The sequence below is a fragment of the Colias croceus genome, chromosome 13 (genome assembly GCF_905220415.1).
Source record: "Colias croceus chromosome 13, ilColCroc2.1".
NCBI lineage: Eukaryota > Metazoa > Arthropoda > Insecta > Lepidoptera > Pieridae > Colias > Colias croceus.
Window position 1 is genome coordinate 3,578,528 of NC_059549.1, and position 72,089 is coordinate 3,650,616.

A 72,089-nucleotide genomic window follows, 5' to 3' on the forward strand; every position below is an offset into this window, starting at 1 on the left:
CACGTTTGAAACAGTAGAGATTTAATTGTATCGTCTCATTAGTTCGTTTGTGTGGAGAGAAAGCTGGAATTAACATCCGTTGATGATTTTCTTCTAACAGTTGGCAGTGACTTTACGTTTTAAGATACGAAAGTACGGTGAGACTTTGTGTTCAATACCTTTGTATTTTGAAATGTTTATTTTTATTGACTGGATATGGGGTACGTAAATATAGGTTATAATAATATCTGGATCTTTAAAAAGTGGATAGTCGAGTTACATTGTTAAATTAAATACACAATATAGTTGGTATGTTTGTTTGTTTCTGTATCTATAATAATTATAAATTAAATACATAGCTACAAATTAATGGGTGCTCAATTAATTAATTGTACAAGCAACAAAAATTTACATATTAATTGCACTTTAATACTGTATGAAATTGCATTTAACTTTATTATAGAGTTTGAAGAAATTGTAAGTAATTGATTTTCACAATTATGTATTTTATGCAATTCAATAGTAATGAAGTATTGATTTAAGTTTTAATGTAAGGTTTTAATTAAATCAAGTTATAGCAAAACCAGTGAGATATAACTTTTTTTTTCATATTATTTTTAAATTAATTTTCAGTATTTGTAAAATAAGTTTCTCTTTCAAGGAAATATTTCATGGACACCCATTTAAAATAAAAATTATATTGAGTGCTTTAGAACTGTGACTTCATGTTTTTTGTGTACTTACTTACTTATATACTTAATTACGAAAGAAATACTTACATACCTATCTACGTCGTTCAATACTCATAACTTTTCATAGTATCAAAGTTTACCGATAATTTGTATTACTATGTATTTAAATTGACTGTGTACAAATATACGTTATAACATTGATTCACTTCAGTAGTCACGACGTAAACAATTCCCCATACAATGCTTTTCATAATAAAACAGTTTAAATAATGAGGTATTCATTGTTAAAAGAACAATAGTTTGGTGCGCGTTGTTTTCGACATTATAATTGTATAATTATGCTTGCTTCTATTAGAAGGGATGTTCCTATAATTTGGATGGATGAAGTATGAATAGACAGAATTTAACACCTATTTCCAGACTTGATCTTGTATAACCTTTTACTTTACTTTTTACTTTTACTTGTCACTATAATCACACTATTTGAAGATACCTAAATACCAAGATGATCTTATAGCTTTAGGAAGAGATAATTTAATGATAACAAAGCTCAGTTTATGCATAGTTTATCTGAATAACATTTATGTAGACTGAAATCTATTTATTAATTAAAAAGTTTTACCCAACGAAAGATATTTCAACATTTATATTATAGAAAAATTTATTTATTTACTAAAATGCCTTAAAAATTTGATGGATGCTTATCCAATTTTGTAGAAATTTGATAATCATTTTAACGCTAACGCGCTGAAGCAGAAAATTCATAAAATTTAACACTTTACTAACAGACGATCTTTTCCATCGTCTACAGTCTAGAGTCTAGACAGTTAAATAGTTGGAATTATCTGGCGTTGATTAAACTAAGCCGCGATATGAAAACCATCTCTATAATTTTATAAAAAAAAATCTCGTGTCCCAATGTATTGCCTATTAAGTAAGTACAGTTAAGAATCGCCTAACATTTATTTTTCATACCCATGAAATTTTGTGTGCCTATTGAGTAGATCTGAGAATCGGTCAACATCTACTTTTCAACCTCGTGATAAGAGTAAAGAAGAACAACGTTTGCCCGGATAGCTAGTTGACTATAAAATGAACACTATTCCCTGAATACTTGCAAAATTGATGGCCCCTTTCTATACTCCTGTAAATGTGCTGGTGTTAATTCATTGTTTGAAAGGTGTTACAGTATAATGCTTTTAACACGAAACTTACTGTAAACGCTTGTTAACTCAGCTCCAATGTCTTTGATCTTTCACTTAATACAGTAAGTTTTAGAATAGTGATCGATATGTGTTGTTTCGGAGTTATAATCTTAAATTTTTAAAGGAACAATCTATACTAATACTAACAATCTATACTAATCTCGGGTACTGCCGGTCCGATTTGAAAAATTCTTTCTGTGTTAGATAGCCCATTTATCGAGGAAGGCTATTATATAATATCATCTCGCTAGTCACTGACCAACAGGAGCGGAGCGCTGCAGGTAAAACCGCGGATGGCGGAGCACAGCTAGTCATTCACAAGGATTATAAGAATAGTAAAATATAACGTTAACGTAAGTTCCTTATTATATCCCTAACGGAAATTTATCATGATCATGATAATTATTCAGTACTAAGTTTGTGGTTATAATCTAAATCTGCATACACTTGGCCCTATATTTGCGCACATTAAGTCTGTTATGGCAAGCTAAAAGCTGATCTGTATAATGACGAGCTTACATAACGTTACGATGGTATTAACATTCATCCACGTGTACCAAATAGCTAACATAAAAGCCCCGAATGTTGATATTTGTAACTCCATACATAACAATCAAACCTGTGAATCAAACAATGGCTTATTGAGGCGATAAATGACATTTTGCAATAAATGCGCGATAAATGAAATATTTCAGCGCCAAACGAAATATTCATTAATATTATAGCGCTTATGGATGGATTATTAAAATTTTAAATGAGATCGTTTGACGTAATCCTCCATTGCAGTACAGCACACGTTTCATATTTCATTGCATTGAATTATCGGAATTAAAAACGTATTTGTTTCGGCCATTAGGGTTTTGGCAGCGGATCGTGTTGGAGTTGCGTGTCGTACATAATGTGGAGCAGCGGGTGCTTATGTCCACTGTTTGAAATGTTTTAAAACTTACACGGAAAATTATATGGAAAACATTTTATTAATTTGTTCGTAACAAAATTTTATCAATCTATAAAATTTTTAAGATATTTAATTATCCTACTTTAATATCATAAACGCGAAAGTTTGTTTGTTTGTTACTTCTTCACAGAAAAACTGCTGAACATATTATCATGAAATTTGACACATACATAGAGTGAGACTTGGATTAACACATAGGATAGTTTTTATACTGAAAATTTCACGGGCACGTGAACTATGCGCATTTTCCTTTAACTACGCGGGCGTAAAAAGCTAGTTATCTATATTTTTTAGCATGCAACTTTAGTTTTCTCATATATAAATAATCATCATATCATATAAATGCCTAAACGCTCCTAAAAAGCTGAACATCCTCGTCATATCGAAGTGTTTTATGAGCAAAATTATCACATGTCAGTCAAGTCCTATCCTGAAATAGGACAAGATAAAGGCAATACCCTGTGAAGCCTGTTATTGAGATACGCTTATCGTTTAGTTAACGTTGCTAAACGGTGAACGAGCTAGACCGGCAGGGGTTCCCAATCTTTTTCAGCTTGCGGCGCAGTTTGATGTTAAGTTTTTTCTCAGGGCGCCCTACCCACCCAAAAAACAATCAAGGCGATGCGCACGACGTAAGTAGGTACCTATCGTCGTAGCAATTTTAAAATCTTGTATGTCATTTTACGACGCTATGTTTCTTTCCGATTTGATCGCTCAAAAAAGAGCTCGCTTCTAATATAACTTATAAGCAGATGGACTCACAGTGCCCCCCCGAACTTTCTACGGCGCACCAGGGCGCCGCGAAGCACAGTTTGGGAACCCCTGAGCTAGAGTATTCCTCGAATATGATACACAATCTATGAAGCATTTTGAAGGATAGTCAGAATATGTAGACAGATTTTCCTATTGAAATATTCTGTATGAAGCCAATTACTTACACGTCGAGATAACGTTGGTTAAATGTTTGGGTATATTATTGAATTGTTGTTTGTGTTCCTTCAGTATACTTTTATGTCAATTTATATATTTTGTAAAATTAAATTGGTAATGTAATTTGGCACTGTTTTAATCCTTGGAAACAATGTTATAAAATTTCATCACATTTTTTTCCAACGCTACCGACGTTGAGAGTACAACCGCAAATTTCATCCATATTTTTCTTTAATGATGCTAGTTTCGTGGAATTGTTTCTTAGGTCGAGTATAATATAGTTTATAGTGGCCCTGCTTAATGGCACTAACGTTGACATGACATAATAAATGATAGAATATAATAGAAATAAAACAGTGAGTACATTCATTATTTTGTACAATACTTTATATACATTTAATTATAAAAAAATTAAGCGTACTTAATAAAATTTATTTCAATATACTAAGTTTTACAATAAACTTTCATTATATGTACCAAAACAAAAATATTACATATTATCTGATTTCAAAGTATTTAATCAGAGTAAAGAAATATAATGAACTTCGGAGGTGTAGCTTTCTAATAAACCAAAAAGATCCAACGCAGTTTATTTAAGACGCATAGAGGTGTAGAATGTAGATATACCTACATCTCTAACGTAATGTACAGTTCATATGAAACTGTAGCATACAAAAGTATTACGTAAGACAATCATTCACCGTGACTCAGCCCCAACGCTTGTTTTGATTTCTTACCCCATGCCAATGCCATTTATATGTAGCGAAATTGGAAAGTTCAACTTATCTCAGATTTAGATAGCGAGGCAATTTATAAAAGGATCCCTCCCGAAGTGATCTCCTGACGGCTGCTACTGTCGTCTGACTGACAAACTACAACTTTCTCGAATTCTCTGTTGTTCGATGAATCGTTATTTGTAGAATTGCATTTAAACTGTTGCAGGGGTATATAATATAGATACTTATCTATTATATAAAAGAAAAGAAGATGCAACATTTATGTTGTCTGTGATTTTAATGTATCAAACGTGTGTGAAGGTATTGTAAGCCCTTGAGGCTTGTTAAATCGTCTTCTAAGAGCCTATATCAAGCGCTGGAGACTTGTAACCATAATTTTTTTTATGATTTTAGAGACCTGTTAAACTTGAAACGTATTTGCCTGATCGAGTACAAAATTTTTCCTGGTATACTGATCAGTGAAAAAGCATAGGAATAATTGTTTCACTTACAAACAAAATACAAATTACAAAAAGGTTTCATAAAACAAAAGTTAATCCCAAAAGAAGTTCAATATAATATAATAGATAAGTAACAATCAATCCTAATATAAGGCTGAAACAAAAAATGGATTGTGATTCCAGATAAAAAGTGAACAATTCCAAAGTTTCCGTCTAAAAGCTTCGTGTCCTATCATGTTTTGAACAAAATCGATATTTCATTTTTTGGCCGCGGACAACTTACCTTTTTTGTTGGAAACAGCGTTTCTTATCTTTATGTGAAATTAATATTGAGCCTTTGAGTTTACTGAGCAACTTTCTTGCTGATTTTTTGCCTCCGAATTGTTTTGTATTTCGTAAGATTGAAATTCTCACCATTAGGGAATGTGTTTTTGTCAAAATATCTAGAGGATTTAGAGATGATAATTTGCTATTTTCATGTATATTTTCCTTAAATATACATACAGATATTATTGCAAAATAATTATGAGCGTAATATGAGTAGATTTGTCTTAAATATCTACTTTTCTTTGAGAACGGAATTACACATTGTGTACTTGTTCTCATGTAAAAATTTAAGATCTTTATCTTTAAGCGATTAAGAGGAGAAAAATAAGAAAACAAATATATTCAAATTACATGCAAATTATGCACAGACATGCGATTTTCGACGATTGCACTATACTATCGACAAATCTACGTCTGAATATCAAATACAAATTTAAGGAAATAAAGATTAAATTAACTTACAACGGAGACATGTTAATTTAAATAACACCTTTTGAGTAAAACGGGAAAAAATATGCGATTGCGAAAATGTCGGTCGTTTCGGAATCATTTAATTCGTCATGCTATTAATGTCATGTAGTTATGCGTCTATTTTAACTCCATCAGAACGAAAATATCCTGTAGACTATAATTACTGCGATCATTTGCGACTTGTGGCAACGTTCCGAAGAAATTTCTTTGTGAATTAACTTAAAGTAATTTTTTGCTCATTAACCCGCGCTGCAGATTGGTTAATGTAAACGGGATCTGCTAAATTGGTTTAATTTTTTATTAATTAGTTTGCTTTCTCGTATTCAATGTGGCCGTTTGTAAAAAATGCAGTTTGTATAATATTTATGATCTCCGCTTTTAATGTACCAGTTTGAATTTATACGAACTGAATTTAAACGAAATTTTTGCGATTTTATTCGGTTTTTTTTTCTATAAATGAATTGAAAGTCAGTTTATCATCATCAATATCATCATCATCAATCATCATCATCATCATCATCATCATCATCATCAATCATCATCATCAATCAATACATATAATAAAATTCTAGAAAAGTCGTGTCTGTACAATCAAAATATATAAAAAAAAATTAGCAGGTGCTATTATTAAATCGATCCCAAACCCAAAACTGTAGTTAAAAATTTTTTTGTCTGTTTGTCTGTTTGTCTGTTTGTCTGTTTGTCTGTATGTTCGTGCACGCTAATCTCAGAAACGGCTTATCCGATTAAGATGCGGCTTTCACTAATATATTGTGGTAATCTTCATTTAACATTTAGTGTTTATTTCATGTCAATCGGTTCGTAAATAAAAAAGTTATGACCATTTAAGTATTCACGGCGAACATTTGCTAAGGCATTCTATACACTGTACGATAAAACGTAAGTTATCTGTTACAATTATTATTCCTGTAAATGTCCAAGTGATCATATCGAAAGTGCCCAAGGGTGGGGGGGGGGGGGTTGGTTGGTCAAATTAGAATTATTCTTACTTCTAGGTAAATTTTATACATAAAATGTCCTACGCAAAAAGATGGGTGATAAGTGTTTGACCGCTATGTGTGTCTGTGTGTGTGTGTCTGTTTGTGCCACCGTAGCTCGCTAACAGGTAATCCAAATTAGATGCGGTTTTTTTAGTTAGGCAGCATATTTTCCGACGCTGGTTCTTAGATAAAGTGTATCAAAATTGGTTCATCCATTTATTATACCTAGGTATATTATTATAGGGGTAAATGTGGGAAAAAAACGAAAGTTGTCAAATATAAGTACCTAAGTGATATATTAAATGAAAGTGAACGACCTATCAGTCAATCGGCTCATCTATTTATTTAATATAGGTATAAAAGTGGTAATAAAAAAATGAATTTGTCAAAAATATACTCAAGTGACATATCATATGAAAGGGCATGACGTGTAAAGTTTAATTAGACATGTTTTATCAAAATCGGTTCATCCATTTATTATACCTTTTTAAGGGTAAAAGTGGGAATGAAAAAAAACGAATGTTGTCAAATATACCCAAGTGACATCATCATCAATCATCATCATCATCATCATCATCATCAATACATATAATAAAATTCTAGAAAAGCGGTGTCTGTACAATGAAAATATGGAAAAAAAATTAGCAGGTGTTATTACTAAATCGATCCCAAACCCAAAACTGTAGTTAAAAAATTTTTTGTCTGTTTGTCTGTTTGTCTGTTTGTCTGTTTGTCTGTATGTTCGTGCACGCTAATCTCAGAAACGGCTTATCCGATTTAGATGCGGTTTTCACTAATATATTGGAGTAATCTTCATTTAACATTTAGTGTTTATTTCATGTCAATCGGTTCGTAAACAAAAAAGTTATGACCATTTAAGTATTCACGGCGAACATTTGCTAAGGCATTCTATTTATTGTACACTGTACAGTGTACGATATAAGTTATCGGTTACAGTTATTCCTATAAATGTCCAGGTGATCATATCGAAAGTCCCCAAGGGTGGGGGGAGTGGGGTAAGCTGAAGTAGTAGGGGGGAAGGGGTCAAATTAGAATTATGTTTTTTTCTAGGTAAATTTTATACATAAAATGTCCTTTAAATTATGTCGATTGTCGTATTATATTTTTAACTCCCGACGCAAAAAGATGGGTGATGAGTGTTTGACAACTATATGTGTATAATACATGTTTGTGCTATCGTAGCTCGCTAACAGGTAATCCGAATTTGATGCGGTTTTTTTTGTTAGGCAGCATATTTTCAGACGCTGGTTCTTAGATAAAGTGTACCTATCAAAATAGGTTCATCCGTTTATTATATCTAGGTATATAGGGGTAAAAGTGAAATGAAAGTGAACGACCAAATGAAAGTTTTTGGAAGTGGGAGTCGAGCATGCTTCGGCACGAACTGGGCCACGCTCGCACCGGGGAAGGTACCACACCCTCACAGAATATCGGCGCCATAGTGACAGTTTACTGTCGCGTTCCGTACGGTGAGTGAGGGGTCCGGAGGCCCACATCCCTTCCCATCCCATACCCATCCTCTCCTTCCCTATCCTCATTCCCTCCCATCCTCTCCCCTTCTCCCTAAATCCTTCCAAATCCCTTTGAGGATAGCAACACATCTACTTCCCAGTGGAGTGGATGCTTATGGGCGGCGTGTATCGCTTAACACCAGGCGACGCGTCTGCTCGGTTGCTATCCTATAGCATAAAAAAAAAAAAAAAAAAAGTAACAATAAGTCAAATTTTATCAAAATCGGTTCATCCATTTATTTGATATAGGTATAAAAGTGGTAATAAAAAAATGAATTTTGTCAAATATACTCAAGTGACATATCAAATGAAAGGGCATGACGTGTAAAGTATCATTAGACATATTTAATCAAAATCGGTTCATCCATTTATTATACCTATATATATGGGTAAAAGTGGGAATGAAAAAAACGAATATTGTCAAATATGAAAGTGCATAACGGGTGAAGTACAGTTAGTTATATTTTTATCCAATTCGGTTAATCCATTTATTAGATTACAGCGGTAAAAGTGGAAATGAACAATAATCGAATGTGGTCAAATAATATACTCAAGCGGGGCATATGAAAGGGCAAAATGTGAATTACAATTAGTCATATTTTATCGAAATCGGTTCATCCGTTTATTACATTTAGGGCACTTTAGGGGCGACAGTGGGTATAAATAAACCAAATGGAGCATCCAGGATATGATGTGTACAATGTACATATAGGTACAATTACGTATAGATATGGTTTACATCAAAATCGGTTCTGCCATTTACTGGGGGTGGAAAGGAAAGGGTTAAAAATCTGTGAAAGAAGAGGAGATATGGGAGCGAGAGGATAGCCACACCCTGGAAATTTTGAACTCTACTCAATTTTTTTTTCCTAAATATACCACTTCTTTTGCCACTGTGGTCCATTACAATTTGGGCACGGTTACGGCCCAAATCAATATGATGTAGGAATGTAATATGGAGGTACATTTGATAGTTCGGTCTCGCTCACTTGAAAATATTACATGAAAATAAGAAACAGAAATTTAAAAATTAAAAAAAAAATTCCAAAGCAACGAAGATAAAGGAATAAATCATTTTTCAAACTTCCCGACGATCTTAAAAATTAAGTACCATTCTAAAAAAAAATATTTATAGAGGTATATATGATATTATATTATGATAATGTTGGCATGGCAGCCCCGATGACTTTGTTTTTTTTATAAATATTTAAAATGGTATTTATTTTTAAAGATCGTCGGGAAGTTTGTGAAATTATTTATTCCTTTTTCTATGCACTTTTCTTCGTTGCGTTGGGGTTTTTTTTATTTAATTTTTATTGCACGGTCTAAACGGTTTAGTTACTACAGGCGTGAGACAGGAAAGATCTGATTTGGATTTGGTGCTGGATTTGATAAGAAATGAGTATCGATTAAGCTGATCAGTTGCTGCACGATACATTGTTAATAACATCCATACAAGGAAGGAAGAAATTTGCTCGCCTCCCCCCTGGTGCTTAAAAATAATAATATGACATAATGTAAAAGAAATACATAGAAAATTAATAAGGCATTTATTTTTTTTATTTTTTAGCACAGTTCGGTAATAAATTTTACTATCAGTTCTTTTAATTATTTATGGTAGTACGTGTTTACTCAATAATTAAGTTAATTAGTAACTACTATGCAGTCACTATTCCACGCGGACGAAGTCGCGGGCACAGCTAGTATCAAATAAAAGTGCATAACGGGTGAAGTACACTTAGTTATATTTTTATCCAATTCGGTTTATCCATTTATTAGATTACAGCGGTAAAAGTGGGAATAAATAATGTGGTCAAATAATATACTCAAGCGGCATATCAAAATATGAAAGGGCAACGTGTGAATTACAATTAGTCATATTTTATCGAAATCGGTTCATCCGTTTATTACATTTAGGGCTTTTTAGGGGTGACAGTGGGGATAAATAAACCAAATGGAGCATCAAACTACAGGATATGACGTGTACATATAGGTACAATTAGATATGGTTTACATCAAAATCGGATCTGCCATTTACTAGGGATGGAAAGGGAAGGGTTGAAAGTCTGTGAAAGAAGAGGGGATATGGTAGCGAGAGGATAGCCACACCCTGGAAATTTTGAACTCTACTCAAAGCTACATAGGCCTGGCCCTTGGCAATATTTTTTCCTAAGTATACCACTTCTTTTGCCACTGTGGTCCATTACAATTTGTGCACGGTTGCGGCCCAACTTAAAAGATGTCAAGGAGCAACAAACTTATAGATATCAATATTATGATGTAGGAATGTAATATGGAGGTAGAGGTAGGTCTCGCTCACTTGAAAATATTACATGAAAATAAGAAACCGAAAGGAATAAATAATTATTTTACAAACTTCCCGACGATCTTTAAAATTAAGTACCATATATGTATTTTGATAATGAGGTATATTATGATGATGTTGGCATGGCAGCCCCGATGACTTTGTTTTTTTTTATAAATATTTAAAATGGTATTTATTTTTAAAAATCTTCGGGAAGTTTGTGAAATTATTTATTCCTTTTTCTATGTATGCACTTTTCTTCGTAGCGCTGTTTTTTTTTATTTAATTTTTATTGCACGGTCTAAACGGTTTAGTTACTACCTACAGGCGTGAGACAGGATTCAGGAAAGATCTGATTTGGATTTTGTGCAGGATTTGATAAAAACTGAGTATCGATTAAGCTGATCAGTTGCTGCACGATACATAGTTAAAAACATTCATACAAGGAAGGAAGGAAAAGAAATTTGCTCCCCTCCCCCCTGGTGCCTAAAAATAATATGACATAATTTAAAAGAAATTTTACGTAGAAAATTAATAAGGCATTTTTTTTGTATTGTTTAGCTCAGTTTAGTAATAAATTTTACTTACAGTTCTTTTAATTATTTATGGTAGTCTGTGTTTACTCAATAATTTAAGATAAGTAGTAACTACTATGCAGTCACTATTCCACGCGGACGAAGTCGCGGGCACAGCTAGTAAACTAATAAAAATTGGAATTTCTAAATTAAATGTTTATTGGACATTAATTTTTAAATTGAGCTTCGTAACAACGAATGATAGAAATAATTCGTTAACTTTTTTAGTATTTACATTTCGAGTACTACTCATAAAATACATTTCGCTCCAATTTATTTTGATCATTTAAGATTTACTTTAATTTTCTTCAAATCTTGACACTATAGTTGAGCACTTCAGATTAACACGAACTTTACGGCTTTATAAAGGAACTAGCTGGTGCGTTGTGCGCGGGCTGCAAGCAGCCCGCGAGCCCCTTTTGCCCCTGGGTTGAAGCAATAGGGCAGTCATTACAAAATGTGTTAAAATTCCCAGTCCATTTGTAATTTTCTGCTAACAGCGATTCCACAGTCAATCGGAAGTGCTTATAAATTTCCAATTCAAAAATTTTCTATTCTGGAATGCTGTCGACCTTCGAGGGTGCGTTGAGCGCGGGCTGCAAGCAGCCCGCGAGCCCTTTTTGCCCCTGAGTTGGAGCAATAGGGCAGTCATTTGAAAATGCATTCGAATTTTCTGTCCATTTGTTACTATCTGCTTACAGCGATTGTACACTCAGTCGGAAATGCTTATAAATTCCCCATTCAAGTATTTTCTACTCTGGGGGGCTGTCCACCTTCGAGAGTGCGTGGTTCGCGAGCTGCAAGCAGCTCGCGGCTCATCCCAGGGCAGAAATCTTCAGTCATTTGAAAATGCGTTGAAATTCCCCGTCAATTTGCTTTTATCTGCTAACAGCGATTCCACAGTCAATCGGAAGAACTTATAAATTTCAAATTCAAATATTTTCTATTCCGGGGGGCGGTTCACCTTCGAGGGTGCGTGGTGCGCGAGCTGCAAGCAGCTCGCGGCTCATCCCAGGGCAGAAATCTTCAGTCATTTGAAAATGCATTCGAATTTCCTTTCCATTTGTAACATCTGCTAACAGCGATTCTACAGCCAGTCGAAACTGCTTATAAATTCCCCATTCAAATATTTTCTATTCCGGGGGGCTATCCACCATCGAGGGTGCGTGGTGCGCGGGCTGCGAGCAGCCCGCGGTACATCCCAGGGACAAAAATCTTCAGTCATTAGAAAATGCGTTAAAATTCCCCGTCAATTTGCTTTTGTCTGCTAACAGCGATTCCACAGTAAATCGGAAGTGCTTATAAATTTCAAATTCAAATATTTTCTATTCTGGGGGGCGGTTCACCTTCGAGGGTGCGTGGTGCGCGAGCTGCAAGCAGCTCGCGGCTCATCCCAGGGCAGAAATCTTCAGTCATTTGAAAATGCATTCGAATTTCCTTTCCATTTGTAACATCTGCTAACAGCGATTCTACAGCCAGTCGAAACTGCTTATAAATTCCCCATTCAAATATTTTCTATTCCGGGGGGCTATCCACAATCGAGGGTGCGTGGTGCGCGGGCTGCGAGCAGCCCGCGGTACATCCCAGGGACAAAAATCTTCAGTCATTAGAAAATGCGTTAAAATTCCCCGTCAATTTGCTTTTATCTGCTAACAGCGATTCCACAGTAAATCGGAAGTAATTATAAATTCCCCATTAAAATATTTTCTATTCCGGGGGGCTGTCCACCTTCGAAGGTGCGTGGTGCGCGAGCTGCAAGCAGCTCGCGAATCATCCCAGGGCAGAAATCTTCAGTAATTTGAAAATGCATTCGAATTTCCTGTCCATGAACGTGATCCCGAATTTCATTTATTTGATGTGTCTAATCAATAGCGGTGACTTTTCATAATAAACTGTTCAAGACAATAAATGTGTGAAGATGTATAAAACATAATGAAAACTTCAAGTCTTTTTAGTAGCGTCGTTTAAAATCAAATTCATTATGCTTTCGGCACTAAAAATATCTAAGTGAAAGCCATAGGACTACAGTCAAAGGGTGTATCGAATAAGATATCGTTACACTATAAAAATAACTACTTTAAAAAAACCGACTTCAAAAAACGGAAAAGTAAAAAATAATTAATTACTACATATTATCATGGACCCAATAAATATCTATATTTGTCCATGATATTATTTTGTTGTGTTATTCACTATAATATAGGTTTGAAGTCGGTGCCAAGCACTAAGCACTTATTAAAGTACGCTATTTTTTGATACAAGAACTACGATTATTTCGATACAAGAACTACCTACTTGCAATTCAATTACATTATTCGCAAAACAAAAAATTGGCTATTTTCGAAACAAAAACTACACTACTCTTGGTGTAAGTCCTACGCTTATAAAGCGTAAACGATTGGCTCATTCACTCAATAAATGTGTGAAGATGTATACATATATTATTACGTATTGAAAAATTCAGTCTTTTTAGTAGCTTCGTTTCAAATCAAATTCATTATGCTTTCGGCACTAAAAATAAGAACCTACTTTAACCTACGTAGTTTTTTTGTTTGAGTGGGAATCGCCCTAAAGTCGCTTCTGTTCAAGAGTTTACTTAAGAGGGCTTATTCAATTTAACGCAAATCAAAATATCCGCGATCTATTACGATAGATCGCGGCTTGCGCTATCCTTTTACTATGAACAGCATAGGTCCACAGGAGAGCGCCGAGCAACATGTCCTCTCTCTGGAAAGGCTCGCTGCCGACTGATTTTATTCGGGTCGCGCGCAGTGTTTTATAGTACTTTAAAAAAAATTGTAGAAAAATAATAGAGGTACCTTAGTTGATTTTTTAAATTTTATCTTATATGTAAGACGTTCTTTTATTGCAATATGTATAAATTATATTCAACTAAGTCAAATATCTTGGTGAAAATAATCATTTTGTCGACTATAATTTCTAAAAAAATTCACATTGTTCGGATTTTAATTTCGTTAGTTAGGAGTCCAAAATAAAAAAATCTTTTAACTAACTATTTGAATAAGGATTTTTGCAGTTAGTTAAAAAAAATGTATGTTAGATCTGCCAGCAATTTCAGATATTTTTAGCTTCGAAATTGACACTAAAAGTGAAATCAAGTAATCATCGGCTCAGTTATCTTGATGGTATTCGCAAATACTGTATTAATTGAAATAAACTCTTAACTAACTATATAGACAATAAAATTTCCTAAAATTATTAGTAATTCATATGTTTGTAAGATTAGTGGTTGATGGACAATCTGGTTTGAAAAATCACATATTTGAGCCAAACAGCGCACGGACCGCGTACACGGCCTTAACACGCTCGTCGCTTCGCTCCTCGCTACCTATTTGAATATTTACGCCGGCCGCTAACGTGACTTGCTCGATTCGCTCGCTTGGCTAGTGCGGTAGTTCAAAAGTTAACCTAACTCGCTCGTCGCTTCGCTCCTCGCTACTTCTTTGAATATTTACGCCGGCCGCTGACGTGACTTGCTCGCTTCGCTCGCTTGGCTAGTGCAGTAGTTCAAAAGTTAACCTAACTCGCTCGTCGCTTCGCTCCTCGCTACATCTTTGAATATTTACGCCGGCCGCTGACGTGACTTGCTCGCTTCGCTCGCTTGGCTAGTGCGGTAGTTCAAAAGTTAACCTAACTCGCTCGTCACTTCGCTCCTCGCTACTTCTTTCAATATTTACGCCGGCCGCTGCCGCGACTCGCTCGCTTCGCTCGCTTGACTCGTGCGGTAGTTCAAAAGTTAACCTAACACGCTCGTCGCTTCACTCCTCGCTACCTATTTGAATATTTACGCCAGCCGCTGCCGTGATTCGCTCGCTTCGCTCGCTTGGCTCGTGCGGTAGTTCAAAAGTTAATAAATATTTTCTACTCCGGGAGGCTGTCGACCTTCGAGGTTGCGCGGTGCGCGGGCAGCAAGCAGCCCGCGGTGCCGTCTTTTGCCGTTGCTCTTCAATCACCCTTCCTACTATGGAAATTTCCATACAAAATTTTCGAAAAAAAAAATTTCGCTTTTTAGCAAAAATTTTTATGTGCCTGGAAGCGGACCAAGTTTTTAAACATTTTTTACTTCGGCAACCCCGACCTAAGTGCCACCAGTTCAGAGAGCCGTTGAATTTCGTGATGTATGGAAAATGGAAACCGGGGGTCGGAGAGAAATTCTGAGTATGCAGTTTTGTAAATCTGACCGATTAAAGCACAGAAGTCAATTTTCAGACCGATCGTAAAGTAACCGGCGCCACCATCTTGCTTTGAAAAATTGGCCATTTTTGAAAAAAAAATTACGTCCAATTTGAAATTTCTCGATTGCCCTGGTAGCGCCCCATCTTCCTGATCATTTTTTAGTTCTACACCTCCCAGCTATCTAGTGCCGTTTCAGAGAGCCGTCGAATTTCGCGTTGTATGAAACTCGGAAACCAGCGATGGAAACTCGATTATGAGTATGCCACCTGAATGTGCGGCACGATTAAAGCCCCTGTGCCAAGTTTCAGCGCGATCGGACCAGCGATGGCCATTTTAGAATTTGTATGGCGGCGGCCATTTTTTCCGCCATTTTGAATTTTTTTCGCACTCTGTGGTAATTGCTCGAGGTCTACTACAAGTTTAGTTCGAGCACCCCAGATGTAGCTGCTACCGTTTGCGCGGGCCGTTGACCGTCTCCGCGGGCTGTGAGAAAGTTCAGGATTTCGGATTTTTCTGGATATCCTGGGAGCTGGGTGAGTATGAATGCGTCATTGGTGTGTTTCTCCGTCGTGCCACCTTGGCTAAATTTACGTTTTTATGTTTGCGCCAAAAATGGAAAAATTCCAAAATCGAGCGTACCACTACGGCTCCCTGGTAGCGTCCCAGGGTGGTGATCATTTTTAGTTCCGGCACCCCCCACCCAACTCGCACCGTTTCCGCGGGCCGTTGGATTTTACGTTGTATGGAAGTTGGAAACGGGAGCCCGGAGCCACTCGAACGGGGCACCGATCGATTCGCCGGCTCGAACAGAGCACGTGTGCCAAATTTGAGACGTAAGGATTCATAAACGGCGATTTTGGCAAAGTACGGCGGCCATCTTGTTTTCGCGAAAATCACCATTTTTCCATCATCCCTGGTAATCGCCACCAGTTCCGAGCATTTTTTGTTCAGACACCCCCCCTCCAGGTGGCACCGTTTCTGCGCACCACCAGGGGTCCACTCGGTATTCGAAGGTGATCGAGATCGCTATATTTTTCCTCTGGTCACTCGGCGCACCTCTACACGATCACGTCGAAATCCCCCCCACTTTCCACGTAGTTTCCGAGAAACCCGATGTCAGTCAGTCAGTGGTAGTGTAGCTTTATATATTATAATAATAACTAGCTGGTGCGTTGTGCGCGGGCTGCAAGCAGCCCGCGAGCCCCTTTTGCCCCTGGGTTGAAGCTATAGGGCAGTCATTTGAAAATATATTCGAATTTTCTGTGCATTTGTTACATCTGCTAACAGCGATTCTACAGTCAGTCGGTAATGCTTAGAAATTCCCAATTCAAATATTTTCTATTCTGGAATGCTGTCGACCTTCGAAGGTGCGTTGTGCGCGGGCTGCAAGCAGCCCGCGAGCCCCTTTTGCCCCTGGGTTGAAGCAATAGGGCAGTCATTTGAAAATAAATTCGAATTTTCTGTCCATTTGTAACATCTGCTAACAGCGATTCTACAGTCAGTCGGTAATGCTTATAAATTCCCCATTCAAGTATTTTCCACTCCGGGAGGCTGTCCACCTTCGAGGGAGCGTAGTGCGCGGGCTGCAAGCAGCCCGCGAAGCATCCCAGGGCAGAAATCTTCAGTCATTTGAAAATGCATTAAAATTCCCCGTAAATTTGCTATTATCTGCAAACAGCGATTCCACAGTCAATCGGAAGTGCTTATAAATTTCAAATTCAAATATTTTATATTCCGGGGGGCGGTTCACCTTCGAGGGTGCGTGGTGCGCGAGCTGCAAGCAGCTCGCGGCTCATCCCAGGGCAGAAATCTTCAGTCATTTTAAAATGCATTCGAATTTCCTTTCCAATTGTAACATCTGCTAACAGCGATTCTACAGTCAGTGGAAACTGCTTATAAATTCCCCATTCAAATATTTTCTATTCCGGGGGTATCCACCATCGAGGGTGCGTGGTGCGCGGGCTGCAAGCAGCCCGCGGTACATCCCAGGGACAAAAATCTTCAGTCATTTGAAAATGCGTTAAAATTCCCTGTCAATTTGTTATTATCTGCTAACAGCGATTCCACAGTCAATCGAAGTGCTTATAAATTCCCCATTCAAATATTTTCTATTCCGGGGGGCTGTCCATCTTCGAGGACGCGCGGTGCGCGAGCTGCAAGCAGCTCGCGGCTCATCCCAGAGCAGAAATCTTCAGTCATTTGAAAATGCATTCGAATTTCCTATCCATTTGTTACATCTGCTAACAGCGATTCTACAGTCAGTCGAAACTGCTTATAAATTACTTATTCAAATATTGGTTAAATTTTTGAAACGTGATCCCGAATTTTATTTTTTTGATGTGTCTAATCAATAGCGGTGACTTTTCATAATAAACTGTTCAAGACAATAAATGTGTGAAGATGTATAAAACATATTGAAAACTTCAAGTCATCATTAGTAGCGTCGTTTAAAATCAAATTCATTATGCTTTCGGCACTAAAAATATCTAAGTGAAAGCCATAGCACTAAAGTCAAAGGGTGTATCGAATAAGATATCGTTACACTATAAAAATAACTACTTTAAAAAAACCGACTTCAAAAACGGAAAAGTAAAAAATAATTAATTAGTTACTACATATTATTTAGTTGTGTTATTCACTATATAGGTTTGAAGTCGGTGCCAAGCATAAGCACTTATTAAACTACGCTATTTTTTGATACAAGAACTACGATTATTTCGATACAAGAACTACCTACTTGCAATTCAATTACATTATTCGCAATACAAAAAATTGGCTATTTTCGATACAAAACCTACACTGCTCTTGGTGTAAGTCCTACGCTTATAAAGCGTGAACGATTGGCTCATTCACTCAATAAATGTGTGAAGATGAATATATTATTACGTATTGAAAACTTCAGTCTTTTTAGTAGCTTCGTTTAAAATCAAAATCATTATGTTTTCGGCACTAAAAATAAGAACCTACTTTTCCGTTTTTGAAGTCGGTTTTTTTAACGTAGTTTTAATAGTTTTTAACCTACGTAGTTTTTTTGTTTGAGTGGGAATCGCCCTAAAGTCGCTTCTGTTCAAGAGTTTACTTAACACGCTCGTCGCTTAATCGCTCCTCGCTACCTATTTGAATATTTACGCCGGCCGCTGACGTGACTTGCTCGCTTCGCTCGCTTGGCTAGTGCAGTAGTTCAAAAGTTAACCTAACTCGCTCGTCGCTTCGCTCCTCGCTACTTCTTTGAATATTTACGCCGGCTGCTGACGTGACTTGCTCGCTTCGCTCGCTTGGCTAGTGCAGTAGTTCAAAAGTTAACCTAACTCGCTCGTCGCTTCGCTCCTCGCTCTTTCTTTCAATATTTACGCCGGCTGCTGACGTGACTTGCTCGCTTCGCTCGCTTGGCTAGTGCAGTAGTTCAAAAGTTAACCTAACTCGCTCGTCGCTTCGCTCCTCGCTACTTCTTTGAATTTTTACGCCGGCCGCTGACGTGACTTGCTCGCTTCGCTCGCTTGGCTAGTGCAGTAGTTCAAAAGTTAACCTAACACGCTCGTCGCTTCGCTCCTCGCTACCTATTTAAATATTTACGCCAGCCGCTGCCGTGATTCGCTCGCTTCGCTCGCTTGGCTCGTGCGGTAGTTCAAAAGTTAATAAATATTTATTACTCCGGGAGGCTGTCGACCTTCGAGGTTGCGCGGTGCGCGAGCAGCAAGCAGCCCGCGGCGCCGTCTTTTGCCGTTGCTATTCAATTACCCTTCCTACTATGGAAATTTCCATACAAAATTTTCGAAAAAAAAATTTCGCTTTTTACCAAATATTTTTACATGCCTGGAAGCGGACCAGGTTTTGAAGCATTTTTTACTTCGGCGACCCCGCCCTACCTGCCACCGGTTCAGAGAGCCGTTGAATTTCGTGATGTATGGAAAATGGAAACCGAGGGTCGGAGAGAAATTCTGAGTATGCAGTTTTGTAAATATGGCCGATTAGAGCACAGAAGTCAATTTTCAGACCGATCGTAAAGTAACCGGCGCCACCAACTTGCTTTGAAAAATTGGCCATTTTTGAAAAAAAAATTGCGTCCAATTTGAAATATCTCGATTGCCCTGGGAGCGCCCCATCTTCCTGATCAATTTTTAGTTCTACACCCCCCGGCTATCTAGTGCCGTTTTGGAGAGCCGTCGAATTTCGCGTTGTATGAAACTCGGAAACCAGCGATGGAAACTTGATTATGAGTATGCCATCTCAATGTGCGGCTCGACTAAAGCCCCTGTGCTAAGTTTCAGCGCGATCGGACCAGAGATGACCATTTTAGAATTTGTATGGCGGCGGCCATTTTTTCCGCCATTTTGAATTTTTTTCACTATCTGTGGTAATTGCTCGAGGTCTACTACAAGTTTAGTTTGAGCACCCCAGATGTAGCTGCTACCGTTTGCGCGGGCCGTTGACCGTCTTCGAGAGATGAGGGAAAGTTTAAGATTTCGGATTTTTCTGGATATCCTGGGAGCTGGGCGAGTACGAATGCATCATTGGTGTATTTCTCCATTGCACCACCTCGTCTAAATTTACGTTTTTATGTTTGCGCCAAAAATGGAAAAATTCCAAAATCGAGCGTCCCACTGTAGCTCCCTGGTAGCGTCCCAGGGTGGTGATCATTTTTAGTTCCGGGACCCCCCACCCAACTCGCACCGTTTCCGCGGGCCGTTGGATTTTACGTTGTATGGAAGTTGGAAACGGGGGCCCGGAGCCACTCGAACGGGGCACCGATCGATTCGCCGGCTCGAACAGAGCACGTGTGCCAAATTTGAGACGTAAGGATTCATAAACGGCGATTTTGGCAAAGTACGGCGGCCATCTTGTTTTCGCGAAAATCCCCATTTTTCCACCTCCCCTGGTAATCGCCACCAGTTCTGAGCATTTTTTGTTCAGACACCCCCCCTCCAGGTATCACCGTTTTTGCGCACCTCCAGGGGTCCACTTGGTTTTCGAAGATGATCGAGATCGCTATATTTTTCCTCTGGTCACTCGGCGCACCTCTACACGATCACGTCGTTATCCCCCCCACTTTCCACGTAGTTTCCGAGAAAACCGATGTCAGTGAGTCAGTGAGTCAGTGGTAGTGTAGCTTTATATATTATAACTAGCTGGTGCGTTGTGCGCGGGCTGCAAGCAGCCCGCGAGCCCCTTTTGCCCCTGAGTTGAAGCAATAGGGCAGTTATTTGAAAATGCATTCGAATTTCCTGTCCATTTGTTACATCTGCTAACAGCGATTCTACAGTCAGTCGGTAATGCTTATAAATTCCCCATTCAAGTATTCTCCACTCCGGGAGGCTGTCCACCTTCGAGGGTGCGTGGTGCGCGGGCTGCAAGCAGCCCGCGAAGCATCCCAGGGCAGAAATCTTCAGTCATTTGAAAATGCGTTAAAATTCCCCGTCAATTTGCTTTTATCTGCTAACAGCGATTCCACAGTCAATCGGAAGTGCTTATAAATTCCCCATTCAAATATTTTCTATACCGGGGGGCTATCCACCATCGAGGGTGCGTGGTGCGCGAGCTGCAAGCAGCTCGCGGCTCATCCCAGGGCAGAAATCTTCAGTCATTTGAAAATGCATTCGAATTTTCTGTCCATTTGTTACATCTGCTAACAGCGATTCTACAGTCAGTCGGTAATGATTATAAATTCCCCATTCAAGTATTTTCCACTCCGGGAGGCTGTCCACTTTCGAAGGTGCAGGTGCGTCTCATCCCGGGGCAGAAATTTTCAGTCAATTGAAAATGCATTCGAATTTCCTGTCCATTTGTTACTATATGCTAACAGAGATTCTACAATCTACAGTCAATGATGAAAAATCATTGATTCCCGATGAAAAATACACTAAAAAGTATTAAATAAAAAATAACTACGTTAAAAAAACCGACTTCAAAAACGGAAAAGTAAAAAATAAAAACGATTTAATATACCTACTTAATTACTACATAATATTTAGTTGTGCTATTTACCTTACTTGCAACTCAAGAACTACATTATTCGCAATACAAAAATACGCTATTTTCAATACAAAAACAGAGAGTAGTGTGCTACTATTGGTGTAAGTCCTACGCTTATAAAGCGTGAACGATTGGCTTATTCACTCAATAAAATATTTATTTATTTATTTAAAAGACATCACATGCCATTACAGGACAATGCCCAATGCGACAGAGATACAATTTTATAAAACAAAAAAAAACTTAACTAAATTAAAATAACATACATAAATTAACAAAGAAATATAAGCTTTGAATAACTTCTTAACAAAAACAGATTAACTGTACTATCACCCTTGCGAATGCAGTTTAATATGTGTGAAGATGTATAAAACATATTGAAAACTTCAGTCTTTTTAGTAGCGTCGATTAAAATCAAATTCATTATGCATTAAAATTCCCCGTCAATTTGTTATTATCTGCTAACAGCGATTCCGCAGTCAATCGGAAGTGCTTATAAATTTCTCATTCAAATATTTTCTATTCCGGGGGGCTGTCCACCTTCGAGGGTGAGTGGTGCGCGAGCTGCAAGCAGCTCGCGGCTCATCCCAGGGCAAAAATCTTCAGTCATTTGAAAATGCATTCGAATTTCCTTTCCATTTGTAACATCTGCTAACAGCGATTCTACAGTCAGTCGAAACTGCTTATAAATTACTAATCAAATGTTGTAAAATTTTTGAAACGTCTTATCGATAGCGGGCAGTGACTTTTCATAATAAACTGTTCAAGAGTTAACCTAACACGCTCGTCGCTTCGCTCCTCGCTACCTATGTATTTGAATATTTAGGCCGGCCGCTGCCGCAACTCGCTCGCTTCGCTCGCTTGGCTCGTGCGATAGGTAGTTCAAAAGTTAACCAAACACGCTCGTCGCTTCGCTCCTCGCTACCTATTTGAATATTTAGGCCGGCCGCTGCCGTGACTCGCTCGCTTCGCTCGCATGGCTCGTGCGGTAGTTCAAAAGTTAACCTTACACGCTCGTCGCTTCGCTCCTCGCTACCTAAACTGCTTATAAATTACTTATTTAAATATTGGTAAAATTTTTGAAACGTCTTATCGATAGCGGGCAGTGACTTTTCATAATAAACTGTTCAAGAGTTAACCTAACACGCTCGTCGCTTCGCTCCTCGCTACCTATTTAAATATTTACGCCAGCCGCTGACGTGACTTGCTCGCTTCGCTCGCTTGGCTAGTGCAGTAGTTCAAAAGTTAACCTAACTCGCTCGTCGCTTCGCTCCTCACTCTTTCTTTCAATATTTACGCCGGCTGCTGACGTGACTTGCTCGCTTCGCTCGCTTGGCTAGTGCAGTAGTTCAAAAGTTAACCTTACTCGCTCGTCGCTTCGCTCCTCGCTACTTCTTTGAATTTTTACGCCGGCCGCTGACGTGACTTGCTCGCTTCGCTCGCTTGGCTAGTGCAGTAGTTCAAAAGTTAACCTAACACGCTCGTCGCTTCGCTCCTCGCTACCTATTTAAATATTTACGCCAGCCGCTGCCGTGATTCGCTCGCTTCGCTCGCTTGGCTCGTGCGGTAGTTCAAAAGTTAATAAATATTTATTACTCCGGGAGGCTGTCGACCTTCGAGGTTGCGCGGTGCGCGAGCAGCAAGCAGCCCGCGGCGCCGTCTTTTGCCGTTGCTATTCAATTACCCTTCCTACTATGGAAATTTCCATACAAAATTTTCGAAAAAAAAAATTTCGCTTTTTACCAAATATTTTTACATGCCTGGAAGCGGACCAGGTTTTGAAGCATTTTTTACTTCGGCGACCCCGCCCTACCTGCCACCGGTTCAGAGAGCCGTTGAATTTCGTGATGTATGGAAAATGGAAACCGAGGGTCGGAGAGAAATTCTGAGTATGCAGTTTTGTAAATATGGCCGATTAGAGCACAGAAGTCAATTTTCAGACCGATCGTAAAGTAACCGGCGCCACCAACTTGCTTTGAAAAATTGGCCATTTTTGAAAAAAAAATTGCGTCCAATTTGAAATTTCTCGATTGCCCTGGGAGCGCCCCATCTTCCTGATCAATTTTTAGTTCTACACCCCCCGGCTATCTAGTGCCGTTTTGGAGAGCCGTCGAATTTCGCGTTGTATGAAACTCGGAAACCAGCGATAGAAACTCGATTATGAGTATGCCATCTCAATGTGCGGCTCGACTAAAGCCCCTGTGCCAAGTTTCAGCGTGATCGGACCAGAGATGACCATTTTAGAATTTGTATGGCGGCGGCCATTTTTTCCGCCATTTTGAATTTTTTTCACTATCTGTGGTAATTGCTCGAGGTCTACTACAACTTTAGTTTGAGCACCCCAGATGTAGCTGCTACCGTTTGCGCGGGCCGTTGACCGTCTTCGAGAGATGAGGGAAAGTTTAAGATTTCGGATTTTTCTGGATATCCTGGGAGCTGGGCGAGTACGAATGCATCATTGGTGTATTTCTCCATTGCACCACCTCGTCTAAATTTACGTTTTTATGTTTGCGCCAAAAATGGAAAAATTCCAAAATCGAGCGTCCCACTGTAGCTCCCTGGTAGCGTCCCAGGGTGGTGATCATTTTTAGTTCCGGGACCCCCCACCCAACTCGCACCGTTTCCGCGGGCCGTTGGATTTTGCGTTGTATGAAAGTTGGAAACTGGGACCCGGAGCCACTCGAACGGGGCACCGATCGATTCGCCGGCTCGAACAGAGCACGTGTGCCAAATTTGAGACGTAAGGATTCATAAACGGCGATTTTGGCAAAGTACGGCGGCCATCTTGTTTTCGCGAAAATCCCCATTTTTCCACCACCCCTGGTAATCGCCACCAGTTCCGAGCATTTTTTGTTCAGACACCCCCCCTCCAGGTATCACCGTTTTTGCGCACCTCCAGGGGTCCACCCTCTTGTCCAGGGTGTTGGAGTTCGCTGTATTTTTCCGGTGGTCACTGGGAGCACCTCTACACGTCCACGTCGAAATACCCCCAACTTTCCACGTAGTTTCCGAGAAACCCGATGTCAGTGAGTCAGTCAGTGAGTGGTAGTGTAGCTTTATATATTATAATAATAATAATATTACATCTCATTTTGATCTATAGATATAAAAACTCATTTCGAAATCTTGATTACATCAAAAGCCTGATGTTCTGAAATCTAATAACAGTTCTTTTAATGAATAACATGCTCATTTGTTTTTCTTTATTATATTATATCATTTGGGTTTATGTATTCAGTGATTTAAAATGATAAATATTGGTATAATGAAATAAGAGAATCCTTGTCATGATAACCATGAAGCTCCCCATTCCAAACAAACAATGGGGAATATTCATGTTTTTCTTTTTTGTCTTAAATTAATAGTTTACTATTTTTTAAAGCAGAAAAAAATATTAATGGGCTTCAAAATACTCTAGATATTTTTAAAAATGAAATTCAAAACTTTAAAAAAATTTAAGCAGTTCAAACGCCGCCATTGTGCGCGCGCTTTTCGTGACGTCACATGACACGTCCAGTGGGTGTTTACCTTAGTGTTTACTATGGAGTGATGAGTACAATGTCGTATCAGATGACGTCACATTTCGTTCGACCTGTCGTGGCGCGTTTTGGAAGTTTGAATTTCGCTCCCTTATTTTGCACTTTTTGAATATTATTTTAGGGGTTTAAATAATAAGTAAATAAAAGAAAATCCTTTTCATTATAATATTACGATAATAAGTATTCGAGAAAAAAATATTTTAGGCCATTTAAAATTTTATGCATATTCCCTATTGCAACAACTAATTCATTTTAGCGTTTCAACCCAACTTATCAGCTAGTTGTGATTTTTTTTCTTTTATTTGCGTCTACAGCGCTTATTTTTTCTTCCTTTAAGAACAAAGAAAGCCACGTTATAAAGAGAACAGCAAACTTGTCAAAGTGCAAACTACATAGCACTGTAGTGACTCGAATTGTCTTTTTGTTTGTCCCAAAGGAGTGTTTATATTAAAGGGATACAACTTTATGGAATATTTACGAGCATACTGTTCAAGTGAAGTTAGGTGAAACACGTATAAACTTGGAAAGTGTTACATATTTAAAATTGAATTCTATTTGCATTTTATTTTAGTATTTAGTATCATGTTGGAAATGACGATTTTTGAAGATGCCTTGGACAGAGGATTATTCACTGTATTTATTTTACAGATGAATACCTAATTTCGACATTCTTGGTTTAACATCGTAGGTACCTAGTGTAGTGTAAAGGAGCTTGATCATCTAGTAATGACATTTTAGCCGTCTTCTGCTAGACGATGTTTTAATTCAATGTGTATAATCTATATATATAAAACTCAAAGGTGACTGATATAGTGATCTATCAACGCACAGCCCAAACCACTGGACGTATCGGGCTGAAATTTGGCATGCAGGTAGATGTCATAACGTAGGTGTCCCCTAAGAAAGGATTTCCCGAAATTCTTGCGGGAACGAGGAAAAACGGGGATGCACGTACAAAGTCGTGGGCGGAAGCTAGTATAATACAAGTTTTGAGCATATTATAATATAAACCTTTCATATCTATGTTTCAAAGTAAACCAAAGTCTTGCTTAGTTTACTTCTAGAAAACTGTTGCCTTTTATTTAGAGACGATGCAAAATTTTATTTTCATAAAATGTCTGTCAAAAAAAATCATTTCAACTTCTTTGGTATCCACTATATTCGACAAACATTCATAATAAAATACTTCAGTCGAAATAACCCTATCAAACGCACAATCGAGTTCACGCTTTTCTCAGCGTCTGTAGCAATTAGGAAAAAATGGGTAACTTTATAAAACAGCAAATAATAAATGTATCCAGTTTATGTGAAAGGAGGCGCTTGTAAACTGTCAGGCGACCGTCAAACTTTTCACTCAGGCCACTCGGCTAACATTTGTGAGTTCGTTGCATTATCGCTGCCATCTCGAGTAGCTTAGATCTGATTTAGACTGAAGTCTTAGATAAATAATGTACTTACATAAAGGTAAGTAATATATAATAATGTAAAGGATGTTTGACAGCGAATGTTCACAATTAGTTAGGAAATCTGTAGCAGTTTCGTCTCACTCTCATTATAAAACATAATGAGTACGTTGGTCTAAAAAAGAAAATATTTTTTCGTATTATGCATGATGTTATGGACTACTGATCAAATCTAAATGATGTTTTTCAGATTTTAATTTAGTATGAAAATAAGCGTTTATTAGCTTCAAGCTTGCTTCTTCTAATAACTTCTAATCTTGAGAAATTCTTGACATAAATTACAGACAAAGTGCAAGAAGAAAGCTCCCGACTATAAGTATCTCATAGATAAATTATTACCTATTGATAATTTATAAGAAAATATATAGATACTTAATATAGATACTAATAGAGGTATAGTAGTATAATTATCTCATTATTTGTATGATCTTCTACAGATGGTGTTGATAGCAATATCAAAAAGTGACGCTTTTGCTTTTCATAAATTGAATTTTTAATCACAAAAAGGGCATAGATTAATTAAAAAAAAGTTAATAAAACATCGTTAATGAATGTTGAATGACACGATAAATAAATCCGAACGTAGAAACAAAATATTTACGTGCTGCAATATATTTACATTCATGTTAGTTATCGGTTAGTTTATGTATGGTTATTTTCATATTAAAACTTTCCATCTCGGGCGGTATATTATGCGGCGCATAAAAACTTTATTCTGTGGTTAAACGCATTAAACAGTTAAAATTTCTTCTGTTTACTGCAGCGTGTTTATGGTCAGTGTTACTTCTGTACTATATGGACGTTCTGTTACGTCTGGACCGTATAAATTTGATATTTACCAGCATTGAATTTGGTAGCTCTTTTGTGCTTGAAGTAAGTTAATACAGCGCATAACTATACTAGGTATTTTAAATAGAATTATTAAACGCAGAGTCCCGTTTCACTACGGGATATTTCTGGGATAATAAAGTTGTAAAAGATCATTGTTGAGATCGATAACACTATTCTTGTTTATTATTTTAATAATCCATACTAATATTATAAATGCGAAAGTAACTCTGTCTGTCTGTCTGTTACTCAATCACGCCTAAACTACTGAACCAATTTGCATGAAATTTGGTATGGAGATATATTGATACCCGAGAAAGGACATAGGTATCGTTTATTGCGAAATATGTACCACGGGCGAAGCCGGGTCGGACCACTAGTTAAATATAAGTTTAAAACAGCACTCGGACATACGCAAACTTTCTAAACTCAGGTACAAAATCATAAGACCAAGGAATTTTGTAGAAAATGTGACGGATGTTAATTTTAATAAGTCGCATCTGGCGCACGTTCATGTTATCGTTACAAAGTTAATTATGTATGTCAAATGAATTTATTTAGTAATCTCCTTGTTAGGCAACAGTGCTTTATGGCGTCTCATTACAGTAATTATGTAAACAGGCACGTTCAGAAAATTATATTGGACCACGCCAATTAGCGAACGAAACATTTTTCCAAAAGTATGATGTTATGAGCACGATATTTATTAATTATTTTAATTGGCTATTAAAACTTAGAACTTGGTGAAAACAAGATGTTTTTATCGTTTCTGTATTCGTTCATAAGACGAAGTATACTAATTTGCGGAAAATGTTTATTTAGTAGAGCAAATCTTTATTTACCTATTTTCAATGAGAAATTACTGGAAACGGTTGTATTTCGCGGACAAATTCGTTAAACGAATAATTTCATCAATCTTATATTCTATCAATTCTGTAATTGGTTGTTCAGATAAACATTATTCTGAGTATTGTTATTATAATAAAAACTTTAATGAACATCTAAAATCTAATATAGAATAATAAAAATATCATACGATCTACACAGCTTCATTAATATGTATTTAATGATTCGATTAAATAATTTAAAAATAGGTTTACGGTTGTAAAACACATTCATGTACCTACCAGAAGCGACCACCGATGCATAATTATTATTCTGGTTACAATTTAATTACCACCCACTGATTATGCGTCGGGAATGTGTTTTCATTTTTAATTTTACTCCTGTGGAGAAAATGTCGACTTTTGATTTATGAAAATATTTGTAATGTTATGTGTTCAGTGTTTACGTTGTGTTTATATTGTTTTCTAATAGTCATATAGTATTAAATTTTTGTTAAGGAATTTAACAGCTGATGTTTAACAGTGTGTTAAATAAAATAGTGAATAAATTAAATTTCAAACATAATCAAATTTAACAAGGTTGGCTTCGTCAACTTATCTTTTAGAATTTTTAAATAGAGCACTAAGTATATTTTAAAAATATAAAACATAATTTTAGATATTCAAGAAATAATTTTTGCTAATATTTTAAAATTTTAAAAATGATAATTAGCTAAGAAGGATCTGAGATGTCAATGACAACGAAATAATTATACATATCAGATTTTTTGCTTAATTTATTACTGAGATGGAACGAGACCGGTCGACGATGGTTTTATTTGATAAAACATGTTTATTAGTAGACATTAATGAAATATTATTTTTTTAATTACCTTTTTATTTTATATCTATTATTTGAGTTCTGACAATAATAAATGCTCATTTTCGAATATTAAAAATTTGATGTCGTCGTCGTTGGCCTATTTAATCTGTGGTATATATACAGTTACATAAGTGATGTATAAAGGTTGAATTTAACTTTACATTTCCCTTCGTATAAAGACAATATCTTTGTCTTATTTGCAATACTAATAAATGGGTTCGTAATATTCCAGTATCGTTAATTTGCCAACACATTTTGCTACGGAACAAGGGAACTCGAGTGGCATTCAAATTACGTCCATTTCGAGCTATTTCGAGACGTCACTCCAAATCGATGTCATGATGCGCGGCAATCAATATCCACTGTCAGGCGACTCGTCTAATTACCACTAGTGCCAATAGAGGGCATGGCTCGAAGACTAATGGAGGTTGTTGGTCGGTAATTGTGAGCAAAATATACACTAATCACTCTCATTTTAATAGAATGTCAGAAAATGCGTGTTTTGAGTATGGTGCGAATAACATATACTTTTTTTTTTTTTTTTTTTTTTATAGTGGGGAAATCTTCCAAAGATACCCACGGCCCCCGGGCAAAATAGGAATACTTCTAGTGTATCATCATTTATATTGTGTGGTTATACTTATATTAGTTATTATTTGAATCAAACGTTGGATGGATTGTCGTGTTCGAATATAAATGTTAGACATTATAAGAAGGATTAGGATTGCTGTTATTAATTACTTACGCTGAAGAAATATAATTATTTGATTAAAAATATTACTAAAATTTTATTCATTTAATCATATTTAGGAGGGCATTTATACAATTTCGAAGTTTTCGGCTGGTACAGCGTGGTAGAATTTATTGATGATGCCTACAATTTCACCAAGCAGTTCCTTGATGATTGGTCCTCCAACTTCAGTCACCATATCTTTCCAGCTGTGGTTCATGATTTCTTGGATAGGCTTGGCTGAAAGGAACAATATAGACATAAGAGTGTGTTGAATATCCTTAATAATTATGTATTAACTACATTCTTTTCTATATTAGAGCGGTAAAAATAAGAATCTTTTCTGTAGATTTCCTTTTTTATTTTAATTTTATCAATAACTAAGAATATGCAAGGAAAGAGGGAGTAGTTTTACGTTTACAGCATGATTTAATCTAACACTAGATTATGATTATTAACATTGATGAAAAGCCCGCAATAAGAAAAAATATATAAGGGCTGGATTCACATGCAAATGTTGCAAAAACAAGGACAAAACATGCCATTTAGAAATCTATATAATATATAAAACTCAAAGGTGTCTGATATAGTGATCTATCAACGCACAGCCCAAACCACTGGACGTATCGGGCTGAAATTTGGCATGCAGGTAGATGTCATAACGTAGGCGTCCCCTAAGAAAGGATTTCCCGAAATTCTCGCGGGAACGGGGAAATCGGTGATGCACGTACAAAGTCGTGGGCGGAAGCTAGTGTAAGATAAACAATAAAATATCCACCTCTAGCCTCATCTCCATCAAAGAGATTGTCGAAGCGAATGTCGACCTTCTCAACCAGATCATAAGAGTAGTCGAACCCGGTGATCTTCCAATGTTTCTTGCCGTCTGATCCTTGGACTGTCTTTATTTTTTGTACCACGGTGATTTTCACTCTGTCTGAAATTAAAATAATAAGTATTTTATAACAAAAATCCTAAAAAAACCGCCTCTAAATTAAAAACCTTTTTTAATTCTAAGAATGTGTTGTTCTTGCCATTATTGCTTGAATTTATTATTGCCATTGAATTAACACACGCACATATACCTGTTTTAAAAGTTTCTAATAAATTGCATAATTCATCAAATGTTAAATAATGCGAAGTTTATAATAATTATGTTGTTTTTTATTCAAAAAGTAAAAAAGTACCAAACAATATTTTATAACGATGGATGCAATACTAAATAGCCTTATTTTTTTCTATTTTTGGAAGATAATACTGAGCTAAATGAATTGAAAAGAGGCAATGACCTTGATCAAATGAATTTAAAAAAGAGCGTGTGTGCCGAGCACATGTTTCAGGAGTTAAACTTCTTTGGCAAGATTGAAAGATATAGACGCTTAAGAAATTTAAATTTCAATAAATTGGCTCTTTCGGGCTGATTATAAATAAGAAAATTTACTTACTTGTTTTGATTTCGAAGTCACCATCTCCATAGGCCTCAAAGAACAGCATTTTTCCTTTAAGATCATACTGGCCGTTAGCTTTAAGGGGACATTCCACTGTTATGGTGACTGTAGATTTATCTAAATCACGCCTGTAATTCATAATTTATAATTCTTTATTTACGATAAACATTCTATAGAGATGTTACATTTGTTTTAGTTACAGTAAGTACAGTTATACAGGGTTACTTGTAAAACACCAGCAACCTCGCAGGACAAGATAGCTAACATCATAAGTAACAACATTTGTTCTACGACTTTTGATAATTTGTTAGATTTTATTTTCATACAAAAATAAATATTCATTTAATTTTCCGTTTGAATATTATAAACTCTACGCGAATCCCAAAAATAACCTGAACAAGAAGCAAACGCGGGGAAGGGGGAAGAAGCGTGCGCGGGCGTCGCGTCGTCCTTTAGATAATGAATAAAACATAGACTTACAAAATTAGGAGAGTACAATAAAAGCTTAAAAAATCATTTAAAAATAATTTATTGCATTATGCCAAAAGTCGTAGAACAAATGTTGTTACTTATGATGTTAGCTATCTTGTCCTGCGAGGTTGCTGGAGTTTTACAAGTAACCCTGTTTATTTATTCATTATTATACATTTTATTTTCAGAGGCGGATTCTATGTGAATGAGAAGACATACCTACATTTAAAAACCGATGCAGGGTTTATTTGGATCTACTACTTAGACCTAATGGATTTCGATTATTGGAATTGATTCACATCAATCGGTACATAATGTACATATGTAATAAATAGAAAAATAGATCAGTATCTGCAGTTCGAGGTTTGAATGTGTTACATTTTAAGAACGATTAGATTATCTTAATATATATAAATCTCGTGTCACAATGTTTGTCCTCAATGGACTCCTAAACCACTTAACCGATTATAATAAAATTCGCACACCATGTGCAGTTCGATCCAACTTGAGAGATAGGATAGTTTAAATCTCAAATCGTTTTAGAGAAAGCGGGCGAAGCCGCGGGAGGTAAGCTAGTCCTTATATAAACAGAAAACTAGATCCACTTAAAATGATTATTATATTTGTTTAATAACTGAACAAACCGACTATTAACTAAAAACCTTGTCATAACTATATGTGTTTCAAGAAAATCAAAGTACCTATCAATTATTATTGTAAGTATTAAAATTATCAACTTTGAAATAAGAGAGACAACTGGTTTTAATTACAATGTTCATGAAGATCTAGTAAATTAAGGATAGAAGGTTAGGACTTAGCTCCCATTAGGGGTTAAAAGGTTATCTTTTACATGTTTTTAAATAATTATACGCTAACATATATTGCATTAAAATATAACTTTGTTACCACAGATCTATTACATAGATCTGTGTTTGTTACTATCTATTATTTCAGTATAGTCTCTGTATAGATAATACAAGAAAATTAAAAACCATTGATGTCTTTATTCTTCTTTAAAGTTGAGCACATTAGGCAAAAATGATTGGTTTAAATTTCTTGAGAGATCATATTATATTGTCTATATTCATATATTCGTTATACAGTTACTGCTATATTTCCCAGCTATTTTAGTTTTGTTTTGTTTTCATATGATTTATTTATGTTTATTGTAAACTAGCCTCCGCACGCGACTCCGTCCGCGCGGATGTCGGTCTTCGCGTGGATGGTTTATCCATTTTGAGTAACTCTGACAATGACATCTTATAAATATCTATTGTACCCAAATACGGCTAGGCCTATGATAATACGCAACATGTGTTCGCGGTTCTACAGAACAACGTCTATGGATAAAACTGAAAAATTAAGATTAATTTTTTTTCTACGTATTTTTCCAGGATAAAAAGTATCCTATTTTACGCCCAGGATAATAAGGTATAATTATACCAAGTTTCATCGAAATCGAACCGGTAGTTTTCACGTGATGCCTTCACATACAGACAGACAGACAGACAGACAGACAGACAGACAAAAATTTTTTTAATCACATATTTGGGTTTGGTATCGATCCAGTAACACCTCCTGCTATTTATTTTTTCAATATTTTCAATGTACAGAATTGACTCTTCTACAGATTTATTATATGTATAGATTGTATTTACGTTACGCTCTCAATCTTGCACTTGCTAGCACCAACAATCTTCATGTTTCTGAAGCCCAGTTTCAGATTGGCGTCATCATTACGGACGTCGTCGATGGATAGCGGGTCTGAGGGTATCACACCAAACTCCGGTATACCAGCGGACACGTATGGTATGGCGCTCTGCGCGCTGGCCAGCATGCACGCCTTGTCAGTTGGTTTACATGGCTTTATGTATGACACTAGAATAAATATTTTGTTGAATTGAACGTATGTATTACTGGCTTTCCACCCGCGGCTTCGCCCGTGCAGTAAAAAAAAAACCCCATAGATCCCGTTCCCGGGGGATTTCCGGGATAAAACCTATCCTATGTCCCGGGGTAAAAAGTAGCCTATGTCCCTTCTCGGGTATCAAAATATCTCTATACCAAATTTCATGAAAATTGGTTCAGTAGTTAAGGCGTGATTGAGTAACAGACAGACAGAGTTACTTTCTTACTACATAAGAAATCTTAATATTTTAATTTTTTTTTTATTCTCACACAATCTCGCCTGATGTTAAGTTGAGATGTGGTCTAAGATGGAACGCGCTTCCCTAGAATTAATAGATTAGATATTTAAACTTACAATCTTTAAAACATGAAGTATTGATAATAATTAAAGTTTAGAAGTTTCTTGCTTCATCTAAGTGCTGATAAATTAATACGTAGATATCATAAATGGAAAAATCCGTATGTTTGATAAGTTTTCAAGGCTAAACTACGGCAAGGATTTGCATTGTTTTGAATGAAAATAGATGAAACCCAAGTTCAAACACTGGCCACTTTTGATTATACTTAATTTGAATAATAACAAATATAATTTTAATTATCCATACTAATATTATAAATGCGAAAGTAACTCTGTCTGTCTGTTTGTTACTCAATCACGCCTTAACTACTTAACCAATTTGCATGAAATTTGGTAAAGAGATATTTTGATACCCGAGAAAGGACATAGGCTACTTTTAGTCCTGGGAAAATGACGCAATCCCGGAAATCCCACGGGAAAGGGAATTATGCGGGTTTTCTTTGACTGCGCGGGCAAAGCCGTGGGCGGAAACCTAGTTTTTATACATAAAGATTGGGACATACTACCTTAGTTTATCTAATATCTAATATACATATATTATAAAGGCGAAAGTTTGTATGGATGTTTGTTACTCTTTCACGTAAAAACTACTGAACCGATTACAATGAAATTTAGCACACATATAGAGGGTAACTTGGATTAACACATAGGATAGTTTTTATCCTGGAAATCCCACGGGAACGGGAACTATGCGGGTTTTCCTTTGCAAACGCGGGAGAAGCCGCGGGCGGAAATCTAGTAATTACCTATATATTTTACTCTATTGTTTATTATTAGTTCGTATAAAGCGAAAAAAACGTCTTAAAACGACGAATAAAATGTTAAAATGATATAAACAAATGATTCGCTTGGACATAATCTATTATACATTATAGATACTAAACAGTTGTTATTTTGACCTTCAAGACTTGCTAAAACAGGAAAGCGGCAGATACAGGTCAACATTAAAAAAATATATTTTAAATTATATTCAATGATATCCGTTTATGTGAAGGTTTTTAAACAGAAGCGTTGAAGAAGCCTTATTAGTCAAATGGAAGTGATAATTCTGTGTAAAGTATTGAGTGAATATTTATTTTTTTGTTATAAAAGGTTGCAAAATATATGGACTATTTATTAGATATTATTTAGTAAATAAAATTAATAATTTATACGGAATTACTTTTAATAAGCCACCGTAGCTAATGTAAGGTATACGATCAAATATTTATTTCAGGTAATAGTAGAAATAGATTTAATTAAATTTAATTTATAATTGTCTAAATTCTAGCAATCACTGCTTATGAAAATCAACAATAAGGTTTAACATCTTTCCTTCCTCCCTTTTAAAAATATTCCTGGAAAATGAAAGTCTAAAGCGTTAACATAAATATTTTACCTGACGCTGCATTGCAGAAAACAATGAAACCCACTATGTATATAAAATTGATTAACATTTTGAATATTATCACTATAAGTCTTTACAATGCTAAGGCCACTAAGATACTAAATCTCATGACAAATTTTACTTATTTATATGTATATAAATATACCAATTTGCATCGACGACGACAGATGTATTATTTTTTCTAAGCATTATAAAACTTGTAACCGTGTCGAAGACTTCTTGTTTGGCCATTTGTGTTATAAAAAATATAAAATATGATGATGATTGCCTGCATGATTTGCAATAATTAATTATTAATAGTAAGCAAACGTATATCATAATAATAATTATTAAAAATCATAGGAACATGAAACATCGTTTTAGTTATTTCTTCTTAAGTAGTACTTTAAAAATTTATGATATTTAAATCAAGCTCTACCATAACCCAGAGGCGACGGTTATTTTATACTACTAGCTGTTGCCCGCGACTTCGTCCGCGATTAGGTCGTTTTTCGTCATTCGTTGTTTAAAAAAAATACGTGACACTTTATTTTAAAATTTTCTTAATTATTGTCTCTTATAAAATTTAACTACATTAAAATTGAACACTCTGATAAGAAAATCTTAAAATCTGAAGAAAACATGAATGTGGTTTAAATTCTACATTACTTAGTATCAAATAATAATCTAAATTAAATGTAGATTAACAGTTTGAGCACACCATTATAGAATATGTACCTAAGTATTAAATTACGTTAGTTTACATAGTAACTTTACTAAAAACACGATGACTATCTTTCGCGCTCGATACCACAAACTAAGCATGTTTGTGGTACGTGGCCCGCGTCACTTGACCCCCATCTGGATCCATGACGATGATTCCATCCTGAAGATGATTCAGAAGATGATTCTGAAGATGATCCAGGATGATTCCATCCTGAAGATTATTTCTTTTGCCTGGAAGAAAACACCGTCGCCTAACAAATATAATGTGTTTTCTTATAAAACCGTTACATAATTTATTTTATCTACTTAAATAATGAAAATGATATATTTATATCCATTAAAAAGGGGCTTAGAAGATTCGAATCCACTTCTAACATATAAAGTTACAACATCTATGTAATTTGAATATAGACAAATAATTTTTACTCAATTAAAGGGACATTAAAAATTTTATGTCTCATTTATCCTGTTCTTTAAAATATTATACCTAATCATGACGCACGCTTAGGATCAGGTTAGACTATTAGACTCGTTTGTTTTAAGATTTATTGTATTCGAGAAGGTCGTTCAGCTGTGGTTCAGGATGTACTATGTATTTGATATTTTTGGATGTACCTTGCACTTGTTTCACAATAACAGCAAAAAATATTGATGTATTTGTATTTGTTTACTTTTTGCAAAGATAACAGAGAGGATAACATTGTTTAAATGACATATTTATAGAAAAGAACATAATGTTTTCGACATTTTATTGCAAAAAAACAATACAAAAGCATAATATGATAATATATTATGATGTCAGTGTTCGACTTCTCTTGTTATTTTTAATTTTAAGAGTAAAGCATCAAAATATTTTATTATATTAATTATATAGTTTCAATTCTTAGTACGTACTTTCGTCCACCAATCGTATATTAAAAGCATACGGTTGATTACATAAATAAAATAGTCAAACAAATCTATTTACTGTCACTAATAGAGATCTAATTTTCAAACGATGACTTTTCATACGACATACAAATTGTCTACTTAAGTTCAACTAATAGGCTTTTAAATTAGTTATTTTTATAAAGTCAAACCTTTGACCATAGCCTTGATTTCTTGTACTATTTTTAGAACTAATTTTACCCATTATACGGGTTATCACCTGATGAACAAGAAAAACCTTTCCTAAATAGATAAAAATAGATACTCTAAAGCCTTGTTTCCACTTGAGCATGCTCAGGCGAATGAGCGGCTCATTTGGCCGAGCCGCTCAAGTGGAGACGCCTGAGCACGCGCGGCCCGAGCATGCTCAGGCGTCTCCACTTGAGCAGCTCGGCCAAATGAGCCGCTCATTCGCCTGAGCATGCTCAAGTGGAGACAAGGCTTTAGGGATTTCAAATTCAACCTAGAAAGGTTTTATTCCTTAACCCATTGAGCCCTAAGCAGCCCGATCGGTCCCTAACACAATAGATTTTCTATTGTGTCTGTGGTTCCGGGGCCTGAGTTACTACAAAATGACTTTATATGTCTACTGTTAATTTTTCAACAATAAAATAATAATCGACTAAAAGTATAATTAACACAACTAAGCACAACCAAAACGACCGTTACGTCCGAGAGCCCAACGGAAAGTGTCAAATCCGCTGTTCAACTCAATTTTATAACCACCCCCTCGGCCTCGGTTTGGGTTGCCAGTTGGGAATTAATTTATAACAATACATTTAATTGTGCTAATTCACATAATAAAAGCACTATTTGTATTATGTATACCCATGTAGGCGTAAAATAAATAATAGCAGGAACAGTGCCTAAAAATTCTTTGATTTAACCACAGATTACAAAATAGTTTAAACGTTAGTCAATTATAAAACGTCCCAATTAAATCCTTCAATCTATTAAATCTTCAATCTAAACTTGAATGAGTTTATGATTACATCATTAATGTAAATTATATCATGTAAGAAATAAGTTAAATAAAAAAAAATGAGCAACTATGGAGTTTCTTGCCGGTTCTTCTCTGTAGATACCTAGGTACTGGTTTTTAAATCGGTGATAATTATAATATTGTGTATTGTATAACGTGAAGCCTGTTTGTTAAATCGTGTGCTGGCTTCTGATGCCACAATTGATGTTTATTCTTGGTTTATTTACTGTTAGTACAATGAATAATTCTGTTTAAATAAATAAATAACTGTATTGATTGAAAAGTGCTTTAAAAAAAAGTCTAATTGAATCAATAAATGTTTGAATTTCAGTTTAATATGTACAATACTAGTTCTACCAATATCATGCTAACCCACTAGTGACTAGGTAGTTATACGTAAGTAAGTTAGCAGTTAGTACGTTACAGCAGCTTTGCCAGGTAAGTGGTAAGGTTGGCGTTGTGGTGAGCTGGCACGTTCAGCACACAGCAGTCGATTAGATTGATACAGCTGTGCAGGGTGCAATCATTGGATTTTGCAAATAATTTTTAAAACTGGTGGCGAAGACAACAGGTATGGTAAACGTGTAGGTATGGTAATACATAGTGATGTAGCGTGATATTAAAAATATAATAAATTATTGTGGTTTAAAGAATCGAAACTACGTAGAAAATGATAAAGACTATATTAACATTATGTATTGCAAAAATGAGAAACAGAACACACACTATTTTTACTTCTAGATGTAAGTAAACTTTAGTTTTAGCACAGAATATAATATAATAGTACTTGGTTTTAGTTACTACTTACTTATAATATAATTTCTAAAATGTTGTCTCTTATTTTTGCCATACATAGATAGATACCTATAAAGAAACGAAAGAGTCAATTCGTTTGAAAGTTAATTAATTAAGTTTATAAGCAAGGGACTATTCGGTTTATTATTTTGAATAATAAAAAAAGTAATTCAATAAATTGGAAGGGGAACAGGTTACGACTTACGTTCATTCGATCATCAAGGGTTATTTTTAAATTAATTATTTGACCTTGGAATTAATCAAAGCGTCTTTGAATTTGAATTAGTCCCAAAAATAGAATAAATTTATTTTGGCCTGAGGTAAATCTTTGTTGGCAGGTTTCTGAAGTGTACGGAATAAAAACGTGATTTTGGGGTTGTGACCTTTTTCTGTTTGATATTTTACTTATAATTACCAAATAAAAGTAAGATGAAAATTCTGACTATTGCATTTTCTCGTTTAAGCCGATGAATGTTTTTAAAGTATTTTAATGTTAAGTTCATACGTAAAAAAAAAACAGAAATTAATATAGTACATACAGAATTTCACAAAGATAATTTTGTAAAAGAAATATAATGGACATGACCATATTACCATTTCAAAAATAGGTTACTAAAAGTATGCACAAGCAGGATTATTTCATTCGTTTCAGAGAAAACATAGTAATTCACACTGCAAGTGCACTAAATATAATGCATTCATAATATAAAAGTTCGCAAGGATACCGCCTTAAATTCATTCTCTCATTTATATCCCTTAGCTGTATCATATATTATAAGGTGTTCCATACATTTATAAGGTATCGGCTCGTAGCTACATGCACTAAACTCCGAATCGGAGCTTAGAACATGATGAATTTTGTATGAAATAGCGGATGCATTCGGGAGAAAAGATAGATGGTATATCCAACGTTACAACGTATAACATTATATTATGGAATATTTGTGATCGAATTTGTGTTCATTTCTTAAATTTCCCAAGCGACTTGCAGCTTAAATTGGTTTCAAACTTGAGAGCATTTAATAGCGTAGTCATATTATTGTTCGTATGCAATGAGATTACAATAACAATGTATTTCTAAATCTGTATGGATTCCTTTTTCCCCAACAAACAAGTTTAAGTGAATTAAAAAAAAAGTATCTACGTTACAAATCCATACTAATATTATAAATGCGAAAGTAACTCTGTCTGTCTGTCTGTTACTCAATCACGCCTAAACTACTGAACCAATTTGCATGAAATTTGGTATGGAGATATTTTGATACCCGAGAAAGGGCATAGGCTACCTTTTATTGCGAAATATGTACCACGGGCGAAGCCGGGGCGGACTTCTAGTTATAAATATATTCCATGAAAGCGTTCACAAACAGCAGCGATAAAAACAATTAAAACGGCAGAATTCTTTGTAAAATTTAAAGGATATCCAGATATTGAGAGGTAACAGGATTCTTATGATAAATAACGGTAATCCATCACACGCAGGGAGAATCACGCGCGGCTGTGTGAAAAATCGGTTTTGTATCGGAAGATATATCGATTTCATTATACCTATCAACGACATGTGGAACTTTTAGCTAAATTATTTTGCGGATTAGTTCTAGGTTTTATATAAATGATCTTTATTTGATGAATAACCTAATTATGAATTCAAAGACGTAAATCTATTTCTTGTTCTATAATTTTTTAAAACTAAGTTGAATAGTATTTTCTAGGGTTTGATTTTACGCGAGTATTATACATGTGCGAGTATTATGCGAGCGTGGTCACGGGGAGACTGTGGACAGTCTCCCCGTGACCACGCTCGCTGTAAAGTGTTCGAAACGTCGGGAAAATAATATAATGATTAAATCGCGTTTAAAATCCGTTAAAAAGTCTTTAATTTCTAAATACTAAGTTGAATGCTAAGCTTATGAGCTAGATTATATTTAAAACTAGCTGTTCCGCGCGGTTTCACCCCCGTGGCTCCACTCCTGTTGGTCGTAGCGTGATGATACATAGCCTACCTACCTTCTCTTCCTTCTCTTTCTGATACATACCTTTCTCGATAAATGGGCTATCTAACAACGAAAGAATTTTTCAAATCGGACCAGTAGTTCCCGAGATTAGCGCGTTCAAGCAAATAAACAAACTCTTCAGCTTTTTAATATTAGTATAGATAAGTAAATCACGCTAGCAAAAAATCTGTTTCGTTAATGTGCATTCAAATACATTATAAATATTTTCTTACAGTTAACTTGACGAGAGCACATTTCAGTTTCAGGACTTTCACGCTTTCCTCGTCATTTTTTTTCTTTCCTTTTAAACGAAAAAATAAAAATGTTCACTAATATTATAAAGATATATAGAATATTACATAAAGTATTATCTGGACCCGCAGAACTTAATTTGCAAAAATTATCTTATCGATTAAAAGCTGCATTATTTGTGAACAAGATGCTTCTTTATAATTTTTTATCATGTCTCAACCTAGCCCCTTGCCTTTTTAAATGCTGTTACTCATAAACAACATTTAAGTGCATTGTAAAAGCTCAAAATAAACGTGCATTTCAAATTGAGGATTATACGCTGTAATAGCTACATTTTATGTTCATGGCGTAAGAAATTTAAAACAAACGGGGACATTTAACGCAATGCAGGAGCGCAGTAAACACTAGTTTATTCGCAACTAAATCCTCGGAAGGTCCTCGTACCTAGTATAGTTGGTACAGTATATAATATTCTGTGGTAGTATAGTATATTAATTTATCTGTGCTCGCATAAAGCAATGAAGAGTAATGGGATCTTTACATGTGAGTTCACGTTTTTGTGATTTTAACCACACCTGTGTTTGTACGTAGCTTCTAGTTTTTATCGTTATTATAGAGTAGGTACCTAGTATTGTTGAGTAGGTAGTAGTAGTAGCAAGGCGAGTCGTATCGACTCTTTTTTGAATTGATTTTTTTTGTTGATGAAAATGCCAATTTTAAATTTAGCGTATTTCAAATTTAGCGTATTTAATTTTTAAATTTAGCGCATTTATATTTAGCGTAATGTTAAATTTTTAACACAAATTAATTACAGTTACAGTTTTTTGATTGGCATTGTAACTTAAAAAAAACTTTAAGTTAATAATATATTATTTATTTATTCATCTGATTATAACACCAACTACGTAATATTCGAACATAACAGTAACGAGTTTATTGGGAGTCCAATATTACTATGCAACGATAAATTCTCTGAATGTCATACAAATCCCTGAGGAGTATTGATTTTGTTCCGTCTAATGTTGGGGTTGGTACATTGTCATTTTATCTCACGATTCCCTCTTTCGATTGTGTACTTGTCACTCTGACGGGTATCACGATCAATATAAAACAAGGGGGCTATAACTACCTATAACTACAAACTATGTACCTACGTCTCTTATTTGCAGATTTTAGTAGAGGGTATGTTTTTTTCTGTTCCGTGGTACAAGACATCTCATGTTCGATGTTTGTGGCATGTTTGAGCGACTGCAGTTTTTAAATTAGTTTGCATGTCATGGGTCCCCTTCACAATTGGGAGCGTTGGCCCAACAAAAGATCGTCGATGCTTGTCGCCATTATGACGACTACGAATAAATATCTACAATGACGGCCGATCATAGACATAAGCCTTCTACATTATCGTGATTGCCTCTACTCGCCCAACACTGCGAATTGTTAAAAGGGCCTATAAAATAAGGAGACTATAACCACCGCCACTACAACAAAGTCCTCCAACGCGTCTCTGTCTCATGGAAAGCGTGGTTCTCGAGGAAGGTTTTACATTATCATTTGTTAAGTTTCAGATATCGCGGGCACAGCCGGGCGGAAATCGAAAGGTATTGAATATTAATCAATCAACTAAAAGTGTTAAAATAATGGAATAAAATATACATAAATAGTACGGTGAATTAATCAAAGGTCTTCGAGTAGTGCCTCCAATAGCAGCCCTCATCATTATTGTGGAGTGCGTTGCTAACCCCACTCTCAACACGTTGTAATTATTTGTGAAAGTTTTCTCTAGTAAGGCGGATTGCTCACTGGAGTCAGGTGACTTTATTTTATAGACTGAAAAATAAATTTCTAATGGAAATCGTGTATAAATATATATTGAAGATATATTCTGAAAAAAAGTTTGTATTTCAACATATTTGTCGGTTCAGACATTTGTTTTTTTATTCCAGCGGTAAGTAACACCCAAATTATAATTCAAATCAATTATAATAGGTATCGGTACCTAGCAGTAGCAAGAAATAATTTAAAAATATCATCAGATAAGAATTCCTTTCTTATATTTCTATCTCCCGTAAGAACATAATATGTCTCCTTAACGACGCAGAGAAAATTCTATAGAATGTTCTCGATCGCTCTCTCATTTATATGTTCTGTGGAAAGAGATCTTTAGTGTCGACGCAGCGAGGGTCGACCGTCAAAGACCTTTTGTCGTGTTTACAATTAAGCGCATCTCAACTTGTTTCTTGAACTAAATTTAATGTACATTTATGCAAGGTAGCAATTAGTGACACTAATTGCTTAGTCGTTCTGATGGGGTTGCATACAAAAATCTCTTATTATGAATTTAGCTTAGTTAAGCCGAGGGTTGCAACGTACTTTAAATTAGTTTTGAGTTGCCGACGGAGTTTTAATTATCTTCATTTTTTTTATAATGTTTCCTTGTGTGCATTTTTTTATAAATGCTTTGATGTTGTTTTTTCTAGCACAAATAGTAGCATTTCATTGAGATGTTGTAGGATTTGTTTTAAACATTCTACGTTTACATTTAAATTATCTGAAATAAAATAAAAGGTATGAAACTGCAAAACTAGAAGTCGACACTTTGTGAAAAGTCACAAATAACTTTCACAAGAACACTAACATAGAAATATAGAGCTTTTGTTGAGTATAGTTTCTCAAGTGTACGGCATGATGTTATATTTTACCTATTCGAAGTCTCGGCCATAAAGTATACGTGTTGTATAATAAAAAGTTTTTACATAAAAAAAAGATATTACTATCAAACTGGTCTTATCAAGGTTATAGAGAATAGATATGCTTTTAGGTGTTGCTTTTTTTATTGTAGCGTAATTAATTGTCTAAATTCGTGAAATAATAAGTATATTGTAAAAAGTTGACTGCGTTGTTGAAGAATTATAATTTTACGTATAAAATAACTTGCATGTTTGTCGAATATATTTCATGAATTTAAATAATGATTCTTATATAAGCTGCTTAGATTAAATACGGTCTATGGATTTTTTCTGTTGTTTTTCATATCATTAATCCTCTATTGTGTTCTTAATTCTAGTTTAGTCTTCTAGTCTCTACTGCACCTATAGGAATTATTATGAATATCTAAATTCTATTTCTACCTCTATTGTGTCCTAAGTCTCTTACTGTACCCATAGTACCATTAATATCTGTATTCTATTGCATTTACTAAAGCACTATTTGTGAGTACCTAGCGCGTAAGTCACCTGCTATCTACAGGGTTCGTGGCTTCACGTGACACTTCTCAGACACTCCCGAATAGAATATTCATGTCGCATCCGACTTCGCTTAAGTTTCTCTCGTTTTAATTACGTGCTCCAGCAATAGTCGCCTGGGGAAGTTACAACTGATCTATTAAAGCTTAATTAGGTGTGTGAGACGAGTGTGGCCGAAGTTTTAGCGTTTGGTTCGGGAGTGGGGAAGTGTTCATAATGTATAAGTTTGTCTGTAATATATTTGGTATGGAATTGGAATTAACAAGAGTGTGAGACAGGTACTGCGGCGTGTTCGAGGTGGGAAATGTGCATTGATGGCAATATTTTTTCAATAGAAATATAATTGAGAATTTTCCTTGAAACTCTATATAGAGGTATCGTCAAAGGACTGCTTTCCGACGCCATTTTTCCAATATGTTATATGGCGGCGGGAGCGAAAAAGATACGAATTGGAAAAGCTGAAATTCGACAAAAGCACATCAAGAAATATATAATTAACTACCCGCTTTCAAAACTCCTAGAAAACTACCCAATGATTGGATAATTAAGTCGTTAGGCATATATATTCATTTCTTTTCGTAATTTTACAAAGTATGTACGTAGAATTTATAAAAACATGCATTAGGAAACTTCAAGAGCACAGACACAGAGCATTCAGACATACCGTTAAGCGACTTACTAATGCACTAGGGGCTTGAATTTATTTCATATGAAAGGTGTAACATATTTATGCACTTTGCAGGAACTAGCGAGGAATAACAGATGCTTAATGCGCATTTCAATTGAGGCGAGTCTGTTCAGTATATTTTTTAGAATGAGGTAATAGTTTAATGTATGTGCTCTTGCTTTGTTACTTAGAAACGTGCTGAAAAGTGCTTATAATGGCTTGCTAAAATATTTGAATTAAATCATACGTATAAATTATATGTTTATGTTATTATAAACTAGCTTCCGCCCGCGACCCCGTCCGCGCGGATGTCGGTCTTTGCGTGGTTTATTTCTCCATTTTGAGTAACTCGGACAATGACATCTTATAAATATCTATTGGACCCAAATACGGCTAGGTCTATAATAATACGCAACGTGTGTTCGCGGTACCTACTACAGAACAACGTCTATGGATAACTGAAAAATTGAGATTAATTTTTTTTCTACGTATTTTTCCAGGATAAAAAGTATCCTATTTTACGCCCAGGATAATAAGGTATAATTATACCAAGTTTCATCGAAATCGAACCGGTAGTTTTCACGTGATGTCTTCACATACAGACAGACAGACAGACAGACAGACAGACAGACAGACAGACAAAAATTTTTTTAATCACATATTTGGGTTTGGTATCGATCCAGTAACACCCCCTGCTAGTTATTTTTTCAATATTTTCAATGTACAGAATTGACCCTTCTACAGATTTATTATATGTATAGATGACATTTTACAAAGGTATCATATATTTTTTCTTTATTTATGGACGCAACACGAATAGCTTTTCCAGAGTTCTTAACTTTTTTTAATTGGCATATTGGATAAGCGCTTTTTCATATTTCTAATTAAGCATGATGCGCCCACATTATTTAACCTTTCACCAGTTCGGCAATCTATTATTTCATACCATAGAATGAAATAAAACCCATCAAATATATTGTTCTCATTTACTTTTACTTTATATATATACTAGAGACAACTGTAAACTATGCTTTACTTCAATTCTAATTAAGATACATTCTAAAAATCAATAAACAGGACAAATAATTTTTCTCAAGTTTTTGCGTATGTATGATTCCTTTACGCTAGGTTTTGAAGGGATTCCTACATGAGGGGAGTAAAATATAGGGGAATTACTGCAAGTAGACTAAGCCGCAGGGGTTCGACAAGTAGTTTATTACATAGAGAGTAAAATTCTTTACCTGGATATTAAATTGCATAACGATCGTGGAAATTGCATAAAATGTTTTTGCAGTGCAATTTTTTGTAAGTATTAATATTTCTTTGACATATGAAATTCATATGCTATATTTTTATTGAAATTATTTTTATTAATTTGTAAGATAGTTTAATTTCACAGATTAGAATTTTCAAATAAAATAATCTTTAGATTCATTTATGAACAGAAAAATCGTAAAAAATATGCTATTATCACATTGTAAAGATTAAAATATGTATTTGTATAAAGAATAAAGTATTCATGGAAAATTTAACGAGATAATTAGTCAAATGACATACAAATATTCATTGTTTAATATAATTTAATTTTAAATTAAACTAAATTCGTTGGTAACCTTCATTTTGCCACACATCGAGATCTGATCGTTGATAACGTAAAAAAACATAATTAAACAAGAAAACCAAACACTAATATTATATAATCATATTAATTCTCAATTAAACATGAATATTTAAAAAGGCGAAGTACTCATTGTATACTCTGACTAAATAGTCATCTAATCTACCCGCTCTCTAGCGGGTAGATTGTATATTGCAAACTGTATTCTGATTTTTGGTTCTACGTAAAATTATTATTAAGATAAAATTTCGGTCCATACATAACAGAATGAAATTCTGTACAAACCGTTTTAATTACAGCTGATGCATTTTAAATCTAGGTTTCCACATAATGCGCTTACTAAAATATATATTCAGAAATATTATAACACCGGCATTCACCATTAGTGTCGAGAAGCGAGAAATTTTAATAGAAAGTTTCGTGCAATGGGAGGTCACTACAGGGTAGGAAATACCAGAAACCCCGGATTCCCGGGATACCGTGTGATCCGAGGGAACACAGGTTTTAATTGCGAATATAATTGTTCTAGCGAAAATTACTCTGCAATCCCGGTGTAAAAACCTTATTCACGCTTCCTGTGAGCTTTAATGAGTCGGCGTGTTTATGGATTTAATTCTGGTAATAAGCATTAAAAATATGACGAAGATAGTAATAATTGTTGTGCTTTTTGTTTGGAATTATAATATCATCTAGTTTTCTGCTAGCGTGTTTCTATATATATTATAATACCACCCGCAGTGTAAATATGCGGATTATTTTTATAAGTGCTCAAAAATAATATTATATAGACATTATATCATTTTTGCACGAAAAACTGATGGCTGCATTTGACCTGAACTGATACCTTTTTTCTGTATAAGATAAAAAAATAGCAAGTTAAAACTATCTCAAAAATACCAGAAGACGACGCGACGTCGCTAAATTAAAATGTTATCAAATTACACATTCCGTATGAATAAAATTACTTTTAAAGAGTACCACTATCGAGTTTCTTGTCGATTCTCAGTAAAGCGACATTCCGAATCGTTGGCAATTTGAAAAGAATTGACTATTCATAAGCACTTCAAAGTTCCAAGTAAAAAAGTTTGTCTGAGTTGCGTCTGAGTTTAATCATTTAAACGTATGAAAAATACATGAAAGCAGAAATTGTAGCTTTCCTATGTGCCCATATTAATCGCTTCGCTTTGAGCGAACCACTTTGACTTCATTTCCTTTAATATCGACACTATTTCCAATATGAAATCTAAGGGAACTCAAGTACACCGCGCATATGCAGACGCCTCAAAGAAAACTTTATTCGCTTGGTGCGCGGAAGACGTAACGAGCCAACAAAGCTGTTATAAGGAAAAGACCGACAGGTGTTTGTATGAGTGATAAGTTATTGGCGGTTTTTGTACAAATGTGACCAATAAAAAATATTCGCCTGAGCACGTGTCCAATTTGTTCGTTATAATAATAATTAGTGTCGTCGATACGTCCTTAATTTATTAATTATGTAATACTTTTTTGGAATGAATTTTAATCCCAAAAAAGTACACGTGTAATACTTACCTATTACATGTGTTTAATTATGATATTCGCATATTTTGATTATTCATAGGTTCTGAATTCGTTATAGGTTATTTATAATCTGTATTCTCACTCACATTCATCATTTGTTCATTCAATGTACGTAGTTCATTCATTCATCATATTGTGGATAGTTTTGTGGGAAGGAAATGGGTAGGTGTTGGGATAAATTGTCTTGGGATTCTATACGATTGAAAACCTACTATTAGCAGATATACATCAACGACTTAATCGTATTAAAAAGTTTAAGGTATTTTGACTGTCATATTCAATCTCAATAAACAATTACCAAGTCTAGTTATAGTGCAACCACATTGAATCATCCGTCAATATTTTATGCAACAAGGATTATAAGATTATTTCTGTACAATAGTCCTTGAAAGTTCCTTATTACGCTTTCCGCTTTACAATGTACCATTGCAGTGCAGAGCCATTCTCCACAAGCCTCCAGACGAACCACAGATATTCAGACTAAGCGTTTTATCGTTCATTCGCAGTTAGCTTACTTCGGTTTGACGTCGTGACTCCATGGCAAGACAACGCGTAATAAATACCTGACACAATGCAGGCATTCTATTGAAACGTCGACAAATCCTCGTCTTTCAGACTATTATGAGCCAAGTATTCTTAACGTATTTACATACTTAATATTATAAAGCTGAAGAGTTTGTTTGTTTGAATGTGCTAATCTAAATCTAACCAGAACTACTGGTCCGATTTGAAAACTTCTTTCGGTGTTAGATAGCCCATTTATCGAGGAAGGCGAAAAGCTCTATTATCATAACGCTGACTAATAGGAGCGGAGCTCTGCGGGTAAAACCGCGGGCAACAGCGAGTTAAAAATAACGACGGTTAAAAAATAACGAAACTAGAAACATTGTAAAGCTTATAATAAACATGGGTTTACAGAACAAAATATGTAAACGGAGTTGACCGCAAGGGCTAATATTTTCGCGCATGACCACAAAGCTTGAGCGCTTTGTTTTGTGACCACATGATTTAAGTGGAATGTTGCGGACTGCTTTGAAATGATTCTCGTAAAGATAAAAAGGATTTTTCCCTGGACGTGAGGATTCAAGCGAAAATGTTGTGGTTTTTGGTATTGACTCCTTGGTGAAGTCGGGAGCGGGTTTAGTGTGAATAAATAACGTTTGAAATTTAAATAAGCAGTAGTTTATAACTTCTGTGAAGTGAAGATACTATTCAAATTCCGTCTTAGAGCACGGAAATTGTAATTACAGAATACACTGGACGGTATCAAGGGAACTGAGCGCGGAACACAAACCAATTTCCCTTTTTTGGGATTTTTTCTCGTCGAAATTAAAGCCCGCTTTATTTTCTACTTCATTATATTGTATTCAACGCATTTGTCTGTGCAAAAAAGCTTACAAATTACCATCTGCAACCGTTTATGTACAATTTTATTTTATTTATGATATTCATTATCTGACATAAATAATAATATTGTATCTACATGTAGAATTAAAAAAGTAACTTCCTTTATAGATTGATTATTTAGATAAATCTTCTTTAAAAACGCGATTTATTGATTGTATTATTTAACCACTCGACACATCACTTCTTGAGGTTTCCTCACCTCTAAAAGCGATGCATAGGATATCTTCACTACACAGATATACACTACATAGATGTAGGTTCAAGTAAGGATTACATAGCTACAGTGGTGTTACAGATCAATTTTGGCAGCCCAGTTTATAAGCCTCTGTGAATAGCTTGAACTGCTTGCAATGCATGAGCAATATTATTGAAACCTAATACCATCGGGAATCTCACACTTGACCCCTATTAGCATAAGATAATGGATAGCGGATTTAACTCTAATAGGCACATGAATAATTTCATTATTGATAGAGCTTTATTTAAACAGCTCCTAATTCGATACGCGTGTTTTCACTCGAATGTTAATTGAACGAAATTAGATCGAAAATTATCTCCACGTATATGTCTATTAATTATGTTGAAAATAGGGAAGGAAAATATAATTTTGTGTGATCGAAATGTGGTGCACTTCGTTACTATAATAGAAAACATTGTAAAATAATTAATCTATAGGAGAATCAAAGATTAATCAAAATTTTAAAGGTTTATTCCTAATTAAAGTTTGTTGTTTATACGAACATTAATTGCAACTGCTCCTGCTTTGTCACTGTATTTCTATGAAACTTTGAATCGAACTTAGATTAACTTCAACGTATAGTACCCACAGTACAAGTTTCTTAAGAATATAATAAAATGTATAATAACGTGTATTTATTCGAGGTCCATGCAAAGCGATCGATTTGAAGAAACTAGACAAGGAAGTCGATGACCCTTTTGCATGTTCTTTCATATTCCATTCCAGAATCCGAAGATTTGAAATAAAGACATTAATATTAATATTTGTGTACCAAGACTCGGATATCTGAGCCAACCTTATTACCATTTATAAGAACGATGTATAAAATAAGTACAATTCGGACCAATGCATTTTATTTAAGATATCTTCTAATACAAAGAGTTACGATCTTTATGATATTTCTTCTCTGAAAGATAATAAATAATTTTGACAATAAATACGGAAAAGTTTCATGAATGATATTTTTCTACGCTTTGATGTGGTTATAAACAACAATATGTTATTGGCGAATATAAATCTTCGTAGGACGCCAAAGATTTTCATTAGATTCGACGTTACTTCACCGAGTTTCTCACAAAAGAATCTGACTTACTTTTATCTCTTTAGCGGGCATTTATTGCGGTCAGCGAAAGGTCCTCCGATCAAAGAAAGGTGCTATAAAATATCTCGTAGGAAAATGCGGAAGGAAGGTTTTGTACGAAAGAGTTAGTAGGGGTTGGTTGTATCGAACTTTTGGCAGTTTCGTGAGTGGCTTTGGATAATTCGGAGAAGATTTATGGATTATATTTCCATTATTAGAGACTTATACGGTTTCCTTGTTTACAAAAAAAATAAATTATTTGGCCATTTATTATTCTGAAAATTCGATTTTCATTTCGATTTAGGTAAGTTGCGTCAATGTCCTTGTTGCTTTTTATGTATGTACTTACCATGTGCTATTAAAATGGTATTTCGTTAATGATAAAGATAAACAAACTTACAGTTTAAAAAAGATAATTAAAAGTATCTTTAAAGTATAGTTTTGTTATTTTATAATTACATACACTGTAAACCGAAATTTCTCATCAGAATAATCTAAAATAATTCATTATTCCTACATTGATTATGCAAAGAAATAATCAATTTACATACAACGATTTATATTTACAAAACTTCGGTAACAAACAAACATAGTTAATTACAAAACTCAGATACCAAACACACATTTCTCATCTCAACCGCGTATACAATTTGTATAATCTTGACACCCGTCAGCCTAATCAAATCTAAAAAATGTGGGTGTGTCAAAGACAATAAATTCAGCATCCCTCAAAATTGCAACTATCAAACTGTCACGGAACCCTGGAATTCAATTTATCAAGCACCCTATAGAATGGTTTTGAATTTACCCCTTTAGTATTCTATCATTTGGACGAATTACTGAAATGCCCGAAGCATTAATAAAATTTCATTTTGATGGTCTCGACTCTAATCCTTTGAATACGAAGTTTGTGTTACTTTATGCGTTGATAATAGAGTTCAAATTGGAATGATTTATTTGTTTAGTACCAGATGTGATTCTGAGTTGGCAGCGTTGATCGGAATACGAATTTTATTGTACCCTTAATCAATTATCACTGGTCAGTAAAGCTGTACTAAAGCTCAAATAACAAGTGTAATCACGATGTACTTCACGACTTTCTTTTAGTGGGTAATAAAATATATTTTGTATACAGCTTCTGTTTTACAACATTTAATTAGATTATATCATTAATTTTATGACTTAATGTAAATAACGTACCTGTGTTTAATTTAGGAATACAGTGTTTGTTATTTGTTGTTTAATTTAGGAGATATAATAAAGTTAATTTTTTTTATTTATACATGGGTCTATCGGCCTACGTAAATTGTTGTTTAGCTACGGTATTACCGTAAAATGGGGTGAATAGAAATCGCGGGGTGTAATAGAAACAAACCTGAGAACTATTATACTACTAATTCTTCACACTATAATAACTATTTAACAATCTGTACTATAACTGACAAAATAAAATAAAAGTAGCAAAGCCGCCATTGTTTTAATACCTCATCCATCATACACAAAGGGCTTGCAAGGCGCTTGCAATAAATAAAACTTTCACTAATTATAACGACGCTTATTAGATATATTTCCAGCTATCCGAACAAACACACAATCTTACTCTTTGTATTTGTTGGCAATAATTAAAAGCCAGTATTATTTATGTTCACATAAATCTGGCTTCGCAGAGCGCTATTTTATTTGCTGGCGGATTTCTTTTAATTATACATCAATGTGCTTTTAGCTTTGTACATGACGAGGTTTTTCATACTAAAAAGAGTCGGGTCGGTCAAAAAAGAGCACGCTGAATACGTCATCAAAATTATTACAGGGCCCAAATGGTTAAAACATAAAATCTATCGGTAATCCTTAGTTGTTCATAGATTTTATAAGTAGTCGGTTAATTAAGTAAATTTTGTTTCTATTGGTGTAAAATAATTAATAAAGTAATTAAATAGAAATATCCTCTATTTACATACTAAATGAAGTCCATTAGATAGAAGCTAAGTGCAGTCTGTTAAAAATTGGTAATGCATTAGCGTTTCGCGCTAGTTATAAAATTTATCCTGTGCTTTTAGGTTTGTAAATGAAAAATAATTAAACTTAATTTTTATGAAATAGAGAGTTGTCTTTAGATATAAACATTAAATACTAACATTCAATGCTATATCATATACCTATTTACAATGTTCTAATATAAGGCTAATTTAAATCTCTCAACCCAATCTCTTGCGATGATATAATTTCCAATTCGTATACCATTAACGTCGTTTTATTTGACTATTTTAAAGTTAAAAACTGTAACAAATAAACAATAAAGTTTTCAACGTTAAAGGCGGCTCCGTCGGGGTGCATTAAATTTATAGAGTGTGAAACGATAAGTCTAATTTGGATGTAATAGCATTTTGTTTGTTGATTGCCTTAAATGGTGTTAGCATGCGTTCAGAGTCTCCACGGGTGGCATTCTCTTCGGTGTAGATTTGTGATGGTTTCGCTCACAGATCACAGAAACTAAAGGGTTTCGCTAATTCAATGGATTAACTGTTTTTCAATGGATTTAATAGATTTTCAATTGATTAGCTATATTGTTATAAATGATTTTGAAGTAAAATAGGCATGAGCTATTTGATATTGGAATTGTAAATGTAAACTCGATGTAATATATAAATAACTGGTATGAATATATCTAAATGTGCCCTTTGAATGTTTCTCTATCTTTTAAAATATCTCTCTTGTAGAAAGTACAAAAGCAAACCTAAAAAGAGACAAAGATAGAATTGCATAAACTGCAAAAATAACAAACGTACTGAATGAAAGGAACAGATAGAACAACGATTATAACACAACTGCTATCACAGAAACAGCTTCGAAAGAACTAAAACTATCAAAATACAGTTTGAAGTGCGATAACAACATATCGCATTATACTAATGTTCCCAATTTCCGTCACGCGCCATTTTATTGCTAAAATGGAATCTATAAAATATCTGATCTGAAAAACCTTCGCTAGTTTATCGGTCAAAGTAAGTTGTAGGTCGCGTCCCCAAGGAATGGGTGACTTATGTGTTTGGGACGTATATTTTTAGACCAACTAAGCGGATGTTTCGTAAGTATTTTATGGGATAGTTTCGGTAACTTCTTTATGTTCTTTCGTACACTGTTATGATTTGACTTACGTTCATGCGAGTTTTGTACAAGATGAGTTGTGTTTGTGACGATAGAATATGACATGTTGTTTGATTTTGGAAAGCGAAGTTGAAGAAAGTTTATAAGAATAATCAAGATAATTTTTATTGTGTAAAAAATGAACTTGACTTGCGTTTTATTTCTTATTCTGTAAACTTTTATTTCTTTTTACATAGGTTTTTCCTTATACCTAAATATAAGAAGTAGACGATAATAGAAAATCATTGCATATTTACGTAATTCTCACTGCATTTAAAAGATCTGCTGCCATATTGTACCCATCAAAGATGCCATACAAGCGTTCAAGAAAATGAACTTTTACTCAAGGAACTAACAAATCCATTGAAGGCGAATAACAATTATCGAATAAACGTTCCTTGAATGAAGCGAATGATTCTTGAATAAATGAAAATCGGGAGCGTGATAATCGTTTATTGGTCGAGTGCTCGTGACTCGAATGCTCTGCTTTATAAATTGCAGACAAGTACTGCCCGCTTGAGTCAAATGGACGGTGAAATTGTTGCAACGTACTTTAGATGTAACATTTATATATGTCTATAATTATTAAGGTGTAGTTGGATGCAGATTAAGGTGGTGGTTGAAAACGTAATGTGTTTGGGTTTCAGGTGCTAAGTAAAACGGATGTAGAAAATTGTATTGATTTTATACGAAATGATTTTTAATTTACGAGTAGGTTCGGAAGAAGTATAGGCAATAGGCATGTTATAATACTTTTTCGTACTACTTCGTTTGTTTATTATTGATGGATGTTGGGAAAAGTACCTAATACTTTTTTAGTATTCCTTCTGATGAAATGTTATGATATGATCATAAAATTATGACCATATCTTTAGTTCTCATTCATTCATTATTGGTGGCAAAATTTGTAGCACTAACCCTGGAATAAGACTGTACTATTACTTTAAGGGCTATGTGGCTTGAAATAAATGAATTTTATATATTTACTAGCTTTCCGTCCGTGGCTTCGCCCACTTTATCTAAAACCTAATAAATTATATACTTAAACCTTCCTCTTGAATCACTCTATCTATTAAAAAAAACCGCATCAAAATCCGTTGCGTAGTTTTGATGATTTAAGCATACAAAGGGACATAGGCACAGAGGAAGCGACTTTGTTTTATATTATTAAGTGATTATCTGTTTTTGTGTAAAGGTTTCAATAAATGTACCAAAATATTCTCTATACCCTCGTTAGGATGTAAATTTAATAACAATCGCTTATTGAACGCCACATACTTAGTTAACGATAAAGTTAACGTAGCGCTTTTGTAATTATCTAACAGCGAATAGTTTGTATGTTAGGTTCTGGAATGTTCAGTTTCATGCTATTTCATTAGAGATGTGATATCTATGTTTATAGAGTTTCTTCGTTAGCAATTTTGTTGCATTGTACATGACAAATTTTTCCTAGGAATTTTAAATACGATTTGTAAATATATTTTTGTTTTCTATCACTACATAGTATAAAACAGAGTCGCTTTCTCTGTCCCTATATCCCTATGTCCCTTTGTATGCTTAAATCTTTAAAACTACACAACGGATTTTGATGCGGTTTTTTTAATAGATAGAGTTTCAAGAGGAAGGTTTTAGTATATAATTTATTAGGTTTTAGACAAAGTGGGCGAAGCCGCAGGCGGTAGGCTAGTAAGCCATCATAATTAAAAGAAATTTCCAGACAACTCTACTGAATAGTATTCCGTCATAAAATATATTTCTTATTTAGTTTAAAAATGCGAAAAATTTATTTTTACATTTTATAAACTTTTATGTATTAATTTTTCAAATGCTTTAGATGAACTTAATAACATGATGTAATTTAATTTTCTTTCTTTACAAATCGTGTATTAAACTCCAATTTATTATTTCTTAGCTTAAAATTGGGACATAATTATTTTTACATTTTATGAATCTGAATTCATATAATATTTTGTAATTTCTTTAGATTATACTATGCATTAGCTTAAGCATTATACGACGTAACTTTACAATCCTTTCTTTACAAATGCAGCAATTAATTCCTATTTCTTATTAAAAATTGGGACACTTTTATTTTTACATTTCATGAATCTGAATGAACATACCTATTTTGTAGTTTCTTTAAATAACCATTATACGACTTGATTTTCTATATAAATCGAGTATAAAATAAAACACCAAAAAACACAGATAAGTTTACATCTACATTCGCCAAACTGAAACACGTAAAAGAAATTTCACATTCAAAATGTTAAGGCAATTATTTGAAGTCGGTTTAACGTAACTAAGATCATAAAACTATAGAGCTACTTAATTAAAAATATACTCCGTACATTTCTTAAGCTTAATTACCTTCCTGCTGGTTCTGCATTCAAATGTAGTCTAATATTAAATGAAATTTGTGTGAGCTACGTTTTTTGAATGAGCAGTTTGTGAAATACTTACGGAGTAAAGGCGAGTTATACAATTTTTATTGCTAACTTTATTCGACTTACATTAGTACTAATTGCTTTCCTTATAAATTACTCTGTGCTTTTGGTTTATTTAAGGCAGAGCAGGCTTTACTTTATAATAGTATACAAATGTTAGGGGATATGTTTTTATCTGCAGTAAAATATAAAATACTTTACATGAAACATAACAAAGATCAAGTAACATGTTTCGGCATATTTTATTATTTATTAACGTTTGATTTGATTGTTGACATGTTACATCATATTAAAGGTATGGGAGTGTTTAATGTAACATTTTTAAAAAGTTATTAATGTCATTTTACTCAACGTTTACACTCGGTATATTATACTGAAAGTTAATGATCATAATAAGATTTCACTATGAAATTTAACATGATAGCTGAAATTATGCAAGTACATCTTCTTAATCTAAGTGTCATGGCTTTGGCCCTGATCCAATTAATAACGGTTTCCATTATTCAATTCACAGATTGTGCATTATTTTGTTTATTTATCGGTTCCTTGTATTCATTCAATCGCTGTTTGTTTCCTTTGTAAAGTGGAATTAATTAGTCGACGATGGCGTTCAGGAGATTGGTTTAAATGAAAATTAAAGGATTGGAATTTATTTTATTGGTGGTGTCGTCGATTCAAAGTGAATGATGTCATCATCACAACTCATGTTCTTGACGAATTTTATAGTTAAAAATATTTTTTGCATCGGTAAATATGTATTTATTATCTCGAAAGGTACAGGCTACTAATAGATTTTGCAGTAGAAATCCCACAATATAGGTAAGTAGATAATTAAATAAACACAATAATTATATAGTGTTTTCTGGTGTTTAGTATCACACATTAGTGAATATTGAGGTCGATCGCTTGCTCGATGTAAAGGGGCTAGAAATAAATAATAAAAATAGATTGCGTTTTAAATCATTTTATTTCAAAACCTTAATTATAAATGTAGGTATAATATTTAAGAAGACCCATCAAGCATAATATGATAAAGGACATTCCTAATTACGCACATTATAAAGCTTTAACTGCGAGTTACGAAACGCCACAAAACCTGAAGCATCGCCATTTTCCCGCCTTCCAAACGCAACACAAACAGTCGTCATTATCGCCAACCAAAGCAAATATTTTCTGTGGAACCACATAGATTCTCGGGACGCCTTTGACAGAAGCACAATGCTTTCTTTCCACAATGTTGAAATTAGGTCGAGGGATGAATATGTAATTCGGAATAAGGTAAACATCTGTACGGATTTTGGCATGATGAGATAAAACCGTGCCCTTGCAGTATTGACAATGGCTATTGTGACATCGCGGAGCTCCCGGGCGGACGGGAAATCATGAATGTCTCGAGAAATGTCTTTTTGTAATAATGTTGAGTGAAGCTTGAATTCATAATGGTTCCTGGAACAAGTCAGATTTCATAGCTTTTATGATATCATAATATTAATGTTACTTTGCAAATAGATGAATAGGTAAGTGTGAAGAGTTCTGACTAATCTAAGACTTCTGATTACAAGAAACGATTATATGCTATTTCTAGCTTCTTTGATCATTCTACAAATAATTAAACTCTATATGAATTTTTTAGATATTTATTACCAAACTAAATATTAACTGCGGCTTCGCCCGCTTTGTCTAAAACCTAAGAAATTATATACTTCCCTTTCTCTTGAATCACACGATCTATTAAAAAAACACATCAAAATCGGTTGCGTAGTTTCAAAGGAACATAGGGACAGAGAAAGCGACTTTGTTTTATACTAAGTAGTGATATGCTTTTGTTGTTACAATTTCTAAAAATGTGAAAAAAATACTATATATTCAAGAAATTTTAGTCTCTGATATATACAGGAACATAGTCACCTCGGTAACGACACCCCAGGCGACCGAACAACGAACCCAATACCTCTTCAATGTATCTTTCTTTACGATAAGGCATTTTTCGTACTTGCATTTAGGTATGGAATGGGAAATCTTGAGATGATAAAGTATAAAGATAAAAAAAGAAAATAAGGTTGACTATACAAATATTGATGACTAATTATAACTAATTTTATTTGTGGAATATAACGTTTCTACACTGAATTAAGAATGAAGTATTTTATCAATCACTACACAGTTATAAAGAAAAGTCGCTTCCCGCGTCTGATCTAATGTTTGTTTGTATGTATGCTTAGAGCTTTAAACTACGCAACGAATTTGATGCGATTTTTTTAATAGATAGAATGATTCTCAAAAGGTTTTTGTGTAGGTATAATTTATTAGGTTTTAGACAAAGTAGACGAAACCGCGGGCGTAAAGTATTCTCATAGATGTAATCTAAGAGAAGACATGGGTTATTTTTAAAACAACCCTTGTTGGGGTTGAAATGTTTACGGAAATTTGTGGAGTGAGGCCGCGGGCGAAATGTTAGTAAATAATAAATTTGTTTCATTTTATCCCCAAGTAGGTACAGATTGCATCCAATAATTTGTATTTGTATTATTTTCTATGCTTAAATTGTTAGAAAATTATAAACGCTTTGTTATGAAACATATTCCTAGGTGACATCTATAACTAATATTATAAAGAGGAAAGGTTTGTAATTAGGTATGTATGTATGTATGGTTTTTCACACATAAACTACTGGACCGATTTTGATGAAATTTGGCACAGACAATCTTTAGACCCTGAGAAAGAACAAAGGCTACCTTTTATTGCGAAATATGTACCACGGGCGAAGCCGGGGCGGGCCGCTAGTCTAAAATAAAAATAATGTAGTAGGTAGGTACTGTTATTCTTTCAGTTTGTAGGTTATTAGACCTTGCTTCTAATACTACTGAAACGGAAGTTTTATTTTTAAGTTACTAGTTATTAATTAGTCTAAAATATAAATTATTTGATTTTAACTCCATGTTTTATGCATATGGCCAAGATCTTAACAAACTATGCAGTACCATAAAATTTCGTTTATGGTTACCTACTAAAATTAATAACCTATGAGCTAGTTCTGGTTTCAATAGTGCCATCTATTGAGATTCATATTAAATAAAGTTTTATGTTGTGTAAAAATATATTATTACGTGATTACGATGGATGAATGCAAATATTTGGGACTAGCTTCCGCCCGCGACTCCGTCCGCGCGGATGTCGGTCTTCGCGTGGATGGTTTATTTCTCCATTTTGAGTAGGTACCTCTGACAATAAAATCTTATAAATATCTATTGGACCCAATTCCCAAATACGGCTAGGCCTATAATAATACGCAACGTGTGTTCGCGGTTCTACGGAACAACGTCTATGGATAAAACTGAAAAATTAAGATTAATTTTTTTCTACGTATTTTTCCAGGATAAAAAGTATCCTATTTTACGCCCAGGATAATAAGGTATAATTATACCAAGTTTCATCGAAATCGAACCCCGCTAGTTTTCACGTGATGCCTTCACATACAGACAGACAGACAGACAGACAGACAGACAGACAGACAGACAGACAAAAAATTTTTTAATCATGCATATTTGGGTTTGGTATCGATCCAGTAACACCCCCTGCTATTTATTTTTTCAATATTTTCAATGTACAGAATTGACCCTTCTACAGATTTATTATATGTATAGATAAGTATAAGGCCAAATATATTGATAATTTTGAGTATTTGTCCTGGGAGAATTTCGTTTTAAACTCCTGTTGCTTTCAACAAAAAACGGTATTTACTTATGTCTGCAGATTGAAAGAAACCCATGATACATTAGATATTAATATCACAGGTTTGCTTGAAAATACGTGACGTGTCATTATTATAATACGTTTATAAAAATAAAATAAAAAATCTACTAGACATTATGTACCATAAATTTTTCCGCTACGGAACCCCAATTTACCATGCTACGGATCGTTTTTAGCCAATTCGTTAATTCCAAATAAATATCTTTCGTACTTATACGTAGTTATACGTGTACCAATTATAAGCCAAGCCTGCACTTCCATAGAAATAATTGCCCCATATCCTTTATGAAAATAATAGCCGTATAAACAATAGGTAGGATTCTTTTATACTATTATTCCTAGTTTGTACCGAACTCTGAATAACTGTTCTATTTAATAGGATTTTTTTTATATTTATGCGTATGGATCGTTATCTTTTATGCTAAGAGATTTTTATTTTGAGCACTTTATAATATGACTAGCTGTTGCCCGCAGCTTCGCTTGCGTGGAAACGATAAATTCCCATGGTATAAGTTTTCATCCCCTATTTTACCCCTTTAGGGGATGAATTTTCTAAAATCCTTTCTTAGGGGATGCCTACGTTATGACATCTACCTGCATGCCAAATTTCAACCCGATACGTCCAGTGGTTTGGGCTGTACGTTGATAGATCACTATATCCACACTATATCAGTCACCTTTGAGTTTTATATATATATATAGATTTTTATGGATAGATAATATTTATATATTAATTTTTTATTAAAATAACATTTGATATGAAGCTGAATAACTGTGTCGTTTTAATCATCATAAGTAATATCTTTATTTACATTTATTTAATCAGTAAAAAGCTTTCTCTAACAAACAAATAATTGCTCTAGATATTCTGTATGAAAATAATAGCTATATAAACAGTAGTCTAATTATGTTTACTCTACTTATTTATTTATATTATTACATGATTAAAACTGCGAACACAAACACTACTGCGCCTTAACTTCTCTACTCAACGATAGATGGCGCTAGGCGTACCAAATGTTACAAGAGCGCCTCGTAATTGGATTTATAGCAAACAATATTGTTTATTAAGTCCACGAACGTAGAAAGGTATTATTTTATGTATAATCTGATCCTGCGAGATCATCATTTATTAACTGAGTATACAGAGGCTGTAATAAATTTTGTCTGTTGAACTTTGAAGGTATTATTACCTATCAGTTTATTTGCATGTTTAATAAAGGTGAATTAATTTACGTATAATGAATATGGATGGCGTAATTACGAATAGTTATGAATATATAGAGCGGATAGTTTTCAAAGTTCGCTTATGAATTTGGAGAGGCTTTTGTGAGATTGTATTCGCGATATTGAAGTAATTTTTCAGTGCTACGAACACTCTTTAATGATCTATGTTGAATAATAATATATAGATAATATTTTAATTTGTTATACTAGAAATTATTTCCATTGGCTTCTTTTAAGCTAAGTATAATTCATTTTTATATTACGTAAATTTAGTTTCATACTAGTTTTGAATAGAATAGATTTAGTTCTTTATGAGAAACTAGATTATTTGCGCGGTCCATGAGAACCGGTTTTATGTTTTGACAAATGTAGAACAAGATGCAATAAATAATTAAAAATCTAGAAATCCAGTTTACAAGTTAAGGTCACTTCCGTGCGAGGTCAAGGTAATAGAATCCACATCTTTAATGTTGATTATATTTCATTCATTGATATACTTTTTCATCATTTATACTTAGTAGAAAAAAATCTGCGAGAGCAAATTCTAATTGTTGTAAATGATAACGATTAAGAGACAAAATAAGTCATCACAAGAGCCAAAAAAACTCTTTACTCAAAATTAAAAACACGTGTCAATATACAATTTGATTTCATCAAAATCATAACATTTCAAAATTTGATCCCGATCAAAAGTATCGATTACATAAATTGAGTAACCTCAAGGTGTATTTTCAAAATATGTATTTCATTAATATTTTATTGCTTCATTGCTACCTGCATGAGTTAGTGCTATTAGATTACTAAAACAGTCACGGGTTGTCAACAAAAAAAGCCGACAAAGCTCAGACAGTGCAGTGGCGACCACGATCTTTTTACCACCCCCTATGTGTAATACGTGCGCTACGGATGTAAAACTTCCAATATTAAATAATTGATGTTCAGCATTGGCAGAAAAGTAAGTGGCTTTAGGATAGTTATTTAGGCTAAGCAACACTGCCGAGTTTATTACATGTTAGTTATATAATTAAAAATGTTTTAATTTTAATTTTGAATAATGGTTGTTATTATAAGACTATGCTGAAGTCAAAAATACTTTGTACAATCACCTTTAAAGAGACTTCGTCACAGTATTACAATATTATACTTCGTTGTAACTTCTAGTTGATAGTTAAAATGTAATGTTATTGATTGTTATTGTTATACTCAAAGTGACTAAGGGCTAAAGAGATGCTTTTTTAAATACAAATAGAATAAGTTTCGTCATACAAACAAACGGAAGTGTTGGAGAGCAATAATACTATTGTTAGTAACCATTAGTATATAGTATTGTTAGTAACCATTTTTCGTTTATTTGCTACAAGTTTAAACTCTACAAAGCTCTATTCCTTGTTCCTCATAACCGTGTGTCCCATCAGTCGGTGGCGTCCTGTCGCCAAATGCACCTGCTTAGAATTTTTACACTGAATCCCTCACTTCAAAAACCAGTTATCGAGATCTTTTATTTTAATCGAAGGATACTTTTTGTCACACATTCACGAGCGTTGTTAGAATCTTCATGGTTCATTCATTTTTTGATGGCAGCTTGAAAGAAAGTTGAAGCTTAGGTAACTAAAGGGTTTTAACATAATTTAATTGAATTTATTTTGGGCTGGTTTTTTGATAGAAGCGTTTTACATTTATTTTATTGCAAGTTCCATTTAGTATCTATTTATATTATGCATTGCACAATCGTTACAATGTTGTTTTTTTAAGTTCTTAATGTAAATATCCTGGACATTCGGATGAATTTTGCCCTAACAAACTGCAGCCTCAATCCGTCGTTATGCATTTGCTTAGAAAAAAAAGCCATTAGTATTGATTTTTACATGATAAGCAATAAAAGCTTCATTTTAACGAAAACAATAAAAATTCCTGTTGAAAGTTCACACGGTTCAGTGAAGTTGTAAATCGTGGTTTGAACCATACCGTGAAGAAATAACTTGCATGCCCATGATCTGACCAAAACAGACACTATTTCTTTGTTTAGCAATTTTTAATTATATTTTTCGCAATTTTTAACTATATTTTTAGAAATGATTTTTTTTCGGAATACGATTACGCAACGCATTAGCTAAAAGGTCAAACCTTTGTTAAATAAACACATTAATCTTGCCGTCGTAGATATAATCCAAAATTATTATTTGCAAAAAATGTAAAATTTATATCATCGGGATAAACAAAACGATATCGCTTTGAAGGTATACCTATAAATTTCAATATCTTGAAAAATATAAATTTGTGTGTTTGTCAGCAAATAAAGCAACTGAATTAAAATGTCATATAAAATTAATTGCCTTACGTATCAAAAACAATCGGCTTTATTGTAGTCTCGGTGTTATTTTTTCTCTATATAGTATATATTTGAATATATACACACATGTCTCTCCTATCCTTTGAAAATCGCGACATCATAATCCACTATCAGTCGATTTCGCCACCCCAAGCGTTACCGGTGAGATCGATATAAAAGGTATCGGGTAAAGGCGTGCCTAATGACACAAAATGAAGATAAAGTGGTCACGCCGCGTGAACGCAGGTGGAACGTTTGATACAGTTCACTATTCCTTGGGGAAGTGGTGGTTTGTCAATGAATATGTACCGTAGATGTGTACATGTTCAGCATGAGTATACGACACAATTAAACAAATTATATAATATAATCAAATAAATAATATAGACATTAGGTAATGTTTATTTAATTTTAAATGTGCTAGAGAAAATAGAAGTTATGGTAAATATCTTGCTGTTTGTATTTGGTAATATGCAAGGGACATTTTAAGGGATATAGTGAAAAGTAAATAATGAAATCTTTGATACCATTACCGTTTTTAATTTTTCTTATCTGAGAGAGGCATAAGGGTTGCGGAGTATATGAGGAGTATATATTAATCGACTATAATTTACAGTCAATTATCGTTTGTGTATTACCTAAATTTTATATCGTATCTATCTTTGAAGAAACAAAATATCTAAATCTACAACTACCTACATATTAACAAAGTCTTCTTATTTCGTACAATAGCGAAAATATGTTTTTCTATTAGACGCTTACATTTTGAATTGTAAATTCAATACATGAATCTACATTTGACATTTAACATTTCTATCCAAATTTGTCCCATAATCTATGACCGATCGGATATTCACCTGCCTCACGGTAAAGTGACAAAATAATTTGGATCTATTTAAAACAATTCTTATCTTTTAGATACGGCGGTGAAATAAAACAAAATCTTATCCGCTTCCGTACCTGCCTCGGTGTTAATTGAATCCTGATTGTTGAGATATCAACTTGTTTAAAGGATCTGGAACACCTTTTAGGTACGAAGTACTGGACATTACAATTTGTAAGAAGTTTAGAAATTGTATTTTGAACGGGCAGTTGCTTGCTTTGTTTATGGATTTATATTATTTTGAAGATGCATTTATTTCTTTTATCCGTTGAATTATGTATGTACCCTACATTGTACGTAAGTACGTATAACATGCAATTGCCAGAGTGAATAATTATTATAACATATACACTATCACATCACAATAATTTTGTTAGTTACGTACTAGGAAAAAATAAATAAATTAAAAAAAGTATGTTCAATATTAACAATATTTATACAAAAAATTGTGCATTATTTACGTGATTATAAAAATTATTTATCCTTAAATTAATTAATTAAAATTAAACTTGCTTTGTTTATGATCTATTATTTTAATACGGTTCTACGTTTTTGTATCTTTTAAAATAATTATGTATGTATATATTTATTTTAAAGTACATAAAATCAATACATGCATAATCATAATCACCTTAATGTTTATTATGTTAATTTAAAGTATGTAACATTTAATCAATTTTCGTAATTCCAGTTTCCAATAACATTTAAAAAAATAAATTATACAATAATTTAATATTTTAATGAAGTAGGTAGGTACCGACCGTAGGTAACCGACCCCTTCTTTTAAGACCATTAAAAATGAAATTCGTTTTAAAAAAAATACCCTAAAACTTGCAATAATTCACAGCTAAGCTTGAGATAAAGTTTTTGATTTACGAGGCCTAAACATTATACATTCCTTTGAATATAAATGACCTAAGTGGGAATGAAGAAATTTCTAAAAAGGATTTTATCTTAGGCTTTCAGACTGAAATTTATTAAGCCCCAAATTAAAGCAGGTGAATGATATCAAGGTAGTAATTAAGAAAAAATTTGCCATCAAAAGATAACTGAACTATATTTTAAGTCACTCGACCTGACTCTAAATAATTATATCTTTATTATGTTTCCTGGCCTAATTTTCTACATTTTACGGAAGAAATTTCTCATCAAATACTTTTATATGATATTTTATATTTTTGTAGTGTCTAGTTTTAATTGAAATATACTGATGACTTTGTTTTGTTATAACATCTTAAGGCGTTAATAGGGGCTAGCGACCTTGGCGACGATTTACTAGGCGGAATCGGGGGACCGCGACCGGCGCGAATCTATCGTAGTAAAAGTACGTATAAAAATTATTTAAAAAGATATTTGGATATTGAATCAAAATTTAAAACAACCATGCCCTGTGTTTCAATTTCATAAACACACTGTAAAAACACTACAATAATTGACATTATATTGACTTAGCGTTTTAGTTTAAAGTACAAAAATCGACCTCAGTTCATGATTTTTTTCCAAAAAACCTGATTGTAAAATAAACAAATTAAAACAACCATGCCCTTTATCATATTCGAAACTTTAATATAATTTTTTTTAGATATGTACGTAAAGAATCTAAGAAGATAAACGGTTATAACTAGAGTTAATTTTCGGTATCAAAAGGGGATTCTACCCGATTCAGGCCTTAACTAATAATATAGGTAGTAGTTATATTATTATGACTCAACTATAATGACCATTTATAAAAAGCTGTTAGCTGATAGTTTATTAAATACCTACGTTTATTTTATTAATTATAATTACATTGTTACCTACACTAATTAAAAATTATATATCCCATTTCATATGCATTAATTGATAACTGATATCCCATTCTGATTTCAAACTAAACACAATTAATTGCGAACTTGATTAATTAAATTAGTAAATAATAAATTGGATTCCTGTTTATTCACATTTCACGTTAAGCAAATAGCATTATTCATTTTATCAGCGCATCATTTACCAAATTGGGATCACGGAAATGACAGAACAAATTAATTATAAGCCAACAATTCAAATGCATGAAGCATCGATTATAATACAGTATGTTCTGTATTGAATAATAGTTCAGGCTTCTTAGTTAAGTCTATATATACCTACTTCCTTAAGTCAATACAATGTTGAGAAGAAGAGTCTTGATACTTTTCTACGTGAATATTCAAAAGGTCACGTGTTAGTCCGTTTGATTGCAGCGACTGACTGAAACTATGATGAACTAAGGATGCTAAGACAACTTAGTATATACTAGCTTTCCGCCCGCGGCTTCGCCCGTGTTTTCAAAGGAAAACCCACATAGTTCCCGTTCCCGTGAGATTTCCGGAATAAAACCTATCCTATCTGTTAATCGAAGTTACCCTCTATATGTGTGCTGAATTTGATTGTAATCGGTTCAGTAGCATTTGAGTGAAAGAGTAACAAACACACACATACACATCCTCACAAACTTTGGCATTTATATTATTTATTTTATTTATTTACTAAGAGCCAGCAAGCAGAATTCTTATAGATATGAAAGAAGGTATGTAGAAGGTAGTGGTTTTGAAGCCAAAACAGGCTTAAAGTTTGGAAGAGGATTATTTATAACAAAACAAGCTACCGAAACTTTTAGAGATGATTTGTATATGAGGAACGAATGTAGTACAATATGATTTGCACGTGTTCGAAGATTTAAGTTAAAGAAAGTGATGTGATTTAGAAAATAATGTTTAAACTGAAACTCAATCATTTTTTTTTCAATTAGACTTTTTCTAGAAGCACTTTTGAATCGTCATAACATATTTTTAACATTTTAACCACTCTAAATCTGAAGAAATTAATGACAATTGATACTAAAATTTATAAATTAAAAATATCCACATAACGTAAACTTAAGTGGATATTTTTACCTACTAGGCCTAATACGTCGACTTCATAAATAGCTAAATATAGCACAATATGTTATTTTTCGTGTAATAAAACAGAAAACAAATAATTATCGAATAACGTAGTCGGTCATTCGAAAATTATGAAAGGCTAAAAGGTCAACCACAATTAATTCATTCTATTTTAACCATTATTGACACAGTAAAAATAGATATAACGACTTTATCTCAGAAGGGTAAATGAAGTAATGAACAGAGCAAATATTTAAGTTTTACACAGTTTCGGAAGCGAGAAGCTAGTTTGAATAATTAATTAGATAATCCATTAGCGAGGTGAGATAATCTTTACGGTTTCTTGGTAGTTGGTCGGTTGGCGCCGCATTAAGTCAGGAGTTACCTGAATTCGATATTATCACACTTATATCAAGTCTGGTTTCACAAGAGAACGGAGGCTTGTAGTAGTTAGCGGTTTGCTAGAATTAAGGCTATTTTTGATTTACTGTTTATGCGTTATAGTTGATTTCTTTGAAATTAAATGTTGTTTTTAAAATGAACTTTATAAATGTAACAGCTCAATGGTGGTCATAAGACACAAAACTATTATTTTCTTCGACATTTATTTTCATGAATTCATTCCGTGTTTGCTTTTTTTCTATTCACAAATATATTTTGAAAGTAAAACATAAGTAATATTTGATTTTTCTAATTTTAGCGTATTTAAACCCTGAAATTAGAATAGTCATAAATATGAAGTTTTTGTCCTTAAGATTTTCGCTTCTCGCTTCCGCGTATAGTTTGCAAATCTATGGGTACAGCCTTAATATAACCCTTAAGACACAATATCACGTATTTCTAGATAGATATGATGTACACTCTCCTTTGATTAAGTTCTACGTGTTGGGATTTATTCCTAATACATTGTGACAATATCTTTATTGGAAGATAACCGTTGTATAATGTATAAGGCCGAATAAAGGGGAGTTTCCGTGAATTATTGCTATTTAGATAGCTTATATGGAGATAACTGAAATAAAATTGAAGTACAATCTAATGTTTATCATTTGAATGATACTAAAAGCTTTCTTTTTTAGCTTCGGTAGATTGGACTGATTTTAGTAGACTAAATATAAACAATTAATATAGGTATATCTACACACAAGCACAGACATAAGTCAAGTTTTTTTTAATAATTCACTAAATATTTTTATAATTCTTCATATTATATTATGAGATTGAGAAAGATAACAATCAGGTATTTAATAATTATTTAATTTTAATAATTAATATAATTTTTTTATCACCTGCATATTTTACATTACAAGAAATACTTTACCTAATTGTTATTTTAAAATGTAAGGAAATAACAACAATAGAGAATAAATGAAACCGTTTGATTTTGAAGTTGGAGTTGGCTTTGAAACGCTCTTTAAATTGTAAGTGTAAAGAGCGGAAAAATAATAGACTTTGAGTTTGAGTTTAAATTGTTTAACTGAATCTGAACGAAGTACGATAAGACGGGGATTTACCCTGTTTTTTATGTTTTATATATTAAAACATCTCGTTACTATAATATATAGATAAGTTTGTCAATTTTAAAGATTATATTAAAAATAACTTTTAAATAACTTCCAAATTTATATAGAGATTTTTCAATTTAACGGTTAACATAAACACTCAATCGATTTTGCGATTGATCAATAAAGTATCGTCCATAGTTATGTTTTATACGATCTAAACATAATATTTAGTTACAGTTATATTTCTACACTGGCCCTTGAAATTACAATCAATGCGGCGCCAAGGCCTTAAAAGCATAAAAAGTTAATTTTCATAATGCGTGGGGCGGAAGTCATAAAGCTGAATTGTTTCTCTTTTCCGACGCACATTCTTTTGGGAGTTTTTTTTAATTTTTGTACGAGTTCAGTATATTTGAAGCCAGGAAGCAAATGTTAGCATTGTTTATTCACTGGCGACTAATGATTTCCGCCTGATATTATTTGAGGATTTTTTAAATAACGTGGTCGGTATGTACGGAGTTTATGGAATTTTGATTATGCCTTGTGATGAAGAAGTATTTAATACTTTGTTGTTATAACGATGCTGTGGTTAAAAGTGAAGCATTATATAAGCTGCTTAGTGTAGTGGTAACGGCGTAAGAAATAATCATATTATGTAATTTTTCGGGTTTAAAAATTATATAAGTTATTACCAGTTAAAACAAAGGATTTCATTTCATTATTTTTTCACTATTATAATATTCATTATGTATTACGTTCAATTTACTTTAATACAAACTTTTTGTCTAACGCTATCACGAAGCGTCCGTATAAGAAGCGTTATCAAAACATTGCTTTAAATCAAACTGTAACATTTATCAAACGTTATGATAGATGAAAAACAGGCAAGAATCCCTCATATCAGTTGATCCCTTCTTCGACCCTATCATTTATTATCAAGTATAAGGGAATAATCTTCAAGCTTCTACTGGGGTGAACGGTAATGAAACTCTCACCAAAGTTAAGTGCATGTCGTAATTTTGTTAATATCGCCCTGTTGTGCAGATGAAAATGGCTGGAAATTGTCCGCCATTAATGTTGTGATGTTTGTTTGAAATATTATTATTGTAGATTGTTTTTATTTTGTAAGTCTGTGAATAAAATATGGGGAAGTGTTAATATTAATGATATAAATATACTTATTTATGTGAATCAAGACTTAACTATTACTGAAAATGATTTGATTTGATTTGAATTTCTTTGTTTATAACTGTGAAAAAAAAATGTGAGTTTGTGCGATTAATCATTAATGTATGTATTTTGACCGATAGTTTTTGATATACAATAAACAATTGAAAGACATTATTTGGAAAATTAATTAATTTATTAAAATTTGTCGAAGCACTTAATAAAATAAAATTTGGAAAAGCGTCTCATTTTTATGTGAAACATTTAACAAAAAAAAAAAAAGATTTTGTAATATTTTTTTTTCTATTATTAATTATTTACAAGACGTTTTATTACAACAAATATCACTCAAAGGCAGAATTATGAAGTTGGACCCTTCCAAGATCCTGAATACAATCTTAATTACCACGGAAGCTGTGTTACCTCTCATTAGACGATTCAATACAGGCTGAATTCAATGAGAAATAATTACGTCCAAGTTCTGAGAAACCGTCGCGTGTATGAAATATATCAGACAAGAATTTTAATGCAGTCTCTGTGCAAAACAGGAGGATATTGTTGCATCTTTGATGCTGTGATTGATTTATATTGTATTTTGTCTGCTATACGCTTTAGTTTATCTTTCCTTTAAAATAATATAGAGTAGCAGACGAACTTATTATATGAGAATTTCGCGATAGAAGGGAGATTTTTCTTTATGAACTTTTCAGAGAATTCTAAAAAAATGATTGTCGTTAAGTACCTATTTAAAATTTCAAGATTGTTTGTTCTAAAAATTACAGTCTTCATGAACGAACGAACTAACTGAACGACGTGTATCCAATATAAATATTTGGTTTCTATAAATGCAGCGCAGTAAGCTAATATTATATTGCCAGTCCGAAGTCTTAGCAATTAGAAGATTTGAAATTTTTAAATTGTCCAACAAGGTAATTTCCTCTAAATATTTATAGCAAAATATTACACGTGCACATAATTAGCGAAATAACAAATAAAAAGGCACAAACAAAAGTATTGATTACAGTTTGGAAATTGATAAGGCACGCAAGCTTTTCTCGGTAAAATAAACAAATATAAATTGGACCTGATTCACAGAAGTAGATAATTTGTTATTGTAGGAAGGTGTAATTGCGTACTTTTATTTACTTTTCAAAGAAAAAATCTGATACACAATGTCCGTACAACAAAAATATGTATTCTTACAATGATTTATATGAGTTAATGTTCTTTCAAACTGATCGTTTGTAAAAAGTGAAGGAGTGTGTTACAATATGCTCTACTTCAATCGATTTTTAGCATTTATATTATCCTAGTGCAGACAGAGCCACATCCAATTAAGACAAGTAACGTAGGTAGTTTTTACTTTGATTAGGACTGTGCTTCTCATAGTCATGAGTCAACAAATAACCCAGTATAGATATAAGATTGAAGTCACATCCTAAATCAAGTTTGTCTTTAGTTTATCAGAACCGCTTTTAATGCTGAAGTAGTAATTAGTACTTCGCAAAGTTTCTCTTGACTAAGTCAATGTCTATTAGTGTTTATAAGAAGGTAAAACTTTGATTGATACGATGAATCCAATCTAAACTTCTTAACACTCATTTACACAGCGAAAATAAGCTTTAGATACTAATCTTTGTTTCTAACTCAGTTATTTAGGTTTCAAAATTAGGCCGGGAGAGTTATAAACGGCGCAAGTAACATTTTATAAAAAAATAATGTACCTATATAATTCATGAATCGATTTTCATGAATTGCAAAACTGGCCTATAATAAATTATAATATAAAAATAATAATAAATTATAGGCCAGTCGGTCAGTCTGAAAACGCTATGAAGATTAAAAAAAATAAAATAGGTAACTACGAATTTATATTTTTTGGTTTTTATGGCATTCAAATGCTTTATAAATAAATAATGTTAAAATCATCTCAATAGATGGCGCGCGGTGTGTCCCTTAAGACACATAAAACTGAAAGAATAGGATAAATTCGATTGCTCAGGCGGGTCACGAGTGGCTGAGTTGGTTAGGCATCCGCCCCGGAATGGCGCGAAGGATGCGGGTTCGAGTCCCGCCTCGTGATCGAATTTTTTCTATTCTTTATAAATTTA

The 72,089-nt window shown here is 33.9% G+C and overlaps 1 protein-coding gene across 1 annotated transcript; it reads right to left on the minus strand.

Moving 5' to 3' along the window:
• Positions 1-29,637: 29,637 nt before the first annotated feature.
• On the minus strand, positions 29,638-35,276 carry LOC123696777 (circadian clock-controlled protein daywake-like). Its single transcript, XM_045643142.1, has 5 exons — positions 35,147-35,276; positions 33,161-33,380; positions 31,029-31,159; positions 30,365-30,520; positions 29,638-29,826 (listed from the first exon to the last, which is right to left on the minus strand). The coding sequence occupies exons 1-5, from the start codon at positions 35,202-35,204 to the stop codon at positions 29,675-29,677; spliced, it is 717 nt and encodes a 238-aa protein (XP_045499098.1). The 5' UTR covers positions 35,205-35,276; the 3' UTR covers positions 29,638-29,674.
• Between the last annotated feature and the right edge of the window lie 36,813 nt (positions 35,277-72,089).

Bases quoted from the DNA above. Each gene is read 5' to 3' on its own strand.
- LOC123696777 (XM_045643142.1), bottom strand. From the start codon at position 35,204: ATGTTAATCAATTTTATATACATAGTGGGTTTCATTGTTTTCTGCAAT. The intron at 33,381-35,146 runs GTAAAATATTTA...TATTTATTCTAG, and splicing joins TTTCTGCAATGCAGCGTCAG to TGTCATACATAAAGCCATGT. The intron at 31,160-33,160 runs GTAAATACAATC...TATGAATTACAG, and splicing joins TGCAAGATTGAGAGCGTAAC to GCGTGATTTAGATAAATCTA.